The sequence below is a fragment of the Callorhinchus milii genome, unplaced genomic scaffold, assembly GCF_018977255.1.
Source record: "Callorhinchus milii isolate IMCB2004 unplaced genomic scaffold, IMCB_Cmil_1.0 Scaffold11, whole genome shotgun sequence".
Classification (NCBI taxonomy): Eukaryota; Metazoa; Chordata; class Chondrichthyes; order Chimaeriformes; family Callorhinchidae; genus Callorhinchus; species Callorhinchus milii.
Genome location: NW_024704752.1, coordinates 7805908 through 7877996, shown reverse-complemented (window position 1 = coordinate 7877996; position 72089 = coordinate 7805908). Strand labels below are relative to the sequence as shown.

The window sequence follows — 72089 nt, the reverse complement described above, 5'->3', positions numbered from 1 at the left end:
TGCTGGCAAATAGTGCAAGTTTGACTCAACTGGACAAGCTTGGGTTTTCTCTCAACCTGAAGTCTGTGGAAACTCAATCAAGGCTTCCAAAATATTAATTTAAAAAAATTAATAAAACAACTTTATAATATACTGTTTGAAGCGCTGTGAGATGTCTCAATAACGCATTAGGTGCTGTATCAAAGACAAAGATTATTATTATTAAAAATAGAGAAAAAAATCAATTTTTAAACTTTTCTCAATGTTGACGGCCTGATATGACAGCATGTTAATTATTGTTACATCAGATGTAGAAAATGTTTGCGGTTAGCCAGACTCTGAATGATCCGGTAATCTGTGTGGATTTAACCATATCAAATGTACTTTGGCCAGTGCTTTCCTTTTATTCGCAGTTAGTGTGTGAATCCTCTACTCTAATCTCCTGAGTCACTTCCTACTAACAATAATGGATGATATTTATATTCACTTTTGCGACTGGAAATATTAAAGTCCTTACTGCCAACCAGGTCTTTATCAACTGCAGAATTAATGTCCTCGCCACGCAATTCAATAGACCTGAAAATCTTGCCTTTGCACACCTCCAGTTTCCTCATTATTTCTCCTACAAAATATACAGTCAATTCATTTCACAGTATATTCTGTGAAGTACTTGGAGATGTCTTGAAAACACGATAGGGGGCTATACCAAATAGAAGGATTATTGTTATTATTATAAGTTGCTTTTAACATTGGGACGATGTCCCAAATTGCTTGATAATTCTGGCTGGGCACTGGAGCCGAGGGCAGTGAGAAGGGAAAGACAACCAAAACTCAGGCAAAGAACTACATTTTGAGATATTGTTTGAAAGAGAGCAAGTTGGAGGGATTTGGTAATAGTGATAGGAAACCAAGCCTGCCCACCGACAGTTGGGTAGAAAGAGCAGCGGTATGGAGTAGCTCAGTGTCAGTTGAGCAGAGGGAACGGCTGGGTTGGTATGGCTGCACAACACACATTGCCTAAGGAAGCAAACATGCTCTGCAAGTCATTTGCAAAAGTCAATATCACATCAAGGACCAGCAGGGTATAAGTACCAAACATGCTAAACATATACAATGCAACACAAATAAATGACAGCAGTGAATATCTGCCCATCCCCAAAGGGCTCAGCCACACAATGCTTTGTTGGACTCTAGGCCTTGGTAAGTGAGAAAGTACAGTTTTTCCTCCTTACCTTCAGCAGATTCCCTTTAGCCACAATACCAATGTTAATAGTGATACTCAAAGTCCTCTGCTGAACCTGGGCAGATGATGTCACTTCAATTTGTTCCAAGGCAACTTTTCACACATTGCCCAAGTCCTCTGAAATCCGCTTGCTATCTGCCGAGTGTAAGTGCCAACGATCTACACACAAGGTCCCACCAAAACAGAACCTCCCCAGCAAGAAACAAAAAATGGAAATATCGAAAGTATCATAAGCAACTGTCCTTTACATCTATTAACTTGCCTCCACAAAGGTCATTACATAACAGCAATGTCTGTGAAACACTTTAACAATGCTGTTCCACCACTGGCACATTGGATCGAATACACATTTCTTCCAACACAGACACCTGAAATAAACAAGTCTAATTACTGTACTCAGCCCAACAATAAAGCACCTGCTCTTTGAATTAAAGGAACCAGCTTCAGGTGACGTTTTGATTTAGCATCTTAATACCAGCCCCGTCCCTGCGCCTCTCTCAATCTGATCTCTCAGGTGTTCTTTCCAAACAATGTGCTGAATTCATCTAAACGCGGATAATTCAATGCACATCAAGGATTAAGCTGTAATCTCCCTGACCTGTGCGACTCACTTTCACACCATGCAATGGTTTCACTAACTGAGCTGGCAAATCATTTTTTCCCCCCCAATACGATTCATGGCATCTGCCCCAGGATTGATCGTTATTGCAGGGTTTACAATAATAAACTTTGTTGGAGAATGCAGTACTTTGTTACCCTGGGTCTGTGAGTCCGTGTTTGACAGGGGTTTCTTTGGGGAGCGGGCGGGAGGGGGCGGTGTCGTCCATGCAAAAAAATCAGCCTCCACGTCGAACCACTGAAGACAGTAACATCTGGGATTCTTTCCTACAAATGTGTCAATTAAATAATGCTACAGGCTTAAAACCAGTACACTGGCAGAACGTCACTGTGTAAACGTGTGTCCAGTGGCCTGTTTTCATTTGTTTGACAGCAGCAGCTCGGTGCACAGTGAATGGCAGATTCAATGCAAACACAGCACAGGTTGGGTAGCCACCGGATAAATTGCATTCTTTTCACTCTAGGTTTGCCTGCGATTCCCCCCTTAACAGAATCCTTAACAGGTGCCTCCATAGAAATTGCACAATAAAAGGGGAAGAAAATAATCTTTTCGGGGCTGGGATCTGGCTCGAGAAATAGTGTCTGCAAGCCTGAGAGCAGTTTCAGATCATCCCAAGAACAGTGACACTTGAAACCAAAAGGAATCTTGAAGATTTACAGGAAACAGATGGCCAGAGGCAATCAGTTACAAAATGGAATAAAACATTTAAATGATGTTAAAAGAGGCACTTTGCGTGCTTTGTCCAATAAAGAGAGAGGGGAAAAAAACTGTTTTATTAGCTGTGCATAAAAGAAGGGACACATAAAGCATTACTTAGATCAGTGTGTTCTCTTTTCCAAATGGTCTGGCTTATCCATGCAAGGGAAGAACATTTGCAATCCAGATGTTTGTTCGAACTTCCCACGTTGACATCTGGGTGTTTTCTATTATCTGCAGCCTTGGGATATGTACTGCTTGATATTACTCAAACATTATGATTTAGTAGGTAACGTGCCATCTTGTGTATCGCTCCAAGGGCATACATGCTCCGTTAAGCAAAGCGAGGGCACAAGTTCAGGGTTATGAAGGGCACATTTATAACAGGCATCAGGAAGTATTTTTATGCTGAGGGTAAACAGCAGCTGGAATGGGTTACCGGAAAGAGTAACTGAAACCAGGACCCTGGACACATTTAAGATATAGCTTGATGCTATAACACAAAAAAGGTAGGGATGGGATTCTGGAAGGATAAGATCAAGGGTCTTCTTCATACAAATTTCTCTTGTCATCAAGATACCTTGGTGAAATAGAGTCCCAGTTAGATACAAAAGAAAGTTGACCTATTGGTTCTATGCTGCAGATCCACACTCATACTGTCGCAAAGTCATTCCACATAGACTTTTTAACATTAGACAGAGAAGATGTTCAACCTATCAACTGAGCTGGAAGAATGATCGGCGGGTGAAAGATATAAGGTTTTAGCTGAGTACCTCCGATAATAGTCTTAATATGACTGTTCTAATTCAACCATGTCCTATTTCAGCACCTTGGGACGTCCTCCCGACGTGAAAGGCGCTTTACAAATGTAACTTTGTTGTTGTTATTTTGAATTTAGTTCACAATTCTTTTTATTTTCTAACCAATTGTCCTGGGAGGTCGGTAATTCATGTGGTGTAGTTGATGCTTGGAAGGTTCCATAGTCTTAAGCAGAAGGTACATGGTTGGATTTAGAAGCTTAAAGTTTGTCTTGTGCATTGAGGTCAATGGATCGTAACGATGGAAATTAATGCAGCACAGGGCAATTTGACTGAGGTGTTATCTAAGCAGCAGCACCAGAGAGGTTATGGAGGCAGAACACATGGAGATTGTCATCAAGACAAAATTGCAAAGGATACCAGCCACTTTAACGCCAAGGGTTTTCATGATTGATAGACTGTCATCTGGCAGACAGCTACCTCAGCCCTACTGCACATGGAGTCACACAGTTGGCGATACATCTGTTGGTGTCTTTTGCCATTCTTCAATTATACGGCCTGTCAGGTGCTGGAGAGACGAGTGTCTCTCTGTGTCTCTGAATGAGATCCGAGAGGAATTTGATGTACTTGGAATTGGGCACAATTGAGTGCCGAGGAAGCCACGCACGCCTGCATTGTTAGAGTCTATTGATATGAAGTATAACTGTCTTAAGATCAGGCTCCTTCATCTCTATGCAGATTTTTCTGGCTGATGCAAGGAAACGTTATCTTTAGAAACGCTATAGAGTGTCTTGCCAGCTTTGATTCTGGTTTCACTGACAGGCAATGGTGTGGAAGTTAATGGCCACGAGTTTCAGGAAATGTGAAAGGTAAACCCCACTAACCAGTTCAATTAAGAAAATAATGTTACCAACATCCATACTGCTGCCGCGATCCTGCTATCAACTTTCCTCTCTCATTCCTCCCCATTTCCAAATATAGCATCCTGCACTCTCTTCCTCCTCCTGGCATCCTCACTACATCGAAATCAAGATTATTCCATCTCATACTCTAACTTATTCTTTCCCAGGATATCATGAAACTCCTCATCTCCAACAGCCTTCCTTTCCTCCTATGGCATTGACAAATCCAAACATAGCGATACGCCTTGAGTTCACTCAGTTTCTCACCTCTCTCATACATCCACGGTCGAGTCCTGCACTCTGGGCTTTGCCTCTTTGCCAGGGTCTCTTAATAAAAAAAACTTTTCATGACCTACCAAACAAGTGTTGCTGTTCATGGAGACTCTGAGGAGCAGCACAAATTGCCAGGGTTACTCCCAATCATTCAAAAATACCACAGAGTCAATCATTTCCCTCCCAGCACTGGTAGGATGCTAATAGAAGGTCATTGTTTACCATTTAGATGTTTACACTGTGTCATTTCCTAGTCGTTTCTGATGTCAATTTCTTTCCCATTTGCCACAGCGAGCTTGTTATCTGGTTTCCCACATTGGCCCCAGTCATAACATTAGCGGTCAGGATTCTGTAATAAGGATAAGCAGTCTAGCAGAAAACAGCCTGCACTAAATGTGAAATATTAAATTAAAAGCAAAAGCCCAGAGGAGCATTAACAATCCCTGTTCCTAGGAGCTAGTAAATCTCAGACTTAAATAATAGACAGAAATTTCAAAGGTGCCGTTTAATTTAATAAATCAGCTATTATGCAGGTTGTGATTTAATGAACTGGAATTTAAAGATAAAAACAGTTCTGACAAAGGGTCACACCTGAATTGTTAACCTGTCTTTCTCAAACAGACGCTGATTGACCTGCTGGGCATTTCCAGCATTTCTTGGTTTTATTTCCGATTTCCAGAATGTGACAGTTTTTGTCTTAATCCTTGGGAGTTAAAGATGCAACGTGCATGCATTGTAATGATAAGCCTCTAAATGAGAGTCAATCTGCTCAATAGAATCCAACACAACCCAGTTTTTGAAAACACACACATCTTGGGAGTATGTTTGTGTTAAATGTTGTGCTCCACAATGCAGTAATTATTTTTTACATCTATGTTACAATTTTCAGGGGTGGGGTTTGTTGTTCCATTCAATCACCTAACAACAAGTATCATAATATAATAATAATCCCTGCATTTCAGTTAGCGCCTTAACATATTGTTGAGATGTCCCAAAATGTTTCACAGAATATATTGTAAGATGGCTTGACCGTGTATTTTGTAGACAAAACGAGGAAGCCAATTCCACACAACAGTGTCCTACAAATATTGAAATTTATTCACAGAAAGGATAAAGATCTAACAATACTATTGGCGCAATAAATTGCAGGAACAAATCTGAAATAATTGAATGAACTTGGTCATTTTTGTTCTTTTAAACATAAAGTTTAGTTGAGTGATTATTTTTAAGACGCACTAAACGTTCGTGTGTTTTTTCTTTCTTTCTACCTCATTGCTACTCTCAGAGTTGGCGTGTTTGACCAGTCTGAACCCACAGCACACAGTTGCCTACTATCACTGGAAATCACTAAAACAAGATTTGCAACTTCACTCAGAAAGCCTACATGGATGTACATGAATCAGTCACAGTAAAAGTTCCACTTTTGAGTCTGATGGTTCAAGGACATCGATAAGGAGCTTTTTTTATGCATGTTTCCTGTATTACATTCAGCTTGAGAGTGCTTGACACTGATACTAAGTACAGACGGTACCAATGTCAAAAACCTTTACCATTATGAGCACAAATGTCACCAACGTGTTGAGCAGACGTCCTTAGAAGCTCACATACCCACCAGTATACTGTATAAACTAGGTCACCTCCTACGTGCGCTCCCTCCATGAGGCCAATGACATGCATGTGTTTGTCACCCATGTCCTGTTTGAAACATAAGATCCATCTGTCCATGTTTGACCTGTTCGACTGGTAGTGAAGGAAGAAGCTAACGGAGGGAGAGAAATTGTCAAATGAGGCCTTTGGCACACAGTCAACGTTTTGTTGACAAGTTTTTTGTGACATCAAACGATTTGCAAATATCATGGTATTTCCTGACATCTGGATATAAACACTGAAACATAGTTTTGGGAAAAAACGTAACATCAGTCGCAGGACCCACCTCCCCTCCCCCATTGAACACCCATTCCCACCTTTACAAGTATGAAACAATTTCCAAACACTTTTTAACATCACTAACTCATAAAGATCTAATCTCTCAGCACTCACTAAGTGCTAGTTAGCTTCCCATCAATCACTTGCTCCTGCATCAACCTCTCAATGTTAAATACTACTGGGTGTAACCTCTCATAATTCACTAAAGTCTTATCACACGCTAACCACTAGATGTGGACGGTTAACCTCTCATTAATCGTTAAATATCCTGTGTGGTGTCTGGCCTCTCATTATTCACTAATTGTTTGAGACTGACAGTATTCACCAGCAGCTGGACTGTAACCTCTCTGAGCACATTACAGATTGGATCTTAGAATTTGTACCCACTTCTCACCCCATTGGGTTAGCCTGGACATTGATGGTCAACCATGGGGCCATTACAACTAAATATGACCAAAGTTTGCACTGGCATCACACATTTGTACTTTCCAGCAGGGACCAAAAGAGGGGAGCGGTTATCCTGGATACAGAGAAAAGGGATGATACTTTGTACAGAGGAAGGTGTTTCCTATGTACAGAGAAGGGCAAGTCCTGTTTACAGAGTTCCCTGTGTACAAAATAGGGAATTCCCTGTGTTTTAACATTTCTTGTGGCTGTTACTGTACTCATAACGTTGAAAAGTCTAATGGGCTTTGGAGGTCATTGCTGTCGAGTGTAGTTACTGTATTTCCATTCATGTGCTCAAATTTCTGAAATTTTAAAAAGTAAAAGATAAGCACCAGTTGCCAGCAAAACAAATTATTTGATTCATTAAAATTCTTTAGAATCAGCAATTATTTTGGGGACATAGCCATTTTGCTTCAAAATTGAAGATGTCGCAGAATTGTAGAAAATTGTTAAATTCAATCTTAATTTAGGATCTGGATTCTTTTTCCAAAATGAAATCAAGATAAAATTGAAGAATCTTCCACAATTCTGCACTGCTGTATATATTAAGACAAAATGGTATTAAATGCTAAGACAAGGGGAATTTTAGAACTATAATATTTTACTGTTGGCAAATATTCCAGGAATCACAGCAATGTACTGAGGCTCAATCTGATGCATAGTATCAGGCAAACCTTGGCGAGACATTTTAATAGTCTCTTTGCTTGAGCTCCTCACCAGTGCATGTCTAGCAGGGATGATCTTATCTTTTCTCAGCATTACAGCGCTATAAACCCATGTCTTACAGAGCAGAGCTGACAATTCTCCATGCAACGTACTTTGGCTGGGGTTTCAAGATCTCTACAACGGAGGCTGAAAAACAACTTGAGGGCAGATGACTCACAGTGAATAATCAAAGCAGCCCCCGTCTTCACTTCTACCTGCCCTACACCCCCTCCATAATCGATGCATTCCTTCCCACTCATAACGTCTTTGTCCTCCCCCACCAGCACCTCTCCTGAATACTCATTGACAATCAGGTTTGTTGTGCTGCAGCAATTCTGACTGCACTGTGATGTTTTGAATGTGTGTTCAAACTAGGTATTAGACCGCACTGTCAGGCTCACTGCAGTGGCTAAGGATTTTTCTCTCCCAGACACAGGATCTTTCTGAGCAAGAATTGGGGGAGCAATGGAGAGGTATTGCTCTGCTCAGGGAACAGGATTCTTACCTCTGGGACACAACATTGTGGGTTCAAACTCTACAATTGAGCTTGCAATTAAATAATGGGAATATTTTACCATGCCAACTACATTACTCAGTGGGACCAGAGGCAAATTGATTTATTTTTACGTGAAAAGGCGTTATATAAATGTAAGTTATTATTATTTAATGCATTAAACTTCTGTTTCTGAAAGAGTTATAGTTGGGCTGAAACCAAAGGAGTCTCTGTCCTTCCACAGTCTGCTGCACCTTCCGAGCATTCAGAGCGATGTCACCAGTGGGACTGTGGGTGTATTATCAACAACAATAAAGTATTGCCATGGAAATGTATATTTTTGTCAGGCAGTGAGACCAGCAGAGAGTGGAACATGGGGGAAAAGTGAGATTTGAGGAGTTAGTAACAATAAAGACAACTTGCATTTATACAGCGCCCTTCACACCGGACGACGTTTCGGAAGCCTTAAAGAACAGCAGCAGCAGAGAAGAGAGATTGGTGGCAAGGAGAGGGTGGAACTGACTGCAAGTGAGAATAGGGGAAGTGAGAATAGGGGAAGAGGATGGGAGATAGGGATGGGAGATTTGGGGAGGAAGGCTACAGAGTAAGAGCTTGAGGTGTGGGGAGAGAGCGAAGCCGGGAGACAGTGAGGAAGGAGGGAGAGAGGCCGCAGAGAGTGAGGCTTGGTGAGAAAGTAATGCTAAGGGACACTGCAGTTTGGAGAAGGAGTGAAGTTTGTGGAGAGAGGAGTCAGAACATGAAGAAAACGCAGCTTCCTTTGTTGGGCCAGCTGTTCTTTTCTAGCTGTATTGTAGAATCCCTATAATTACACTGTACTGTAACATGTCTGTAATTTACTGTTACACTGCATCCCGGCTGTGATCAGTATTATTCTGTATTCCACCTATAATTATTACACTGTAGCTGTAATTACTATTATACTGTACTCTGATAAGAATGAATAGACCAAGCCCACCACAAAATGCTCACACTCTCCAATCGGCCAGGACGTTGAGCTCAAGAGCCAACAAGGGCTTGAACCTACAATCTTCTGATCCAGAGGTGAGCGTTCTACCAATTGAGTCAGGTTTACTCGGTGAATTCACTGATAGACATTGGAGAAATGTGACCCATCTCCCTTTCCTCCCTTGCATAGCCCACTGAATGCAACCAACACTAAACCAACCTGAACAGTGTGGAGTCCTGTAGCGTGTTGCTTAGAGCACTCCCCTTGCAAGTGAGAGGACCTGGGATCGACTCCCATGCAGGGCGAAACCTTAGGCAAATTTCTTTACTCCACACGCTTCTGTTTACCTAGCAGTAAGTAGGAACACGGTTGTCAGTCGATTGGCGTATTACTTTTCCGGTAATAATCCCTTCAAAAAAAAATAACGATTCGTCCACTCAATCCAGAACTGTTTGTGGGACACTGCTGTATGCAATCAGTTATACAGTCTATACAGTCAATCCACTTTACAATAAATTCTGTGAAGCGCTTTGTGATGTCTGAACGACGTGATAAGGTGCTATGTCAAATGCAAGGATTATTATTATTAAAGACCTAAGCTCTTTAATTTGCTACTTACATATGTTACATAATGTTATTGTTCAGATTCTGATATTAATTTCTTTATGATTCTCCTCAAATGAAGACTGGTTCCCTTGAGTGTGATGCTGAGGAACTGTTGCCGTTATGCAGAGAACTGTACGCAGCATGAATCATTTAACACTGTTATAATATTACAATCTCAGACCAAAGCTACCCATAAAGACATGCATTAGAGTATGTGTATCTGAGTGAATGTATGTTTGAATGTGTGCGTGTGTTTGAGTGAATGTATGTGTGTGTATGTGTGTGTCTGAACGAGCATGTGTGTATCTGAGTATGTGTGTGTCTATGTGAACCTATGAGTGGGAAAACATGGGTGTCTGAGTTGATTTGTGAGCGAGTGCATTTTAGTGTGTGGCCTGTGTGAGTGTTTGACTGTGTGTGGGTCTGGGGGAGAGTGTGTGTAATTGTGTGGGTTTCTGAATCTATTTGTGAGCGAGTGCATTTTAGTGCACGTGCGTTTTAGTACATGTGTGTTTGAGCGAGTGTGTGTGTCTAAGCGAATGTATCTGAGTGTGGTGTGCCTGTGTGAATTGCAGTCTGTGTGTGTGTGTTTGCTCGGCATTCTTTTGTGCAACAGCCTTTTTGATTGAGGCCCCTGGTTGTTCAACGTTCTCCAATCAAATGTGCTGACGACTTGCACTGAACCCTTGACCCAGATCCCACTGCCGGCTCTGGATCCGATTGCACCAAACCAGAATTCCAATGCTGTCATTAAAGGAAAATTCAATCCTTCAGAGACTGAGCCTGTGAACTGAACCCCTGGAGGTTATAAATGTCACACTCCCAGCTCAGAGTCCTCTCCAAAGTTAGTGCTGGCTTTTGCATGCTGCGGGGTTATAAGGTTCATGTTTGGGGCCGGGTGAACATCCCAAAATAGAGCTAGAGCATTGCAGGAATAGCTGTGAAACCTTGTTACACCATATGTTTAAAGTACGCATCAATCACAAATGAAAGCAATCATTGTGTGCATATAAAATGTACACTTAGTCTATGTTGCTTTTCGTTCTTGCCAATTTTCTCCTTTTTTCCTTCCACTGGAGTACAATTCCAGGTCACCTCCTGGTACCTCACTGTTTACGCCTGAGCCTTTGCAGGATATTTGACCACAGAAAACATCATAACCCAAGCCTGATCCCAGCCAGAAACACGGAGGTTGAATAGCAATTAGCAGCAAGACCCTGGTCGATTTTCTTCCACTCTCTAACTGAAGCCAATTATAGCACTCTGACTGAGATCAGCTAACACACAGACCGGAATGCAAATCTGCAAGCTTCTGGGTAGTGCCTTTACAACGATAACAACTCGCACTTAAACAGTGCCTTTCGCCCTGGATAACGTTTCGAAACACTTCACAGAGGCAGAGTGGGAACCTGAACAGGGTGAAAGAGAAGGGGGTAGGAGGGAGGTTCCACCAAATAGAAGAGTTTGACAGATGAGTTTTGAAAGCAGAGAGGGGTGGTTCAAAGCAGACGGATTTAGGGCAGATGAAGTGTAGCAGGCCTGAGTTAGGAAAACAAAGGGAGTGGGCTGGAGAGTGGAACTGCAGGCATTCCATATCTTCTGAGGTCCACCAGGACCCAGTGTTAGCGGCTTAGCCACTAAGCTGTCAACAACAACAACAAATTGAATTTATATAGTGTTCTTCACGTAGGGTAGCGTCTTGGAGAGCTTGATAGCATCAAGGGAGATTAGTGTAAATTTCAATTCAGTGCCTATCTATAACTTCTTTATGCGCATTGTTTAATTGAATTCTGCTTATGTTTAGGACATATGTGATTTATTATTATTATGCAGTATATATGCTTTAGCACATTCTACATGGGGCGCCCTGATGCTGCAGTGGATAGAGCACCAGCTTTTGGACCATGGGCTTGATGGTTGAATGCTGGTGCAAGCTGAGTTTGCTGTTCTAAGCCAGGACTGTGTGGATAGGTTCAATTGACCCCAACCATCCCAGGGTTAGGGATGGAAAATCTAGCCAGCATTCCTGCTTTTGGCCCCTCTTCAACAACCTCAATGATCATAACAATCGTTACATTTGATATTGCACCTTATCACATCATCAAGACGTTTCAAAGCGCCTCACAAGATATGTAACAACAACTTGCATTTATATAGCGCCCGTCTCATGGGGTAGCATTCTCGAGCACTTGTAATATACTGTAAAGTGGATTAAACTGTATTTTGTGGGTGAACTTCTACTGGTAAGGTGTCTGACAGCTGGGTGAGGAGAGGTCAGGCTGGCCTGTGATGTCCGCGAGTCGAGGAACATACAAAACACTCACTGCCAAGGCTCACAAATGAACAATGTTCACTTGGGCATGGTCCTGGAGGGCAATTAGCATTTGTGGAACCATACTACAGAATGAGGACCAGGAGCAAATGTGTGTGCCTATGGAGGAGAAAATTAGAAAATAATTGGCTATTTTTAAAAAAAACTTTCTGTATATCTGGACTATCACAGAAAGGAAAGCTTTAAAAACTCCACTACTTTCTGTAGAATGATATTAGGATACTAGGTTGTTGCAATGTTTGAAGAGCCATTTTTTGGATGAGATGTTAAACTGAAGTCCAGTGTACCTGCTCAGGGTGGACGTTAAAGATCACATGGCACTACTCAAAGAGAAGGGCATTTCTCCTGGTGTTCTGGTCAAACAGCCCCAGATAAAATTGGTCATTCACTTCATGGCTGTTTGTGGGATATTGATATGTGCAATATATCTGCCATATTCATCTACAAGTACAGGGTCTTTTTGAGACGTCTCAGCAACATGAACTATATCAAACACAAAGATTATTAAATCATGAACTCCACCTCCTGCTCGAACTGAGACCTCAAACCCTGCTCAGCTTTGAAGAATTTGTCACAGTGTGCTTATAAATAACTAATGTAATTTTAAATCATTGTCACTGTGTGCTTATAAATATCAGTAATGAAATTTTTTAGTTGTAATTGAATTTGATGTAAGATTGAATTACAGTTATTTATAAGTCAGGGCATATTTTGCTGAATGGTCCAGAACTGCTCAGCGTAAATCAGTGAAATTCACAGCGTTGTTGAACACAACAGAATAAGCCTCTATTCGTTTAACCTTGGTGGTGTCCTGCAATATGTCCTATGAACTCCCATCTGGGTTTCTGAATAAGAAAAACAGGACTTGGGTGGAATAATTCAGACATTCTGTATGACACACATTTGTGGACCATGGGTGATGATGAGTAAGGGAAGGGTGGGGTGGGGGGTGGGTGGGGGAGTTGAAATCTGGGTCTATCACATGGTGTTCACAATGCTAGCAACCCTCTTGGTTTGTGCTTGTTCAGTTCGAGGAACCCTGGCTGGGTTTCACCTCTTCCCCTCCTTCCCACATTGACAGCCATGAGCACTGACTTCAATTGTATAACCTATTACCCACCACTTGGCTGAGAATCTTCAGCTATCTCAGGGGCTTCCTGGTCTGTATGGCTTTTCCTCACATCCGGCAGTGCCTTTACCTACTGTGTAATTGGGGGTGTGAAAGAAGGTATTTTACATCTAAATCATGATAAACACATAAACAGTTATGGAAAGTGCAATCTGTGTTGACCAGGAATGCACAGGAAGCAAAGCCGCAAAGCTTGTTGGTGCTGCCCAGTAATCTTTTCACAAAAATGTCGGCGGGAAAATCAGACGCCATATTTCCAGCCAACAGAAAATGCTAAAAAGGATTTAATGTTCTCAGTATGGCCCAGGCTGGAGTTTCTTACATTAGTTGTTTTTCTTTTCTCTTTGTAAACAACAGCGTCTGCCATCGAGAGGTCGAATTTCCTATTGAAAGGAAACTCACAGATTATTCACATGACTCACTAGAGAGGTCACTGGGTGGTTCACACTTGTGCAGCAACAGGAAGGCAGTTATTAGAGCCAATTGTTTTCCTGAATACCATAAGCGAGTAGCAAAGGAAATATTACAGTCTGGCCTTGGTCCAGGAGTCTGGGACTGGAGAGTATTCACAACACTCAGTGGGAAAGGCAGAGCAATCCTCTTCTAGCAAAAATGCCTTCATTTCATTTTAATTTCCTCCCCTCAATATCTCTTCTTCTCTCATTATGATCCTGACTTGCACTGAGATTCTGTTCCTTGGGCACAAGTTGTTTGGTAATGTCCTGTTAAATGCTCTGAGAATCCACCACACACGAAGGTCACCATATAGATGTATGTTGTTGTTATTGTCATTCTTTGCATGCGTGACACTGTCAGATGTAGAATGGAACTGATAGATCTAGGATAGTTTTCCAATGATTTGTCACTCACAGCATTGGTGAACACAACAGAATAAACCCCTTATTCTTTTTAATGTGATAATCCCTCCCGACAAGAAAACTGGTTACTAATGGGGAGGGATCCACTTGAGGAGGGGAGCGAGTGGTCCAATGGAGGTAGAGAGGTATGAGTGGGAGTGTGAAATAGAATGGAGAGCAAGGAAAGGTGGGATATAATAATGTGCAATGGGGCCTGAGTTGGTGTGAGAAGGATGAGGGTAAGAATGTCTAACGGGTACGAACTAACCGAGGATGTGGGTGCCTATAAGGAGGAATCAGCCTCCTTAAAGTAGGCAAGAAAGAGGAGCTTGGCAAACAGGCAGCAATGGCCAAAAGTAGGTGCCCACCCAATGGCACTGCCCACCCACTGTTCTACGAAGGCCACATTTTTTAATCAGAGAGGGTGGAGCAGAGCCAAGCCAATCCTGACCTCAACTGACATCCACCCATGCTCACGCTCCAGCACCACCCACTGTGTTGGGATCAGGAATGGAACCGTGACATTATTTTCTCTCTTTAGCTCTGGGGCAAGGGCCATGTGTAGTGCCTGCACATCCATTGCGGTTGAGATCAGCCTGTAAAGACAAGCACCGCAATGGTCAGTGGTTTTTTAAGATGAGTTACTGGAGAAATGTTCGGTATCTTTAACCTTCATTCTCTCCATAACAAACTGCTGAAATTGAGTAGATAAACATGGTAACAAGCAAGTAAAGTATCTTGAGGACTTGTCAGCTCTCAAACTAACACTAAAATTAAATTAGTCATTAACTGCACGGCTGTTTGTGGGACACTGCTGTGCGCAAATTGGCTGTCACATTCACCCACAAAATACAGTTACACCACATGACATGATATCCTGTGAAGCGCTTTGTGAAATCTCAAAGTGATAAGCACTATATAAAATATTATAATATATGCAAGAGCGAGAATAAAACAGCCATGATTTCACTGGTGTTGGCAGCCTTCTGATACCTCAGGAAAGCTTGCCAGGCAGTGCCTTCAATGGCAAGGTTTTAGTTTATTAAACTCTAGCAGTACCCCAATGCATACTCTGGGATCCCCACTCACTCTGGAGGGTGCCCAGTGTTTTTTTGGTCAGCCGGGTGTCTGACACTTGTGGAAATCCATCACCATGCTTACAAGTATCCAAATACACATGGATATTCCCAAGCATTAGAATGGCATGTGCAATCTCTCCCTAGAGGGAAGGATCCTGCTTACCTAATCCGGAGAGTATTTGGCATAGGCTGGTAAAAGCCCAGGCTTGGGAGACCCCAGAATTTGTGTTGGGGTACTGCTGGAGTTTTAACCATCTGAAACCACAAAGCCATTAAGAGCACTGTCTGACAAGTCTTCCTGCTGCTTGTCCAGCAAGGACCATAATAATAATAATAATCCTTACATTTGATATAGCACTTTTCACGTTGGGAGGACGTCCCAAAGCGCTTCACAGAACACACTGTAAAGTGAATTGACTGTATATTTGTGGGCGAACGCTGCAGCCAATTGCGCACAGCAATGTCCCACAAACAGTTGTAGATTGAAAATGACCAATTTATTATTGTTTTTGGTTTTGGAGGGATTATTATTAGGCGTGTGGAGTAAGGAAACTTGCCCAAGGTTTTGCCCTGCCTGGAATTGAACTCAGGTCTCTCACTTGCAAAGCGAATGCTCTAACCACTGAGCTACAAGACTCTACACATCCTACCCGTTCGGGCTTTGGCTTGCAGGGTTAACAGAAGCGGAGCAGAAATTCCTGCCCCAGTGACTGGCCTGCACCTTCAAGTCCTACCAAATGAGCCAGGCTGCTTAGGCTGTCGTCAGCAGTGCTTGGAGCACTCTGGACCCATCTGGCTCAGGAACTCGGCTACCGAAGAGAGTTGACTCAATTCTGACATTCCATTGCCGCACATGTCACCTTTAGCCACTACAACAACAACAACTTGGATTTATATAGCACCCTCCACGCCAGACAGCGTCTCAGAGCGCTTCACATTAACAGAATCCGGGGCTGAGCCAGGGGAGGGGGAAGAAGGTGACCAAAGGCGTGGTCTACAGATCTAAAGAAACCACACTTACCTTACCATCCCCAATCCCCCCAAAAGGCTTACAATGCCATGGAATTGCATCTCAGCATGAAACTGTGGAGAAAAAGGGAGTTTGTTCAAAAATAAAACACTGTGTGGGCAGGCTGCGAGGGAGAGGATATAATCAAAATGTAAAAAGCTGCACTTCCCATTGAAATAGTAATGAAATATAGAAGATCCATATTGTCCCTTCTTTTGGGGAACACTGTTTATTGAGGTTCTGGTTTACTTTACTAGATTTCCTCTTGAGTTTTTTTTGTTGGCAAGCTTCCGAGCCCCTAAACCATCCAAAAACAATACATAAGGCACTTACAATACAGCTTGTACCCACAGCGAATAGTTCAAATACTTCTCTCATGTGGTTTGATTTACCGAGAGCCAGAAGATTATCTTAGTTTTCAAATGTTGGGTTCTCCCCTTTTAATCCTAGCAGCTTGATCCAAGCACGTGACACTTTTCAGCCCTGACAATAACACAGCACCAATACATGTATCCTCAACCTCACTCTTTATCTTTGAGTGAAATTCATAGTTCCTACTATTTGCTGGATGTGTGTAAAAAAAATGAGGGCTTCCCCCAATGACTCAGTTGGTAAAGGCACTGCTGAGCAGAACACTAAGCTACGCAGACCAGGAAGATACCATATCCACACACCCCCCACCATCCCCCCCACCCAGTCTGTGCTGAGAAAGCTGGTTTCACATGAGTAGTGACAGGAGTGTTCAATGTCCCACGGCTGGGTGGGGGGGAGGAAAGTGGGAATCACCCACGACTGTGGCCATCCCCTTGACCTGGTGATCACCCGGGGCCTCACCGTCTCGAACATCACCATCATCGATAAATCGATCTCAGACCACCACTTCATCTTCCTCAACACCTCCGTAACCCTCCCCCTTTCTCAACCCTCCACCATCACATACCGTCTGTGGAACAAAATTTCCTCCCTCTCCCTCTCCACTGCCCTGGAGTCATCTGAACTCCTTCACCTCTGGCCTGCCCTGACCGATCTCCCCTCCTCACTCTCTTTTCTCCACAACTCCCTCTCCTCCATTCTGGACTGCCTTGCCCCCCTCACCTCCCGAACTGCCTCATACTCCCGTAAATCCCGCTGGTATACCAGCCATCTCCGTTCCCTCAAGGCACAAGTGCGAGCTGCCGAATGTGCCTGTACCAAATCCAAACTAATGGTCCATCGGCAGATTTGGCTTCACCACACCAATATCTACTGCTGCGCTCTTGCCTCTGCCAAATCCTCTTTCTACTCCAAGGTTATCTTGGAGGCCAAGGACAACCCCAGTCTTCTCTTTTCCACCACAAATGTCTCCTCCGTCCACCTTCCCATGCCTCGCCCTCCTCTCCTCAAACTCCAACTGTGAGGAGATGCTGGACTGCCTCGAATCCAAAATCGAGGGGATACGTTCAGCCACCTCTGACCCGTCCACTGCCACCTCCACATCACCTCTCCCTCATGACACACCCCCCACCCATCCCCTCCTATACTCCTTCGACCCTATCTCTCCCTCCTCCCTCACTGCGACTGTTCGCAAACTCAAACCCACTACCTGCTCCCTCGATCCCATCCCCACCTCTCTCCTCATCTCCCAGCTCCATCTCCTGACCGATGTCATCAACCTCTCCTTGTCCACCAGTTCAGTTCCCACCCCCCACAAACAGCCATTCATCACCCCCATCCTGAAAAAACCTTTTCTGGACCCATCCCTCTTCTTCAGCTACTACCCCATCTCTAACCTCCCATTCCTCTCCAAGGTCCTGGAACAAGTCGTCGCGTCCCAGCTCCGCTCCTTTCTTTCTCCCCATTCCCTCTTTAAACCCATCCAATCCTGCTTCCATGCTGCCCACAGCATGGAAACAGCCCTGGTCAAAGTTACTGAACATCTGTGATCAGGGCTCCCTCTGCCTTCTTGTTCTCCTCGACCTCTCTGCCGCCTTCGACACTGTCGACCACTCCATCCTCATACACCGCCTCTCCTCTTTACTTAATCTTCGCGGACCTGCCCTTGTCTGGTTCGATTCCTATCTCTCTCACCATCTCCACTTTGTTGCCTCTAATGATTTCTCCTCCAGTCCTCACACTGTGATGTCTGGGGTCTCCCAGGGCTCTGTCTTTGGCCCTCTCCTCTTTAATATCTACATGTTCCCACTTGGTGACATCATCCGCAGCCATGGGGTCAATTTTTATATGTATGTGGATGACACCCAACTCTATCTTTCTGCCTCCACTCTCAATTCCAGGACCACTGCTGTCCTGACAGTCTGCCTGTCGGATACCAAGTCCTGAATGCGGGCAAATTTCCTACAGTTGAATGTGAACAAGACTGAGGCCCTCCTGATTGGCTCGTGCCAGCGCCTCTGCACCTCAGGCTCTGGCAGCATCAACTTCCATGGTTGCACACTTCAACTCACCAAGCCAGTCAGGAACCTGGGTGTCTTGTTCGACCATCAATTGTCTTTTCTTACCCACATCCAAGTCACGACACGCTCTGCCTTGCTGCACTTCCATGACATTGCCCAACTCTGTCACTACCTCACCCCTCAGGCCGCTGAAACTCTTGTTCATGCCTTCATCACCTCCAGGCTCGACTATGCAAACGCCCTGCTTGTCAGCCTTCCCAACTCCTCCCTCCACAGGCTGCAGATAATCCAGAACTCTGCAGCCTGTGTCCTCTCCTGCACCAAACTCCCTGACCCCAGCTCGGGTCTCAAATGACTGTCCAGCGCCTTGGGACGTCCTCCCGATGTGAAAGAAGCTATACAAATGTAATCTTGTTGTTGTTGCACCTCAGTTCCTTATCACTATCCAGCAGCACTGCTGTAAAAAATATATACTAAATGGTTATGTTTCGCCCACAGTCAATTCACCTTATCATATATTCTGTGAAGTGCTTGGAAATGTCTCAACAGTGTGATAAAACGCTGTATCAAATGCAAGGATTATTATTATTACGGGGTAATGGCTGGAATAAACTTGGCTGTGATCTAATGAATAGCCTGTTGACACTCATAGTCAAGGCTCACTCTTTAAGATTGACTGTGTAAAATCTATCCTACCATTGATTTTATCATCTCCAATGGGGAAACTATTGTATAAATTCTTCTTGAACGCAAGGCAATCCAGAAAAAACTGAAGAATATTCATCCACCTCTAGATCTCTATTATTCAGCATTGCATGAATTTATGATTGCTGTAAGGATGTCAAAACCAAGGAGTTGGAGCAGTTTAGATGGTACTAAGAATCCATCCTCCCTGTGCGTCTTTTTGGGACTGGTTGGCTCCAAGATGAGATGCCTGGCAATGGAAGATTGGAATTGTACCAATCCTCTATGGCAACGTTGGTAGTCTGAACCCTAAGGTAGGTTCTCTAATTAACTGCTGATGATAGACCAACAAGCCTGCCTCATTAATGGGACTTGTAGGAGCAGAACAATCATTGAGGACTGGGATCTTTTCCTACTCGGCATCTGTTGACCCTGAAAGGCAAAGCCCTAAAGGATAGCATGGTCCTAACTGGGCAAGCAATAGGAATCTTATCAGTTTTTGCAATGTTAAATTGTGTAGTTTCATCTAGTTAAACTCCAGCAGTTACCCCCACTGATCCCCAAGACTTGACACTTGCCAAACTGCGGTGGAAGCCAGTTGTACTACACTTCAGGCACAGTGTGGGTCCACAGTGGATCTAAGTGAACTCGCATTCAACCAGGTCATGTTCCAATGGAGCTGCCTTGTATCAAGAATGAGAATTGATAGTTACAAAAGTCTGGCACTGTATTTAATGGAATTGAAGTTAGGAGGACATCAAATGGAATAGAAACATTCAAAAATGATAAGAGGTAAATAAGATGAAGGACGGTTTCTATCTGGATTGAGGAAAGGAGTTCCAGAAATTCAGGCATAAGTGGCTGAAGGCAAGGACGTGAATTGTGGAGTGGAGGAGACGAGGGGCGTACAGAATATATCTTCGGGTTGTTAAAGCTGTTATCACAAGTGTCTATTGAAACTAGTCCATTAAAATTTTAAAAAGAAATTAGACAAACACTTGAAGATTGTCAAAGTACTGGAAAAAGAATAAGGGGATTAGCATGGGTAGCTCTCATAAGGAAGGAAACTCTGTAGAGATATGTTGGACTGAAAGGTCTCCTTCTGTGCTGAGGCTTCTATGATCTTGAGGTAATGATTTTATCAGCAAATAAATTCATCCTTGCATTGTAATCTGTTATTTTTTTCATTTCAACAGTTAATACGTTAACCAAGTTAAGGGTCACCACATCCTTTTCGTAATGCGAGTTGTTAAGCCCCTCCTCATCCTTTTCTTCTTCTCAGGATTGCATTTGAGTGAAATTCCAGTTTGAATAGATGCCTAAGTTTTCTGGTTTATACCTGCACAGACACAGCTCATTAGCTGCAAGGTTGGATTTCACACTGCAGTGTAGAGGTTGGAAGAACATCAAAAGCCAGGCCTGACACATCTATTTACACAATGTTAATGATTTACTGAGTGCCAACTTTTACAACTCATTTCCTCTTTATGCTTCCTCTTGGTATTTAATGACAGAGCCTAATAAATGGTCTTATTTCTTAACTAGGCTAACCATCCTCTTTTTTAATTTTACATAGGATGTGTAAAACAAACAGAATTAAAGTGAGAGGATTTCTGCGTGGATTTGGAAAGCAGTCATTCGGAAGATGAATCGTCTCAACGTTTTATCCCCTTCCTTTTTTGAAGCCATTGTCTGAAACTGGGGTACAAGTCCACGAGTCTTAACCTCTGTACATGACCCAAGAGTCATTCTTCATTTGTGATTGCAAACAGCAAGTGTTGGCAGGCCATTCAACCATGTGGGTTTCCTCTTAGCACAGCCAAACCCAATTCTGCCCTCATCCGTATAGCCATCCTGGGCAAAGATCAGCTAACTCAGCACAGTAACTGAACCTGGGACCTTCTTAATCTGTATGGTTCACAATAAATAGTAATTTTATCAACTGAGTTATCAGATAAACCCTGGTTAGCCTTTTAATATCACTTTATTATTTATCTACTTTGGTGGCAATAAATATTGCCTAACAACTTATTTTCATTGCACAATGCTCCCACGTTACATGTGTGTGCATGCACACACGCACATACACATGCATATACACACACACACACACCATCAGATGGTGAATCTAAATTGAGGTAACTGGAGTTTGTTCCACAGACATTCGACTGTGTCTAATCAAATAGGTAGACAGACCACAGTCCACATCCGTAGAAGCAACTTATTGATATGACCTGAAGCTACTGATTGACTCGGTTGACTGTTCACATCTGAAAATTGCTGGTGGAATCCAGTCAGCCTCATGTTGTTCATGCTCGATGTAGGCAAAGTCTATTGAAACGGAAGGTCCAGGTAGAGAGAGTCATAATTGTGCAATGGAAAGGCGAGATGTCACCAAACAAAAAGTTACGTTTCAGAAAAGGAAAGTCTGTGAAGGCAATGCTAGAATTGGATTGGTTTGCTCTGTACCACTGAGGAATGCGAAAAGGGGGTCCTGACTTGTTTACGGCAACAGTAACTGTGGTGAAAAGTGGGAATGTGCAGAGACATTCCGGCTAAACTTAGTGACGCATTTCTGCATTCCACTGGGCTGAACACTGTACCTGTTCTGTGAGAATCCAAACCAAGGAATTTGTTACTGGTAGAGGGCACTTACTTTTGTATATTATAAAGGAGATTATCAGATCATTGGACTTTTAGGGCAGGCTCAGTTCCTGCTGAAATGGCTCTTTCAAAAACATTCTCTGCCACATTGGCAGTCAACACCATACACTTATTCTTTAATTGAGTTTGGGTACAAACAGTATGGAAATCTGTTTTCCATCACATACATCTGCGTAAGAGGACACGCTGAAAGTACGTCTGGTTCTCAATATTACAGCTCAGACTCTAAGAAACAGAAAGAAATAAAGGCCCTTTGGGTGTCTGCAGTTTGCTGTGAAAGCTGTAACATAGCCATATTTTCATTTTCAGTTTGGTTTAAGGTACCGGCTTGTGTTCTCTGAGCAAAAGAATTTCAACACAGTAATATAAAGTCTTGTTTAAGACCCTTTAAAGACATGTGGAGTCCTGTAGCTTAGTGGTTAAAACACTCGCCTCACAAGCGAGAGGACCTGGGTTTGATTCCTGGCCGAGCGAAATGTTGAGCAAATTTTCTTACTCCACATGCTTCTGATTACTGAGCAGTAAGTAGGAACCCGGTTGTTAGTCGAGTGGCAGATCACTTTTCTGGGGTAATAGTTCCTTCAAAATAAATAAAAATAATTTGGTCAATCAATGATTGTTTGTGGGACACTGCTGTGCGCAATTGGCTGCCGTGTTTCGCCCACAAAATATAGTCAATTCACTTTGCAGTGTATTCTGTGAAGCACTTTGAGATGTCTCAAAGACATAAGGCGCTAAATCAAATGCAAAGATTAATATTATTATGGTATTTCATTAAAACTGCAACTTTTGTGGTGCCCTAATGGTCTGGTTAGTAACGAGTGACTCTATTGTGCAACTTAGCCCAATGGACCAGGTTTGTGCTGAGTTAACTGACCTGAGACAACAGTAAGGGCGCTACAATTTAGCTTCTCCATCCTAGGCTCGGGAAAAGAGTCAGATAGTGTCTACTGAGTTGCTATCCAGAGATCCAAATAATGACGTGCACATATTATAAAGAGGCACAGTTTCATTGGGCAATATAGTAATTGACCTTGTTGGCATGTGCTTTTAGTGGGAATTCCTCATTCAGCAACCAATGCAGATGTGTGCCCACAGTGCAAATTATGTACTCACCTGTGCACCCATGGAGGTCAGTACCGGGTAGTTGAACATGGTTCAAATGAAGAAGGTTAGCACCCATGAAACTACTTCCCAACTTGAATTGGACACTTTCTAAGAGGGGAAAAAATAATGCTAGTATAATTTCCTTGTGTGGCTTTCAAATGGAACTATTTCAAAATATTATCTTTTTCAGACCACCCTTTCCTCTCAGTCAAACCTGCACCGCTGACCTCAGTTGGGCAGAGCTCCGGTTATGTGCTCAAAACAACTCTGGGTGGCCAGCAAGATACATAGTTCAATCTTTCCAACCTGGATCCCACAGATTGCTTAATCAGCCTCTCCGGCTTCTCCTTCGCCTGGGTAATTGGTGTAAAAATTGGCAGAATATCACAATGTGGTCCTTTGAATGTTTTAATCTGAAGGTTATAGCTAACAGAGCTAAATAGCGAAAATGGATGGCTTAAGTTTCAACATAAACACTTCTATTTGAATGCCATAAAATAGATTCTTCATGCGTTTGAAAATAACCAGGCTCAGTAAAAACTGAAAGAAATCAAAGCATTCAATTAGAAATAAGAACTTGCATTTCAATAGCACCTTATCATCTTGAAATGTCTCAAAGTACCTTTGAGTAATTATTGTTAAGTTCAGTGACTGTTTTTGTAGGTAAATTCAGCAGAGATGAGACCTTGATTTTAACATCTCGTCTGAAAGAGGGCACCTCCAACAATCACTTCTCATGTTGAATGGAAGATGCTAAATTAAATGTCCAGGTCCACCACTGCTTAGCAACTTCCTTGTTCAAGAGGAATTGCAGTTTAAATCTTTTCAGCTGAAAAAAATCCCTTGAAATTTAAGTGTTTTTACTTCTTCTTTTAAACTTTTTTTATTACATTAAAATTGATGTTGTACTTTAATTTAGGTGTTAGGTCTTTCTTTGGTCTTTATAAAATTATCTGTACTCCCTAGACATTCTGATTAAATCTTATTGTGTTCCAAAACAATTCTCTGCAATGAATGTGGTCACACAATTGAACCTTTTCATTCTGTTCATAGATATAAGTACAGTATGAAATCTGGAATAAATCCCTGAGTTTTGGGTGTGGGTTTCAAGACATTGAGCAGACAGAAAGGAATTTGCTCCCATTCCACTTTCTTTTAAGCCAGCAGCTTACTTCAGAGGCAATTCAAGTACGTACCTGAACTTTGCCCTCTATATCTAATAGAGATATGAACTATTTACCAGCAAAACACAAGGCCTAGTCTGCACCATCTGTAATTAAGACTTCCTTTTATCTAACCTGTGCATTATCTGAAAAAGACCAAGATTGTGCAAGAGAGAAACAGAACCCCTCACTTTTAAAGAGCTGTTGTCTCAGCTCTTCCAATTAGTTTTAATCCAATAGTATGCTTTAAAAATGTTATCGATGTGGTCTTTCGTATGAAGTTGGTAAGCAGAAATCGGACACCCAAATACGAAGACTGGGTGGGGGTTGTCTAACTGGATCTCAATACTGTCCTTGACTAAGTTTGCTCACTGTGAGGATTGATGGAGCGAAACATTAACATTATCAGCATAGACTTACCTAAACACTACAATGTGGAAACAGGCCATTCGGCCCACCAGTCCCTGCTGATGTTAATCCTCCCCATGAGCTTCAACCCCCCCCCCCCCAAATCTCCTCTCCCATCTTCCTTTATTCCCTTCTCACTCATATTATGCATTATGGTTCCTCAAATACATTGATGATTTTTGCTTCAACCACATCTTCTGGCAATTCTTACCACCCTCTGTATAAAAACGTTATTTCTAAACAGCCTTTTAGATCTGCTACTGGCTATGTTATACCCCCCTTGTTTTGGACTCACTAACAAGTGGAAATGGCCTAATAATTCTGTAGGAATTCATTTACAATCTTAACAACAAAAAAAACTTGCATTTAAAAAGCACCCTTCACACGCTGTAGCATCTCAGAGCACTTAACAATGGTGGAGCTCAAACCTGAGCCAGTGAGAAAAGGAGATGACAACTGGCACAGCCAAAGGGGAAAATCTTCAGATGCCACCTGAATCTACCTCTTTAAACACCTCTATCAGATCCCCTCTGAATCGTCTCAACACCAGGTCTGTTGGGATAGTCTCAGCTAATCAGACTTATGTTCTATGCCAATGATATGGGCTCAAAATCTCACAAGGGATAGAAAAATGTATATATTCAGTGACCCAACACAAGTTCGGCCTTGCTCTTTCAAAAGCCATTTATCATTTTCCCAAAACAAACAGAAAAAGCAATTGAAGCTCAGAATAGATAATTTTGTAATGGAATTTAGAGTTTCCTTATGATAGAACTTGATGTTGTACAGTGTGGTCTATCACATGCTGATCACTAAAAATAACAATCCTGTATTGCTCCTTTTTAATGGTATTCTTAGCAATCCATAGGATTAGATCCCAGGATTTTAATATCCTGTGATTTGGGTTCAAATCCAGCCCATATCAATAGGATTAATCCTTCCTCTGCTTGGCTTTAAGACTCGGAAATTAACTGAGTTTGGAACGATCCAGTTCACAATAGTTTTATAGTTTTTACAGAACAAAACTTATTCTAATTCTGTGTAGTTTGACAGTATCACTTATACCCTAAATTTCAGTCAGAATGGCGGAAGAGTTACTAATAAAATTTTAAGATTTCAATAGCACATTTCTTTTTGAAGAATTTAAGAAATCCTGTCAGCCTTTTTGCATATAAAATACTTTTTTTTGCAACTTTTTCTCAGACCAGTGAAACCTATGATGGAGATCATAGCAGCCTCCGTACAAGAATAACAAAGTAATCAGCAAGCTTATCCTCAGTTATGATTTGAAAAGACTAGCATGTACGTGAAGATAAAAGTACCTGAAGTGACTCCCTGCTGAACTTTCTTTCGCACATGGACAAACAAGGACTGCAGAGAACACTTTCATGTTGCACTGCGCAGACTACATTGCAGGAAATGGACGAATGCCCTCTACCCTGCAGCTATGCCTTACCCCAGGCACCGGAGATTTACACCTATGAAATCTATCATATACTGGTAACAGGAGCACCAATCTTCCTCGAGTGTCATCTTTTTCTCTAGTCACATTTGCAGGTATGTTCTTAAATTGTGATGTCTTAAACTACTGCAGGCTTTACGGTTACTCCTGAAAAAGAAATATTAGCAAGACTTTTTTGCTGCCAGACAGAAAGTGCCTTTTCTTACTGTCTAGTCACCTATCTTTCATTATTTATTATATATGCCATATGCTCTACACCAACATTTAATATCCTTTTGACTAAGAAATGTGACATTTTATGATGTAGTTTTCTGTTGTCTTTTAAAAATGTTCTGGTGAAGAGCATTTACTACATCCTGTCTATGCAATGAAGCATCTAATCACTCTGTCAAAGGTTTTTTTAAATTGCCTTTTTTGAGCAACGATTGACATGGGAGGAGTTTGGTAATAATAGTATTCCTTGCATTTAATATAGTGACTTGTCACGTCTTCGAGACTTCTCAAAAGCACTTCACAAAATATACAGTAAAGTGAATTGACTGTATTGTGGGCAAAACTATCTAGCTAGACAGGATGTAGGTCCATAACCACAAAGTGCACGGTTGGGATATAGGAAGAGGAAACATACAACATAGCATAGTGATACTAGTAGGAATGCCTATACTTTTGTTTTTCTTTTTCTTAAAATATTTGAAAAAACATAATTATTTAGATTGATTTTTCTAAACATTTTAAAGTTAAAAGAATTGTATCGCAATACTATATACAAAAAAACTTAATATTTTCATTGTAAATAGTTACTTTACACAGGAATTATCCATTTATCTTGGGTCAACGAAAGCCAAAATCAGGTTAACGTGCACATAAAATATTGCACAATTTTTAACACCCCCCTTATTCCCCAAGCTTAGGAAATGAGAAGTGCTGCTGTGCTTGCACTCAATTGGCAAACACATTGTCGATAAGTTCCTGTTGGTCAACTGTGCCTTGTAGAGGAGCCTTCTTCCTCTATTTCAGGATGTGCGTTTTCTCCAATCTCATGTAAAGTGACAAGAATGTGACAATCCTGCTCCATTTCTGGGCAACAGAACATTTCTCTCCACTTAAAACGTTTCTCTTGGCTGGGGTCCATGAGTTTAATGTGGGATTAAGTGGCCATATATTGGGGCCATATTATTGAGGCCATAGCCCCTATCCCACAAACAGATCAGTATCTGTTTGTGGGATAGGGGCTATCAGTGAAAACTGTGAATTGCATGTGTACCTTGGGATTCAACTATCAGTATGCAAAATGTGCTATTTAACTCCCCCTACCACCTGAACATTCAGGCTGCAAAACACGTTCCTCTTCACGAATGTCAATGGACATGTGGATAGAGCCACGAACCTGCAACCTATTACCTCCTGAACTTTCAGGAAGCCAGTGGGAATCTTAAAAGTGAAGCCGATTGTTGATTTGTTATCTTCAACTTCTTCCAAATCTGATGGCACTGAACACCAGTTGCATTGAAGTACAACTGGTTCAAAGGGTTGGTGGATAGCAAATTCCAAGTCTCCCCCTGGATTTTGGAAGTGGGTTGTGTAGAAATTGAGAACGACTGCTACTTTCAAGGCCACATATAGCGCTGTCGTGGCTCAACATCTAGGCTGCAAGGCCGCGCTTATGACGACTACCATCTCCACCATGTTGTTTTTAGGCAGCTTGCATACACATTCCTCCTGTCATAAGAATCCTGCATTCAATATAGTCCCTTTCACGTCTGGAGGCATCTCAAAGTGCTTCATAGAATTTGCTATAAAGTCCTGGTACTGTATATTTTGTAGGCAAACACAGCAACCAATTTGCGCACCGACAAACAACTGAAATAAAATGAATGTCTAATTTTAGTTGGGAGATTGCTGGCCAGGGCACTGGCAGAAACACTCTTTTCAAATAGTGTCGCAGGATCTTTACCATTCACCTGAATAGGCAGACGGAACATCGGTTTAACATTTCATCCAATTTCTTTAGATAAACTGTTAAACTGACATGCTCCAACAATGCAGCACACCCCCAGAGCTACATTTGAGTGTCCTCCTAGACGGAGTTCAAAGTCCCGATTGAGGGCTTCTGATTCAGAAGCAAAGGTACTGCCGACTGAGCCAGCCAATATCTCCTTTGCCTTCTGAACCTATGAGGTCACTGGTACCTTCTTCCCTCGGGACCAAGTAGCTAATACATGTGGCGGTGTATCGCTGTGTGCCTCCTCTCTGCATCATCCTCTGTAGTTGCCTGTGCTAATCCATGTCTCGCTTCCATCTAGTGACACCTGAGATGCTGCCACTGTGTAACTATCACTGCTATAATTGCTGCAGAGGCAGAAAAAAATAATGCTTATGTCTTTGCAGTGAAGGCACATGTCCCCCTTAGAAAATCATAAACTCTGAAATTAGTCCCGGGTTAATTTGTGACTTTACTTACCGGATACAGCTTCCACCAGCACCATCTTAAATCTGTTCGGTAATGTTGGTCCTAACAACAGTGTTTATACGCTATTAGAATGGGTAGAGATAGCACAGGGAATGAAATTCCACATTCTTCAAGTCAAATCAAGGGGACAGACCACGACTTGATGGCATTAACTTGAAGGGGTTTTATGGTAAAAAATCTACGGTATGTGGTATGTATTTTAATGAAATAAGTAAATTTCCCCCAAATTCTGTAACTTCTGCAATATTTCCCTGATGGAATAATGCATTGTAATATAATAAGTTACCCTAATGTTGGGTAGAATAAAGGAAGCTTTATCCAGTTATGTAACTGGCCTTGGGAAATTCAAAAACACTGACACAGAGTTGGATAACAGGATTAAAAATTGGAATATTTGTAATAACCCCTCTCCTCCTCCCATATAAAGGCCAATTCTTGCAGTGTAGTGCTCTGAGAAGCTATCCCATGAGAAGGGTGTTATATAAATGCAAATTGTGGTTGCACAAATTGTTCATGTTCTGCAGCAGGCTTTCCAAAAAAGTGCAGTTCTTCCTGCTTCAAACCCGAATATTGTACAGTACAATCCTTACTCTTTGTTCCCTCTGCAGCCTCACTCCTGCATATTCCCTTTCACCCACTACGTAGTGTAAATTTCACAGACTTGTGTCTCCATGCAGATTAACACCTAACATCAACAGAATTTGAACATGCTTCCACTTGTGTCTCTGTAACTTCCAGCAAATTTATGAATGAGGCTTCTTGTGATGTGCTTTCAGCTGCTTTAGGCAGATCTTAGAAAATAGACAAGCAGTTAATCAAATACAACATGGAAAATTTAATCATTTCCTAGTTTATTACTTACAGGGGGAGGAAAAGAAAAAAAGCTTCCAGAATTTACAAACACCACATTGTCTAATCCAGGGCAGGTCTTGTCTGTATACAATGCCCATTTACATTATATACATAAAGGAAGACTGAATTTGATTTTTTTTAAACTATGGATTCAAGTTCCACTGATGTTCATTAAGTACCATGTACAGTAAAGTCATCATCTCCTGACTGTAATATATCATCTCACATAAAATACAAGAGTATAAAATTATTGTGGAAACAACTGAACAAACAGCAGGATTATGTTACAGGTACTGTAACGGTATCAGTGAATGGGACTGTACACCAAGGCCTAACTTCAAGATTATGCTATTTATAAACAACAGCTTGCATCCAAGAATAGGATCGTAATCTATTCTTATTGCGCATATTCACAAGTTTTAAGCAAAATTTGCCTGTTTAGAACAAAGCAGAAAGGTTACCTCCAGACACATCAATAATGGATGTGAGTTAAAAAAAATCAGTTCAAAAAACGTAACGATATAAAGGAACTGAAAATGTTAAATATTATTTTGTATTTTCCAAACATTAGCAACTTTTTAAAAATCAATTTCTATATTTAATAATTTACAGCGAAAATCCTTAATATTTTCAGCAGCAAGTGAAAGTCAAGATTAATGTAACATACTCATTGTATGTGTGTGTTACAGTCCAGGTTAGGTATCTCTGAGTTTGCATTGCTCACAGTGTTTTAATATCCGTTTACTGAGACAGTTGAAGTCTGAAGTAGAATGTGCTGATGAGGATTGCCAGGAAGGGGGAAGAAGCAGATTTTCTGCAGTGCATGTCACAAGTGCACGCTGTGTGCCCCACACACATCCACACATACACACACACACACACACACACTCACACAAGCGTGTGAACATGCAGTCCAGTCAAACAACTAAGTCCTGAGGTTTCTTACAGCAAACCGGAGTGATCTTGATGTGTCGTACCATCAGTTGCATGAAAGGGAGTGAGGTCCTGGTTGTAACTGTACAGAGGATTCAAAGCCTGGGTACTCATTAAGTCCATGCAAGGCTTGCCAAGGGATAGGGAGGGAGTCATCATTCTGAAACAGGAATGTAAAGAAAAAAAACAAATCAGGATTTTCTCAAAATGACAGAATAAACATACATTATAGTCATTTTATGCATATACAGATACACATTGGACTTGTCTGCTCTTCACAAGAGAAAACACATCATGAATAAGGTGGAAACACTTCTATCTTGCCTGTTGAACATTCCATACTTATTAACACAAGGACCTCACCAGGAAAAAATGCTGTTCTAATAGCAAAGTCATTTTTAAAAATAGTTACAAGGCCTTGTGAGCTCACACACAACCCAGTGCACATCTGTTTTCCCAAAATAGACACAAACGTCTCAAGCAGGAGGTAAGTGTGAAGCATGTCACCTCATAAAACCAACTTTGTTTTGAAAAAACTTGATTCTAGGACATTTTGAGGGGACTAAAAGGGATATAATCCAAACCACACTCTACTACAGCAAATATGGAGGAAATTCCCTATCAAGGGCTTATTTTGCCTCCATCAGTGATTTTGGTCAAAAATCTGTTTCAAATAAAAATAAGAAACAGACTGAAAAGCAGTTTCGACAGTGAGTTGTCATATTCCTGAGATATAAACTAACATTCCACTGTACTTAAATCACACACATGAACTGTTCATTTGAGTTTGTTTGATAAATGAATACTCAGAAAGATGAAAAAAGGTAGCTAAGTTGGAACGCAATTCATCAAAACAATTGATTACGACTCAGAATGTTAAACAGTGCCTTGTACATAGTGCACAGCAAATGCACAATCATTTCTTACACTAATCGCATACACACCCTAACACAACCCAATCACACACAGACGCCATAAACAAACACATACACAAATACATACAAATAAAAACAAACATACACAAACAAACAAATAAACACATACAAATAAAAACAACACAAACACCACACCTGTTTGGTTCATACACCATCTATGTACCACAACTGCCACTCCAATATCTCTCAAGTATTTCTCACAGAATGCATTTGAATAGAAAGCCAATTTGCTCGGCTGTACAAAATCCTCAATCATTACACTGAACAGAAAAAGATGCCACAAAAATGCAGAAGGGTTGAATTAAAAAGCTATATACTGAGTACAGTCCACCCAAAAATCAGCAGGTGCTGTACATGGACTTAACCCATTATGTTTGCTTTTTATTACTTATTCAGCCTGCTGCAACTGTGAATACTGCATTAACAAATAATGAATGTTCTGTTCATCTGGCAACTTGCTGGGATCAATGATATAATGGGGTTGACATTAAATTGCAAGCATTTGAAAAGATATTTGAAGAATGACTCCTTATTTTAAGAAAGAAGCAAACCAAAAGGTCCTCTCAAAGTGGAGTTATTTTACATGAAACCATTATGTAGCTCCCAATTGGTTGTTAGATTCATTTGTCAACTTTATCAAGAAAACACTTGTACTCATCAAGGTCAATTTTGGGAAATGCGACACTTTTGTAATTTTGGCATTCAGCCTTGTGAAGGACACCCAAGTCAAGGGCCAGTTCTCCATGTGTTGACAATGGGGTCAACCATGCACTGATTGCTAAAAAGAGTGATCTTTTCATTACTTTTTTTAGTTCAAAATCCCATTATGAAACAAAGCAAGAAAGATTGCTATTTTGCGCAATCAACAGAAGACAAATCTCACTTTCCTTTAACCCCAATTTCAGAAAATTATCCTTGTCTAAACCAAATTGTGCACTCCTGTACCAGTCACCATCCTGAGCAAGTTGCCAAATTACTACCAAACTGTACACTGTTCTGTTTTGTGGGGCTCATGCTCACTACAAACATGTTGAAATTGCACTGCTTAATTTTACGCTGAAAGGGACCAAGGCCATTCATTCCATTGTTGCACTTCAGCTTGGTTTTGTTGGTAGCACTCTATTGCCTAAGGCAGAAGGTTGCAGATCCAAGTTTCATGGTTGCACCTCAAGCTCATTAACTAGACTGATACTTCAATACAAGGCTGAGGTTTCATGCTTCGGATGTATTTTAACTGAGGTTCCACCTGCTCATTGAGGTGAAAAATAACAGTAATCGAAAAGAGAAGAGAGATTCTTCCTGTGTACAGGAAACAATCACCCCAGTAACAAACTGGCTGTTTGTGGAACATTGGTCTGCACAAATTAACTGCAGCATTCATGTAGAAATAGTCACTACATTTTAAAGAATACTTTGTAAAGCACATTGTTGTAATTATTCACTATATCAAAATTCAAGGATTATTTATCCTGTGTTGCCTTTGCATCCACTTCGGAGAGCATAAGAGAAATTATTTTGATGGATTTCTTGAATTTGCTCTAGGTTAGATTTGATTTTGCTTGGTATAAGAATTCACAGCATTATCAAGTGTTTCTAAAACGGCTTCACATGCAAGAAGCTCTGAAAGGGCAGAAAGCAGCTGGGCTGGTGGCAGTTACCAGCCTCCAATTTCTCTCCTCCACTATAAATGGGCCAGGTTTATCAGCAGGGGGAGTGGGGCGGGGGGGATTCAAAATGTGCAGAGCTGTTTTCGAAAGTGTCTCTACACTATAAATGACAGTAGGATGACGGAGTTTAACCGGGATTAATAGCTATTCAGCAGCCAATTTGCTTGTGTCATTTCAATGATCTACCTAATTACACATAATTATAGCACTCAGGAAGGAAAGAGAATTAAGTGACGATCAGATGCGATTTCTGAGTACTGGCCAAATCAGTGTATTTACCATCTCCATGGGTAACTGATAACTTTATACTTAACTGCAGCAACTATTTTTGCAATGCATGACATAAAACTTAAAAAAATGAATACATGGAGGCAGAACAAAACTCCCATGCCCCCCCAAGCAGTTTTGATTAAGGTTTTCCTTTAAATTATTTTGAAAATGATGGTTGAGGAAAAGGATGCTTGAACAGATGGCATTAAATACAAATTCAGGAGGAACAGGAGCAGAGCAGTATCCATTGAGTCACCACTGTACAATACTGCAGTATTATTTTGGTATCAGGGCCAAATTATTAGCAGGCACACATTTTCTTTAAAGAAAACATTAATAATACCTTATGTTTAATGACAATCTTATGACTCCACTCATTAGATAAGTTCCACTACTTCAGAACGTAAAAGTTAAACATTTACAAGAACGTTTTTAGTGAAAACGCAGGAATAGTAAAGTGCCCTATTAACTAGATTGAGAAGCACAAATAGAGTTAAGAAAAAGTAACACAGTTAGGAGATTACAGCCTACTCCTGACGGTCACAAAGAAGCATCAGTTTTTTCCACAGAGATGAAACTTGACAACTGGGGTTAAACTCTATTCATCCACACAACTATAGATTCGGAGACCCTTTGTGCAAGTCAAAGAGATGAAAGCAAACCCCCCAGTAGCTGTCAGCACTTTACTGCATGTTAACCACCACAGTTTTGGTCATTGGAAGTGAGAAACTGTGAGGTTGGGCACTAGATTTTTGGAAAGATCCTGTACTCCTTCATGACTCATTAGCATTGAATGCTCCACGATGTGTAGTTCCCAGTCACCATGGACCCCGATAAAACAATAATTCTCACACTATGCTGGCTGCTGTCATCTAGTCAGTTACATCTGTTCAGAGTTAAGGTAGCCTAGTGATTACTGTGTCACAGGCCAAAGCAAGGGAATGCAATCAACCAAAACACAACTCAATCTACCTTACATCTTTGGAACAAGTCATTGCATTCCTTTCAGAAGTCGATATTCAAAATTTTACATTTTAAGGGTCAAGTCATCCTAATAATACAGTAGTTACTTCAACTGTACCACGTGCATAACCAGTATGAAAATGTTTGTTTTCATTCTGGACTTCTACATATTGTTGGGACGCAAACCCTCAACATTTTTGACTTGTGGAATAGAAATTTTATGATTCAAAAAAATTGTTTTAAGAAAAATATAAGCTACTGTGACCTAGACTAATCATCCCAGCTTTTGAAAACGTTATTCCGAAGCAGCAGTTCTACAAAATATTACTGGAAAAAAAACATGTTATTCACAAAGAGTCGTCAGAACTATTGGTATAACTGACTTGCTCATAATTTTGAAAAGGAAGGCTAGTCTGGGGAGAATACAGTACTTACGCTTCAAAAGGCACACTCTTTAACTCTACTCTTGAAATACTTTCATTCATTTTTTATCATCTTAGACATCTCCAAAGCATTTGGCAGAGTCTGGCACTGTGCCCTTCCTAACAAGATATCTTCTTGTGCCCTTCTGCCCAAGTTTGTTCACAGCTTTGTATATTCCTTAAATTGCTCTGTGCTGTAGTTGATTCATTCTCTAACTCAGGTGTTTCCCAGTGTTCTGTTCCCTCTCCAACTCTCCATGTTACTGACCCTTCTATGCTCTTCAACCCTACCAACTACGTTAACAATGACCCCCCTCTACATTTATAAACTTGTGAACTCCACCAGTGCACGGACTTCCATTCCTCTTGCAGTGCAATGACTTACTCATTAAACCTTGCTTTCACATTTTATCTCAGCCTAGACAGCAGTTAGGGCATGACAATTGGTTTCTGTGTCTTTGGGCTAAACGAGAGAAAAAAATATCCATCATCAACTTCTGATCACTGCAATTGCTGATCACCCTCCTGGAGAGTGCACAAATGATCAATGGATGACAACATCTTGGCTCTGATTTTCTCCAGAGTTCAATTGCCTTCTGACACTAAATTCACAGATCAAGAAAGGTGGGTACAATTTGTTGTGGAACATAACCCAGCAGAGTCATTGTCTTCAGGAGGGGAGGAACAAATTGACCTCCCAAAACCCTCCAGCAAAGTTGCGATTATTGATCCTTTTCTCTCTGTTGCAATCTTTAGCACTAAATTCTCGACAAAGGCAATTACAATAATGACTGGAAGAACTTGTGTGCATCCTGGAGCATCACCATTTATGAGGGTACACAGTTTAGACATGTTTGGGAACTAATCTGTAACCACCAACTCTGGGAAAGCATAGTATTGCTGTATATTCCTTCTGACATGTCTGTACCATGCTTTGTCATGGTGTGTGGCTCTGGATCTGCTACCAGGCTGTTCAAAAGTACAGTACTGCTGCGGCTATCGAACCTGCATGTGACTAACCATTTGATGAAAGATCAGGCAATTTCAGAACAATATTCCATAACTACACCATTTGCATTGACGTCCTTCCAGAGGCCATCGTGGTTTGCGCTTTTCCCTTCAAGGCAAGTCAAGTGCGTCCACTTGTTTAAACAAAAGCTATTCAATTAACAATGCCCTCTAGAACAAGGCAAATAAATTCAGCAGCTAACTAATAGCAGCACAATATAATCCAAAGGGTTAGTAAATGTACAGCAATGCAGTGGAAAACCCTTTATCTGTTTGAGGTTTGTATCATATATACCTGTAACCTGCCACAGTACTGGTTTTGCTGCAGGCTGTTATTCATCTATTAGGTCCTGTCATCTTCAGTTTTGAGTCTAAGCTAAACTATTTATCAAAAGCAAAACCGAGGCACTATTCAGAGCAGGATGGTCTAAATACAAAAAAAGCAGTCCAATAACAGGTCAGATTGCAGAACGTTTATAATGTCACTGCCATACAAAAGCACAGAACATCTTCGAAAAGCAAAAATTTAAAAGATTAAAACAGACAGGTTCCTATTTAAAATAGTACTTAAACTAAGCCACTAAACAGCAGATATTTCTCTTTAAACATCACATAGCACTGTGATCTGTTACAGTGAAACAAAAAGCCTACACGATAAAATAGAATTTCAAATGGAGCTGAAGGGCAAGTTGTTCAGAGTTCATAGGAAGGATGAAATGCACGCACACTTTCCATGGCCTTTCCATTTCACCTTTTTCTATCAAGTACAATTCACATGCAATTGCCATTTTTTTGATATTCAAGGCTAGCATATAATCCCAGGCAGTGAGATAATGGAGCTGTAACACTCTTTCACAGGGCAATTCTTTCATTTTTGCTGTGAGACAGTTTGAGTTGAAGCAAAATAAGTTAAACAATCCCCACAACATTAAACTTTAAAAAAAAGACTCAGCCTTCCTGATTGTATTCAAGATTAAAGGGTGGTTATATAATTTCAATTTCAACAAAAATGCATCCATTCATTTGGAATGCTCAGGAACTGTCACAACCTTCTCATACTTCATAATTAAATGAAATTCTAAAACAAAAGTTGAAGGGATGCGTTATAAGAGTAACACACTTCCCAAAATATTTAGCCCAGCTTAAAAAGCAATGATTTTAACGCAATCCTTTGAGCATAATTGTCTGATTCACTATGAACTAAAAAATAGGACCTGATACGGTTTGTGAACAGAAATTACATACTGCAGAAATAACCATTTTGTAACTTAATTTGCTCAGAAATTCAGATGATTTCCACATTAGGAAGAAAAGCAGACGGGTTCAGGTTACAAACCCCCTTCCCCGAAAGCCTTCCGCTCCCTCTAATCCAGTTGCTACGACACAGTCAGGAAACTATGCTGGGGGCATTTTCAGCATCACTGGCATGACTGAAATCCTTTCTGAAGTTGAAAGACGAACAGTAGTCCAGAGGGAGACAAGAGAGAAAGGAATGGAGCAGACAGAAAAATCTATTGACCACTAAACAAGCACCTTTAGTAAAATGTGAAAATTCACGAGTGTAAAAGAATAATCCCTGGTTTTTGATCGTGTCTGACCTTCTCTTCAGAGAATTGTTATATAATGTAGGGATTGTGTATTTGCGGACAAACACATCATGCATTTTGCATACAACAAGATCTTTGAATGTCCTGAAGGATGGCACCTCTGACAATGCAATGTTCCCCTAAAACTCATTGGGGTGTCAGCCTGGAGCTCAAAATTCCAACATCTGGCTTGTACCCACAACCTTCTGACCCAAGGGCAAGAGTACGTCCAACCAAAACAAGTTGACACCAGAAGCAGGTGCCAGCTTGGCTCAGTCACCCAAAGAAAGTAAAACAAGTCTTACCATAATTTAGTTAATAATAGTTTGCTTAGGATAACAAATAATTCACTATTACTTTTCTTTTTAGTGCAAATATGAAAGCACAATGTAATAGGGAGTGTCTTATAGGCTGCAATCAACTTGAGGAATTTATACAGATTCATGTGGAGAATAATGGATACTTAGGAATGAACTACAATAGTTATAATGCTCCTTATTATCGAACAAAATATCAGTGCCTAGTTGTTAATCTTGTGATTTAAAACTTTGTTATTAATACTTTAGACTCCTTTGGAAGTAAAAAGGTAAAAGACTAGTTAAATTATCAGCTTGTTAATATGAGAGAGCACTATGTGCAGGTGATTGACATTTATCTTTGTAACCCAGTTACATTCTCTACACTTGCAGAGAAACTCTGGTTCCCCTTCAACTGAGCTGACATCAATAAAGTAAACTGAAAAAAATGCTGATTCTATAAAAGAGCATTTAGTTAAACTGAAGACTTCCTGGAAAGGAATTACTGTAAATTGGCACAACATAGTAAAATCTGCCGAGGAAAGGTAGGAATAAATGCAAGAGACGTTACAGTACAACAACAACTTGCACTTATAATAGCGTCCTTCACGCAGGGTAGTGTCTGAGTGCTTACCAGAAGTTAAACAGCTATAAGATTACTTCGATATACAAAATCCAAGTACAGATGAACTCCAAACTTTTCTTCCTTATATAATTTATTGTACAGGTTATTTGCAGTTTCACTGTTACTAACAAGTTGTATTTTTCTTAATCTTATTCTTGCTAGCCAATATTTCCCTATGTGGTGCGGAGGAAAGACAGAAATGAGTAAGTGGACTCTATTTAACATCAGCTACTACCTTCCAAAGATCAGATAAACAGTCTATGCTGCAGGTCTTTTTATTACTGTCTGGCACACTGGATTTGCGACAGTGAGTGGCTTATTTCCCAAAGGTGCAATGAAGTTAGTGGATTAATCTGTAATGACTGCTGTGAGAAATGTTGTCTCTTGCCTTTTTCCAATGGGACATTTATACCATAAACACTGACTGATGGCTCTTTTGAAAGATTTTATTTAATAAAAAGAAACTAAATTTCATAAAGGATCCTGAAGATGTGAAAAAACACACAATCCACCCAGGTTAATGTTATTCTACACCTTTAAGGTTATATAGCAAATCCTTCAATCTCCACAATGCCACATTTACAAATGTCCCTGTGGCTTGTATGCTTATAAGAAGCTCTGGTTTTACAAATATTTGCAACACTAATAGTGAGTTCAATCCTGCAATTCTTTGCACAGTGAAATCTCTTCTCTTCTCAGCGAGACAGAGATTGTAAACATGCCAGCAAGCAAGAAAGAGAACAAGTGAGAGACATACAGTGGGAAAGAGGCATGTGCACAGACAAAGACAACATTTATTTTAAAAATTGGTGACTTCAAGCAGCATTCACTGAGCCTCTTTCAAGCTTAAGGACATGTCCTTTGTTGGTGGAGAAATATGCCAACATAATATTCAGGGAGGGGAGAAAGGCCAGCATAAAAGGAAATATTTTTGAAGCAAAATTAATTTGAACTAAATTGACAGAAACATTCTGATTCAAACATGATTGTTTCTCCAGCCTCAAGCACAGTTCTAGCAATTTGCCACAGTGAGAATCATGCCCTGGTTCAAAACAGAAATACATTGTAAATAACGAGAAGATTGAACACCCAATTATAATGCAGATTTGGTGCTGGCAACCATGATTTATGCATTGTACTACTGCCAACATAAAGTATGATATGATGCTGCCAATTCAGTAATTTAGTGTCAGGACTGAGACCAATGGAAGCGCTACAGCATATTTCAAACAATGCATTGCCTGTATTTTAAAACTTTTAATACAGCCTCCTTCAATGCTCAGTTGATGCCACTATGTAGTATAAAACTGATCCACAAAGAGCAAGAAGAGCCAAAGTTTAATCCCTAGTTAACTGATCTCAAGGCAGCAGTTTGGGTGCTGCAATTATCCTCAGTCTCCAATGGCCTTGGGAAGAAAAACAATCAGCTGGGCCACTGCTGTTCAAGTTCATGTGTATGGAAAATTGGTCAGAAATAGGTTTGTGAGATCAGATCAACAATAAAGAGCCCATGGCACTATTCAAAAAGAGAAGAGTTTCTCCCCATGTCTTGACCAACAAGCCCCAAGATAAAATTGGTCATTCACATCATGGCTGTTTGTGGGACATTGCTATGTGCAAATTGGCTAATCCCTCTAAATATACACTCACTGCACTCTTCAGTAAATCCTGTGAAGTATTCTGAGCCATTTTCTCATTGTGAGACATTTTCCTATTGTTTAAGTTGCAATATCAAATGCAAACATTATTTGTTTTATTATGGTCAAGCAGTCTGCCAACACTCTCTCTTAGCTTACTTATGAAAACGTTGTTTTATTTAAAAACAAGTGAGCTATTGTGATCTGTAAAACCATAATCTAAGAATGAGTCTGTGTTCTCAGGAGAAAAGATTTTATTAAAAATAAAGTCTATCACTATCATTCGATTCACACTGACTGATAATCAGTGTGCTATATACGTGTGGAGCTCTGTCCCTCTTCACTCAACTGCAGTGCAAGTGGACAAGGTTTCCCGCTTACATCATTAGAACAATCGAATTGACACTACTGGTTATTCAGACTGAGTTGGGTTTTAATAGAAGTGGAGTAAAACAGAGGGCCAACTGTTGACAACTCTTCTTACGCGACATGCCAGCAATTTGCTATGAAGGAGTAAAGTGTTTTAACAGCACAAAGTGCTTTAACAAATGAGATGAACAATAATGGAAGGATTGTTTAAATTGGAAATAACGTTCATTGCTTAGCACACCAAGTGTGTACATGTGAGCACTGCTCTTGAACTGTATAAACCACTTGAAAATAGAGCCAAATTCCTTCTCCCACGTAAGCGTCAAACTGCCTAAGATTATTGTGAAAAATGCTATAAAAACTCTCGCATTACATTTTGTAGGAATTTGAACAATGGCACAATGCATCACCATGGATACACTGTGGCTCACTGGACTCGTGTGGCAAACTTCCAAGCCAGTCAGAAAGAGGTACTCAAAAAGGTTATGCTGAGAAAAGCATTAATCTAGTCGGGTAGAAGGTAATAGACAACACTATAAACACACACAACGGATCCCTTGATGGTAAAGTGGATAAATGCACCACGTGGCACTCTACTAAGCCATACAAATCAGGAAGTCTCAGGTTCAATCCATGGTCTGTGCTAAATTAGCTGATCTCAGCTAAACACTTGTGGGAGCATTACAATACAGTGTCCTCAGGCTAGGGTGGGAAATTAAACAACCAGGATTTTCTCTCACTGTAAATTGCAGAAGGGGGAATGTTGGTTTCAGATCTGCAGAACAGTCCTACTATACGTCATAGCCTTTAGGAAAAGACACCCACAAATATAGATTTTGCCTTTCCAAACTCGAACAGTGATGGAAACAATTCTTGGGAATTACAAGATTATCACACAATTAACATAAGGCACAACATACAAGCACATTGGCTTAAATTCAAACTACAATATAATTCTATACCATTGTATATCAACATTTATTGGTGGAGAACACAGGATGTTAGGGGAATAATTAAACTGGCTTAGTTGTGATTACACCCTCTTCCTTTCCTTCCTCCTTCCCTTCTTTCTTTGCGTTTCGCCCACAAAATGTAGTCACTGCACTTTACAACATATCCTGTGAAGCGCTTTGAGACGTCTCAGTGACATAAGGCGCTGTATCAAATGCAAGGATTATTATTATTATTCTCCCAAGTAGCTGCTCATAAAGAGCCTGCCAATAATCACAGTCTAGGTTCACATATGAAGACCAACAACTTGAGTGAGATACAAAATGGCTGATAATGCCCTCGGAGCAATACTTGAACTCTGGTCACTCGCTGCTTTCAGAGTGGAGAAAATTCAGGGGAGAAGGTTAAAGACCGTCAAGTTGTGCTGAAATATGAAGTTTTATACTTACTAAGAACTGGGTTAGAACTGACCAAACCCATTTTACTTGGGTCTCCCAAAGCCAACAAAGAGATTCAGTCCATTACTCAGGACTACATTTGAAATTAGTTGCAGAGGTCAGGGACAGTGCTGAAGATCTCTTGTAAACTAAACATTCCGGCACACTGTAAGAAATTCAAACCCAATGGAACTAACCACAATTAGATTTATCACTGAGGGCATGTGCTCCTCTTTAGTATGGATTACATTAAAGACATTGAATTACAGACCCATTTAAAATGAATCCACATTTCTATAAGTTATTTGTGTTAGATTCCAATGTAACCACTATTTCCATTCAGTTTCCAATTATCATGTACCCTAATGGGTAGAGTGATTCTAGATGGACAAGTAACATTAAGTTTACCAAATTTCCCCTTCCAGCCCCAATCTGCTTTTATGAGTTCCAACAGCTGGAAGTGGAGATTCTCGAACAGGGCAAGGATTTCCATGCATGTCAGATTCCTGGCTGACAAAAAAATAAATTTGGCATTAATGTGGAACTGCATTTTTAAAAAAACAACTTGGTAAATTTATTCTCATTTGCATCCAGACCCCTTTTGAAACATGAGGTGAAAGGGTATTATGGTCTGTCAAGCTGATTATACATGGAGCTCAAAATTACCTTTTCAGAGTGTCACTGAACTGGACAGTCATTTTTCTTCTCTCAAGCTGTTATAAAATGACCGTGCTGAGGATGGAGATAAAGAGAGGAGTAGTGGTGGTATTCCTTAAACCTAATGGTGATCATGTATGTAACCCTTCTTCTTGACACTGTGTTCCAAAATCACTTCTGGAATGACTGGCAGCAACCACATCCTGGATTTTAATAAAGCTTTTTTTTATGACAGCTGTGACTAAGGGGGTTATTCTGCTCTGTTCACTGTGTAGCAATTCTTTTGATGTGCATTTAAGGAGTTGAATAATCCCCTCAAGTGTTTTTTTATGTATAAAAGCTAAAATAGCAGGATTGGATTGTGTAGTGAATCAACTTACCACCTTTTAAGACAATGGTTTAAATCCAGCCAAGACCACTGACTATAAGGATGCAGCTGAAAATAACTTATTTGGGCAGTTTCAATCTAGTTTGTAGTGGAAATTGCTCAATGTATCAACCTCAGAGAAGCAATAGGAATAGCTGGTGTGGGAAGTGAAAAAAATTACACTATTAAAGAGATTGGGCATCTTTTGTAGAGGGCACAAAATACATTTTTTAAAATACTTCAACCCACTTGTTATAAGAACATAAGAAATAGGAGCAAGAGTAGGCTATTTGGTCCCTCAAGCCTTCAACGCCATTTAATAAAATCATGGCTGACCTTCTAGCCTAAATCCATTTACCTGCCCTATCCCCATATCCCTTAATCTGTTTAGCTTTTAAAAATCTATCGATCTCAGTCTTGAATATGTTCAATGAAATTAAGGGTTATAATTAGGGTTGAATATTTCATCCGCTCCCCTACAACTTTTCAGCAAAGCAAGGGATGTCCATGTGCATCAAGCAGAAATACAGTAAAAGCTCTACCCACATGTCTTAATTCCATTTTAAGTATCTTTACAATTTAGTCCCCTCCATTTTACACACTAGACATATTTAGCACCCTTTTAAGAGTCACCATCAATTTGGATAAGCAGGTTTATTCTGAGAGTTTCTCATTAACAGTTGGATAATGTCTAAATGTCAGAAATACAAGATTTGATGCCAAAACCGGCTATGGATGTGAACCCAGATTCTTATGATGAAACTGTGTAATTCAGTCCCTGAATTTAACGTACGTTACCCATTTCTCCTTCAATTTTTTGCATGTTAACCTATTTTTGTCTCCTCTCCACCCCACAAAAATACAAAGGTGTTCGACCTTTAGATCTGTGCCAAGACAGCCTTTCAGAGTATAATCTTCAGTGTGGGACACTGGCAAAGATTAAGACACTGGCACTTAATCTTTGATACACAATGAAGGTTGGACTTTTTTTTCTTGTTTCTAAGCGTAATTAATGGCTTCTTGCTTCTCAAAGTTAATCGCTTGCTCAGTTCAATCGATTATGTTCAACAAAAGTGGAACCAAACCTTTTCAGATTACCCTAACAAAAGATAGAAGAACCCAGCTCTTTTGGCCTCCTTTTTTGTTCAGGTTAATCTGCTCAAATATTGAGTCTCAAGCATCAATATCCCAAACATCTGGAAGTGACATAAGCATTACAGTATTGTGGCCAACATCTGGAAGTAGTAGAAGGAGCACCTCAAGACCACATCAGAAACAACAGACTTGGCTTTTGTAACTGTATGATACTCATATATAATTGGTCACTATGTGCTATTGACAACTGGGGCAAAATGGCTGTTGATTCCATCTCAGAAAATATCAGATAAGCAAATGGTTCTGTTAAGTGAACAGAAAGTCTAATCTCTCCTCCATCTGTGCCCACTGCACTCAAATGTGTAACATTAGACTTTTAGCTGAACATTCCTGTATTTAGAGTTCAAATTACACAAGTTGCATGCGGTGCCATTCCTAACACAGCTATGGAAGTACAGTATTGTATGACTCTTCCACCAGAAGGGAGGAATTTAAAATGAAAGCATTGAGGTTTCCAACTTTATACAAATTTAGATGCTGTAATCATTTCAAGCAAACAAATTAAAGAGCAGCAAAAACCTTAAAGCAGTGTGGAACTGAAGGATAGGAAATCAGCAACGTTGCTTAAGGCAGTCCACTGAAGGGTTGCATTTCGCCGAGACAGACGGTAGTAGAGGCAGAGCAGCACATGCTGCCTCTTGAGACATAGCACAGTAAAGACATAATACACTTATCTAAGGTTTTACACTTCGAAGACCACAATTTCCTTCAGTCTAAACAAGCCATTCCTGAATTGGGAATTATCTACATTTGTACCGCAGCATTTCAAGATTATGATTATGTGGGTTTACAACATGCAACAAACATTTTACTAAAATGATTGAACACGCTTTACCAAATACATGTTGTCAGGTGAATGAATGTACAAGTTTGACACAGGTCACAACCAGGCTGGCCATAGACACAAGCCCTCACTACTACACTCTCCATTCACTCTTGGAGCTCCTGCAGCAGTCTGCTTGTTGTCACTTGTGTTCAGGATGCCCATACACAGTCCAGCGACCTTTTTTCAGCTGGCACCAAACTCATTACCTTCTGAGGATACCAATGCTCTGACATATATCAAACATATACCATCCATAGAATCTTCTCCATGTAATCTGCTTTCGTTACTGTACACAGGCCATTCTTTCTCACTATATATTACAGCAAATCGCATTATAGTTCCCTTCAATAAGAGTGTTGCCTCACTTCAGGGTAGTTCTAATATGGACCAGGACACTTAGTTTCTGGTGCTGACTAGCTGGTTTCCCACATTAAGAAATGCCTGATGTCAAGGTTGTTACTGACATCAGTTTTTGATTGGTATTCCTATAGAAAGTGATGTCAGTGGCAACCTGGTGACCTGGAAGTCAGCCATTTTTTGCACTTCAGTTATAATACAGCTACTGAGACACTGGATCCAGCCAAATGACTATTACAATTTTTCCCTGCAATTGGTCACTGTCTTGAAAGCTAAAATCCAAACTTCAGTCTCTGCATTTGCTGCAGTCTTCATTACTCCAACAAATGCAGAGCTCTCACCATCATAAAGAAATAACCCACCACTAGTCTTGTACATTGCCTGCTTCACATTCTATGATACGTCTCCTCCCCAGTAGTTTCCATTAGCCATCAAAACCACTTGCAGTCAGAGAATATGTGTTTTTTTTACTACTTTCTCACACCTCACTTCAATGGACATACAATATTCCAGATATTTAAATTTACTTATTACTCCGATCTCCTCACCATCAACATCAAATACTCTCCCCTTTTCCCTCCACTTGTTCTCCTGAAGCCTCATTTAGGGCACAGTTTCCTAAGCATCGATGACCCTCAGTACCCTCACCCAAGGTGCCATTTTTCTTGTTTCTACCAGATGTTATCACAGCGATGGCTAAACCTGCCTTTTTCTTGCACAAGCTCATGTCCTCTTCAGGAGTAGAAACTGATTTGTTTCTCAACCTAACCTGAAGATTAGAAAGGTCAGCTGTACTACACTCATAGCCAGCCATGGAATGAACAGCTAAATCAAAAGAGACTGGGTTTCCAACTTCTCCTCTGGTCCCATAATTATTGTATTGTATTTACGAAACAGTACCTTTATGTATAAAGAGTTGTGGTGTGTGTGTGTTTACAGTATAAGCATGCTGTGCTTACACATTTTAAAGCAGAAAAAAAGATTTGGAATATGCAACACGGCTTCTTCATTCTAATATAGCACATTTTCTTAGAAATGCTTAATATCCTATTCACATTTTAAATAGCTAACTACCTTTAATCCTAAAATGATTTGAAGGTATCTCTTCAAATGACTGGGTTTGACAGAATGAGAGGCTTGGTGATTGCAGAGTTAAATATCTTACACTGATTATTATGATGATTAGTAACACTCATGCAGGACACATTTTTGACCTGAATATTGTTAGATGACTAAATCGAATGCAAGTATTCCCTATTCCAATATCAGCCGATACAACTGGGATAAGCTGCAGGGGATGAACCATCGATTGTGAAGTAATTACATCTGCACACCTGTCACCTGGACAAGCAGACATACACAAGGCACCATGCCAATCAGATTACTGGCACCTTTCCCACAGGACAACAAGTCTTCCCTGGAGATCGTAATTAAATCTGATTAAAGCCACATTAAAAATATCAGTTAGCTCGACTCCAACTTCAAACCATAGCAAACAATACTTCAACTTTATCTCAATTTTAGTTACCCAAACAATCAAGGTTTGATTAGCAGAATTGGTTCTGTTAGTTTCTGAGCCACAAGACGGACCCATCAGAAAGGTAGGCTTCATGCTATTTCACTTTGTTGATAACATATGGGCATACAATATGGGCTGAGATTGGAATGCAGTAACGTACAGGTTCAGGAAATATCATTGTGGTCTATCTGCCAATCACAAATTTTAGATAGACCAAATGCCCAAACCAAATATCCAAATCCCAAATGCCAAGTGTCCAAACCTCGATGTACTGTTTGTTCTAATTCCTGTTCTTCCAGTGAAATGTAGAACTGTCCTGACTAACACTGATATTTCCGAGGTATTAACTTTCATGAACAAATTAGTATAATTGCGATTTCAAGAGCGTTGCAAACAAGGCATTTTAAAGCTTAAATTGATGGCTTGATTATAATGTAAATTGTGTTGTGTAACTGTATTTGTTTTGGTCAGTCGGGTGTCTGACACATGCAGAAACCCATCACCATGCTAAAGAGTATCCAAACCAAGCTGAGATTTCCATGCTTCCCACCTACACATGGAAATCTCATAGATAGATTGTTGGAATGGAAATGCGCACACTCTCCCTGGAGGGAAGTATACTGCTTAACTAATTCCGGGCTTTGGTTTGCAGGGTTAACAGGAGCTGAGTAGGATGACTCCCTGCCAACAGTGACTGGTTGGTCCTTGCAGGTGCTGCCACTGAGCCACGCTAGCTATTCTGTTTTCAGCAGTGCCCTGGAATACTGCAGACCCACCTGGCACAGGAACTGGACTATTGAGACCACCAAAGAGGGCTGGCTCATTTCTGACACTCCATTGCCAGGCATCTCACCTTAGAGAAACTTCAGCTCCAAGGAATCCCCGCTTATCTTCACCCCCAGGAGGATAGCGTCACTGTACCAACTGTAGTTACAGGAAATATCAATAAGATTACTAGTTTATAGTATATTAAATGTTGTGACTGTGTCAGTTCACATTTACTTTTTCCGTTTTCTGGAGCTTTGAAAAGTTGGCTGCACTGATCTAAATCAGAATGAATGTACAGACAGTCAACAGTTTTTATCATTGCACCATTGAAGAGGACACAAAATAATTACTCAAAACAGGGGCAAGTCAGAGATTGCCTTTGTGAAAGATCAGTTTACATATAGATTTACACAGTAGAGGCTGACTAACTGGCAAATCAACTCAGCCAGGATACAATGTGAGAAAAGAAAAGCTCAGTTATGGCAGAGTAGATAGCACACTTGCACAGGTTTTCTTTGTAAATAAGCCTTTTCTTAAAATCGTGGGTTCTCCAGCCATTAATTGTTTGTTCCTCACAGCAATTTCATCCTGCTACAGAAAATGACTAACTGGACAAAAAATGATGCACCAGTGCAGCATTTCAATATAAAGCTGCTTTGCAAGGGTACCAAAAACTACATGTTATGTTAAACTGCTTTCATGATAAAGGATAAGCTCAGCAGGAACTCTAATCTGCAGTTCCCAAGAATTACCATTTGATGTCTTTAGCTCACTCACAAAATTCTATCTAAAGTACAGTATTCACCAAGCAAACCAGCACCATCTAGTGTCATGCACTTGTACCGTGGTATCAACCAGGTTAATTCTGCGGTGAAGCTGCTGCCTATTTACATATCAATAGGTGTTGGCTTTCCTCTTCAATTTTTTTAAACCATATTGTCACTTGCAGATCAGAAAATGTGCACCCTACATTACCATCTGCATTGTTCTTGTTGAACTTTTATGATGTAATCCATTTACAATGTTCATATTTTTTTAAAAAAATGTAAATTCTGGTTTCCATTACGAACAAAGTATTCCCAGCCTTCATTTTGTGCCTACAAACGCAGCACTGAGAAACTTGTTTACTGGAACTCAACAAAAAAATTGTCCTTTTATATCTTGTGGTTAGTTTCTGTTGAATCTTTCAGATCAGCTCAGAAAAACCTCCTTTAAATTATTCTGTGCCTGAACGGAGAATGATTGTTCTCCTTTAGAACATGATTGTGAAGTGACACAAAAAACATAAACACCACCTGAAAATAAAATATGAAAGCTGACTTTTATTGGTTCAATAAAACACAAGCCCTCTACAGTGGCAGGTTTAAGGTCTAATTTTAGTTACTCAGAATGAGGTGGACGATGCCAGGAATTCTTTATCAGTTCAATATTTCAGATCCCTCTCATCAAAGACCCAGCATGGATTTTCTGTAATTAAGTTTCTAAAAAATTAATACTTGAAGTTCTGAAAGTCATCTGAGAATATAGTGAGAATTGTACATGAGGCTGCTGGTATTTCCCATCTCATCAGACCACAGTTAGTAATCAGTAGTAGTCACAGCCATCATCAATCCGTGTTATCACCATGCTGTTAAGCACAATATCTGAAGTATTTTTTAAAAAAGTTATCACGAATGTCTGGCTTGAAACTACTGTAATTGGGGAGCAATTTCCAACTGGGTCTAGATTTGCTCGGTTTGTGTAGTGTGTTGTTGTGTCCAGAATTTGCTAAATGGTTGAATTCGGTCTTAACTTTGAAGATGTTCTTCTGTAATTCTTAAACTAACTTGCAGAAAACTTCAAAATTAAGGTTGTATTCAATAATTTGCCGAATTCTGGATACTCGGAAATGCGACGTAAATAGAGTAAATCTAGATATGGCTAGAATTTTTCCACAAATGTGAGACAATTGATTTAGAATGCACAGCACTTGGTCCTGAAGCACCTTTCGGTTACAGTCTGTATTTCTATGAACCCTTAGACATAGTTACGCCATTTAAACAGGTTTCAATGATTTTGTCAGCCATTAATCGTTAAAATAAACATTATTCAAAAATAGACAGAACAAAATAAAACCAGTAGTACTCATAATTCATTCTTTAGAATAACTTAATTTTTAAAAAATGAGCAACTTATACCAAGCCTTTTTAAATTTCCAAAGTTCTCTGAGAAACAAAGTACAATGAGAAATAATCAAATGGTTCATTAAGAAATAAAGCACAGCGATGACACACTTAAAATAAATGGTTTTCTGCTACCTTTTGTTCAACAGCAAAACCTACATTTATACAACCCAAAGGTTACTGAATGGTAAGGCAAATCATAGCAGAAATCAAATTTCAATCATATTTAGAGACCGTTCTGTTTCCAGATGCACGAGTAAACAGGAAATGGGTCTGCAGCCCATAATTCAATGTTATGCTACAGTTTTACGAATAGTTCTTAGCTTTCAGATACTCCAGCTGTCTACAAGCTAACCAGATTTTTCTGAGAGCAAACGGAGATAAATTATTGACAGAACTAAAATCATTTATTTTTCCAGCACGTGTACTCAGGACTTGCAGAATGTGCACAGAATACATAAGTGGGAATTTAATGCAATTAACCACTGGCACTGCTTTAAAAAGTCCACCATAATAAAATTACAAACAGTGGAACTTAGTGAGCCCAAGAGACATTTTTAGATAAAGCACAACTGGTTGAGGTCAGCAGCTGCTGCACTGGTTACATGTCGGATATACTATTTATACAGTGACAGTGTTCAGAAATGTCACTGGTATCCTTTAACTATTCTCATTGTATTAAAGATAGAACTGACTGGTAATAACATTCAAACAAAATTTACCATTATAAGGAAGGTGAGGCAAAAAACAAACTTATTTTAAAAATGTGCAAGACAAATTCAGTAATTAAAGTTAGAATTTACAAAATACTAACGGACATGATAAAGCATGAGAATAATTTACTATATGCAAATGCAAGAATTATTGTTATATTAATTCTATAGAATACCTCAATACCACCATTTCCCTCCCTCCTCTGCTCATCCCATTTCCTAACCTACCTGCAAAAGTAAAACTAGTAGGTTTGTCCATCCAGTATCAGTACCATAACAGTGGGACTTCCTGTAACAGGAACAAGCTACAACTTTGCCTGGAATGTTTTCTGTGGAACTCCAGTCTCTGCAGAAGGAATGTGGTTATACGTGCAACATCTGACCTATACAGCTGGAGGCTGTTAACTGGGATAAACCTGCTGAAAATTAAAAAAGTCAGCAAACAATATTAGTATGGGTTTAAATTAACCACACCTCTCTCCACTCATCCTAGTTTCTTGTTCTATTGGAGCTCAAAGGTACTAAAAGAGCCTCTTATAAAACTACTTTGTGCCTATGCTACAAAAAGCAACTTTGGTCGGCTGTTCACCCCTTTCAATGCCTCTCCTCAAGTTGCACACAGGCTTAGCCTGCACTTTCCTCTCTGGGCTGATTGCCAATTTGGAAAATAGATGCACCATACCACAAACTCCACAAGATCAAGTCATCCACAAGGGCCACGAGTAAATTCAAATCTGCCAGGTTGCAAAATAAGCCATTTAATTAATACTAAAAGCAAGTGCATGGAATTAACAAAAAAAAGCAAGTACCCATCGCCACATCTCCTGGCGTAGCTAGCCTTTTGTCTACTCAAATACAGGCATTTTTAAAAAAGGTTTATGCTGGAATGGTTAGCTATAATAATAATAATAATAATCCTTGCATTTGATATAGCGCTTTTCACGTCGGGAGGACGTCCCAAAGCGCTTCACAGAATAGACTGTAAAGTGAATTGACTGTATATTTGTGGGCGAACGCGGCAGCCAATTGCGCACAGCAATGTCCCACAAACTGGATAGCTGATATTTTATAGAGTGACCTGTAGAGAACAAACCTAATCTGGGTTTAGTTTTGGAATGAAGCTGATATCTTTAACGTCAAGCCTTCATTGCTGTATTACAGCAAGCCCTGATGCCTCGACTTTTTTCTACTTGATGGATAACATTGTAAGGAGAAAGAACTGGCTGCAGATGTAGCAGGGCTCTGAAAGGCAGCTCAAGAAAAAGGTAACTAAACTCAAATAGTACAGTATTTTGAAGCTGGTTTACAGTGTGCAAAGCTGCATTTCCCTTTAATTACACTGTAACAATTTTCACTTATTGGTATCAACCTGGAGAGTTTTACAATCACAGGAATAAAGTTCCTTAAGAGAGGTTAGTCTCCATACTCCATGCCAGACCAGAGGATCAGATAATCCAAGTACAGTAAGTAAATGCCATTTTAGTGCATTCATGGAATATTGCACTCAAGTGATCCTTTATGTGACTATTTTCTCAACAAATAATTTGAGGAAAGGTAAATCTGTAAAATAATGAAACTTGAATAGAGGGAAGTTTGCAATATTCAGCTTTTGTAATAATAAAAGCATAAAGGAAAAATTTTGAAGCAATTGAGTTAAACTCCATATGCATCGAAATTGAAAACTTGCTGAGCTTTAAGTCATGTGCAGCTGTTTCTCATTTGTTTAATTATATCTGAATATATAAGCAAAAAAGAAAATCCCACCATAAGATAAGCACTACTGAAACAATTGAAGTTTTTTCACCATAACTGCCATGTTTATTGCTTCCTCTTCCCCTCCTGTTTCACGAATGTTAACTGGATATTTTCACTGTCCATTTACTTTGGCCCAGATTATATCTTAATTGACACTGTGTGCTTGTGAGCTGCAACACCAGCTTCATTTCTGTGCAGACATGGCCTTTTTTATACAGTCGGTTACTGGCAACAAGGTCAGGAAACCAGTCCATAAAAGGAAAGCCAACTACTTTGTATTCTTAGCATACTCTAAGATAATTTACAGCAAATTTGCATTTATGTGAACATAACAGTCCAATTGCATGTCTGTACTACATGCATACGTTATCGACCAGTGCTATAACAATGGCATTAGATTATATAATTGGCGTTCAGTTTCACTTCTGACCGAGTGTACATTGACGGTATGCACAGATGCTCTGGGAAAGAATGCAAAGAGAAATACCGCAGGGAGTCATTACACATATGACGCACTCACTACTTGATGGGAATACTGTCTGACGCTATCAGTAGCCAATCAATTACAACAACTGTGCATTTGAAACTCAAAAAGGAGTCATATTTTTATGGATTACATCAGCATCTTTCACTCTATCTTGTAAAGCCAAATCTCCATTTCAGAGTTATTCCTCCTTGTACAAATTTTACTTCATCAGTAATAATGGGCTAGAATTCTAAACCAGGATACAAAACTTCCAATTGCAGAGTAAGAACAGAAAATAGTTCACTTCTTTAACTGAAATAAGATACCTTTAGATTTGATCTTAAATGGACATTCATAGCACTGTTTATCAGGAAATTAATTGACACTATTCGAAGCATAATATTTCAATAAATCATAACACATCCTCTTGCAAACCACCAAATGAATAATTCTGATCCAAGCATAATTATTCTTGGAAAAACCAGTTGTTCAGCTATCAATATTATCTTTTGACACTTAGGCATGAGCACAGTAGTATTAACAATTCAGAAGAAGGGAACATATCTAGAAGTATGTGAGTGCAATATGATTGGCCCATTAGAAAAGAAAATGGATAAACATGTCTGTAAAATTGTTTAAAAAAAGTAAAAACATTTATCTTTCAGAGGATTGCAGGAGACAGATATTTTAATTAAGAATAATTTCTTCAAATTTACAGGCTGGGGTACAGTGGCTTAATTATGAGAGCCCCATTGTCTTTTACTCACAAAAACAAGTTGACTGGAATTACCCTTCTGCTGTAATTACTTATTCGTTGCACTGTTCATAAATTTCAACTGAAGATAACTGGCCTCCCCCACCTTCCAGCACAGCAGCTTCCTGCTTTTCATACGTCTTTTACTTACAAAATTAATCAGAACGTTGAGTTCTACAGCATATAAAAAATCCTTTGGACTGAAGCCATTAAAGAGACCATCAAACGCTCCAGGGATAAAATGCTTTAATCAGTCAAAACATGCATGGTGTAAGCAAATTAGCATGAGTGGTTGCAGAATGATGGTATTCTGTGACAGCAAAGGGATTTTATTGACATACTGATTGAGGAGCCCCTCACAATATTGCTTACAAACTAAGAGGAGAATACTGGAAAGGTATAGAACAATCACTGGTGCATGGGCCACTGTAGGTTAAAGACTGATGATAGAGGACTTAAAGTGAGCTGGTTAAAAAAACAAACTTTGAAAAAGTCAAGTCAGACCTTTAACCTACCTACCTCTTTCCTCCTCACAGAATACATTTAGGTCAAGGATAATTGAACAACAATCTGCTATCAGAGTGTATATTCAAAATATGATATTCATAATGTAAATCTACTGTTTGAAGGTAAAGTGTCTTAAGCACAAACATGGTGCACCAGAGTATTTCAATGTGTTCAGACTTGCAATTTCCCCAAACGGGGAACTCCTAATCCTAATAAGGGAGTCAAGTGTCACATGTTTTAGAAAATGACTTTTTTAAAATAATTTTAATGTATTTAACCAAATGTCACACAGGTAAAACAGAAATTACCATTTAGAGAGCTTATCATTTCCCAAATAGAGCAGATATCTTCTTCATGTTACAAGACATTTAATAATTTTCCCAAGATTGTGACAGGCTTTAAAGCAACATGTCTAATCAGCAGCTTTGGAAAGTCCACTCAATGTCAGCACATTTACTTTTGCTGCAGGTAACAGAGGCTGTATCTGCCACATCAAAAACATCTCCATATTCATTTTTAAAACAAAGTTCAAAATTGACTGTAAAATGAAATATAATAACTGTAGATATGATTGATTGCTGGTTCACTAGTTCTAAGTCATTGCTTGCATAATCATTTACAAATCAAACAAGAAACTCTTGAGACCAGTACTTTAAGAAAAAAGATACGAGTTACATACTAACATTTCCTTTCATCTGTGCACATGATCAGGTTTCTTATCCAAAAGTCAATTTTCCAAATTCTGAGATTAAATTACCTTTTTTGNAAAAAAGTATGAAAATTATGGAATTGGCATCTTGGAACCAGCTTATGTATCACTCCAGAAATTAGCTACAGTAAAACTACTGAGATATAATTTACAATTGTTTATTGGTCATTTGTATGGCCAGTATATATTTATTAGAGAATGCACAATGAGATTCAATTTAGAAAAATAAGAGTTCATGATACACAACACTGCATATCTTGTTTAAATCAAATCTTGAGTGATTTGCATATTACCTTTCAAAGACTAAGAAGTGTTGGCTTTATTTTGTGGACAATCATTATGGAGGAGATTTCTGCCTTCTGGTGCAATGTGATGATAATAATAATCCTTGTATTTGATGTAGCGCCTTATCACATCTTTGAGATGTCTCAAAGAGCTTCACAGAATATAATGTAAAGTGAATTGACTGTATATTTTGCAGGTGAAACGCAGCAGCCAATTGCTCACAGCAGTGTCCCACAAATAGTTTGTGGATTGAGTGACCAAATTATTTATTTATTTAGCAGGAATTATTACCCCTGGACTAGCAATCCGCCAATCGACTAACAACCAGGTTCCTACTTACTGCTAGGTTTAGAGCAAGGAAACTTAGCCAACATTTTGCCCTGCCAGGAATTGAACCCTTGGAATCGCTTGGGAGGCACATGCTCTAACCACTGAGCTACAGGACTCCAATGTGGTCATGTGGCAGCTAGTGAGCTCAGTAAGAAGACAATCCTCAATCACTGTGCATTTTTCAGGAAGGCAGAAAATAGCTGTGAACTATTTTTATTATTGTATTAATTAATAGTACTTTTCAAGAAATATATTGCATCAAAGAGTTGTAACTAGTATGAAATATCAGTAAGAGGAAGGGCTCAACAAAATGGTAACCACTTTCTGAAAAAGTTCACCACAAATATGGCTTCTCTACCACCTATAGTCTTCACTCTATCGCTTAATTGCAACCTTTTATCTTTCTCTGTTTTATCAATATTGATATGGTCAGTGCTCATTTGAACATTCCTCTACTTTAACTCATCTTCCTTAAACCTACAGGCTCTTACCAATCCCGTATTAAAAACTAAGCCTGGAGTCATCCAATCATTAATTCTTAATTTATCTAGTTTTCCCTCCTATTCTTTTCAACCTTATTGGTATCATGCTCTAAGGACTTTAATCTTCATCGAGGTTTCTTGATAACACAAAAAAAACGTTTATTCAACCTATTATCTCAATCAATAAAGTTTCTTGATGACGTGGAAATGCAAGATTGCTGTTCCAGGACTCAATAGTATCAAGCTCTCATCGTAAATCCACCCTTGTGTACTCTGAACATCTATTTTAAAGAAAATTAGTTACTCGTTGTCCCTTCGAACATCTGTCGAGTGTTCCCAACATTCATTGGTTAGGAAACGAAAAATAGACAAGAAATCTAAATGGAGCACCATGTGGCCAAGACTACTCTAGGTAATTCATATAGCCTTTTCACCAATCATTCCTGGAGCCTTAATTCGCTAGTGCAATCAGCATTCTTCTTTTAAAACGATGTTCAAAACCAACTCACCTACCCACTGATGCAACACTATCTTTACATTGCAAAAATACATTACAAAACTAGTTCTAAGGCTGCTAGTGCTGTGTACTCTATGTCGTTTATACTGCAGGGTACATTCCACACAACCAAAGTGATACACAACAGCACAAGTTTGTACATGCACTAATGGTTTCAAGTCGTCAATGTCCTCAGATTGATAAAGAAGGTTCCATACAAACCAACAAATTAAAAAGACACCACCGGTATTTAGAGCCAACCTGAGATACTTAGCTTGAGATACTTAGCCTGCCTTCAGACTGAAATGATGGCAGCCTCTCCNTTTTTTTCATAGATTTGTAGAATGTTATAGCACAGAAGGAGGCCATTCGGCCCAACGAGTCTGTGCCGGCTCTTTGACAGAGCAAGTCACTTTCACTAACCCCAATCACCAGCTTTCTCCCCATAACCCTGCAAACCCGTCTTCCCCAGATACCTATCCAGTTCTCTCTTAAAAGCTGGTTTGGTGCAGTATTTATTTTCTATTTGCCATTGGACACTGCCAACTCTAGAGGTATAAGCAAAAAAAAACTGTGTGTCTCAGGACCATGTCATTTCCTTATAATACAGATCCCAAGGCTGATACTGACCCTGTACCCTCTCATATTAAAATCTGCCCCACTAATCAATTCAGTAACTGACAAACCACAGTGTAATAAACAAGTACTTTCTATTCATCTCAGGTATCCTCTCACCATTCTTTTGCCAAAATGGTGATTGGTTATACAAGACTGACTCCCAGGTAATGCACCCAAAAACTCGCCTTTCACTGAGGGAAACACCCAGCCACAGTTATCATGCACTAATAACAGTAATTTTCCATAATGAGAGTCCAGAATACCAATAAATGCTGAAACTTTGCAAATTTGGTCAATATTAACTACTTTGATGCCTACATAATGAAACTCCACTTAATTTCTAATGAAATTTATTTTGTAAAGTACTTTGACTTTTTTAAAAAATCGTGAAAGGCACATGATAAATATAAGTTGTTGTATATAAATACTAAAAGAACCCAACTAACGTAATGGAATTTGTTATTTAGTTTGGTGACTGAATTCCATGGTTTGTCAACACAGGTTAGTACCACTTTCCGTTCCCAAATTTTTAGCATCTAGTTTATCAGTAAGACACACGTGCATGTTTTATATATTCCACCTGAAATTCTGTGAATTTGTTTCAAAATAACTCTCGCGGTAAGAAGAGGTTGAAAGTGATGAACTGTGAGCTGGAGTAGGTAAACATTTGGCTTAATATGATATTTCATCAATAAACACAGCTACACTTCACTTATAGATCTGCAATGTTAGGAAATCTTTCAATATTACAGGCTGTTTATCTTCCACTATCCCTGAAAAATTAAAATTGATGTGTGTGTGTGGTGGGGTGGGGAAGGAAAGGTCAGAGAGGATCAAATCTAAACCTCACCAAAATCTGCTGGGAGAAATGTATATCACTTCAAGTAATTACTGATCATCACCATTTATAAATTTCTGAATGAGGGGTACATAGCTGTATACATAAAAGAGAAATAAAGTCGTAAATCACGGATTAACACTGAGTGACTGCAAGAGTCGCAATACTCTTGTGCTGAACAAACAATATTTGAACTCTCTTTTTTTGTTGATATAATATTCCACCTAATCTAAAAATGGAAACCTGTGTGTGTTTTTTGAAAAAAGACAGACATAACTCCACAACCTCCCATTTAAGGACATCAAATTGTAATAATGGACCGCAGCTACCATACATGTACAGCAAGTCAAACGTGCAATCCAGAAGATTATTTGCAAATAAAAAGCAAAGACTGATCTTTACAAAAATTGAATAAGCTTGGGTTGGAAGACACAAAATGTTTATTGGGCCAAGACTACAAGAGAACAAAGTTAGAAATATTCTGGGGAATGCTGAAATTTCTTTCACTGATTTTAACTAAAACGAAGTAATTTAATCTATATTTTGTCACTGAGAAAGGTGACATCACTGTCCTACTGCACAAAGTGTTTGACAATACCCAATGTTTCAGAGAGGAGAGAGATAACTAAAAGGGGATAGAACTTATTATATTATAGGCTAGGTTCCATCTCCTGAGTAAACTTAAACTAAATGACAGAGCATACAAAGCTCTTAATTTTGGCATTTTCATGCTAAGTACCCGTAGTTGCTACTGATTTTGTTTTCAAAGCAAGTGGGGAAAGGAGGGAGACAGAAAAGGGAAAAAAATGTTTTGCTATTTCTACACTACTTATTGATGCCTTCCTGAAGCTGTAACCAAAATACAGAAAACAGAGATACAGTATGTACTTCTTAGGCTTCGAGCCAACTGCAGCTTCTAAACAGTGAAAATGGTGGTGACAGTACTGTAGTCATCTCCACCCGTCCCTCCCCACCCACAAATACAAATTAACCCCAAACAAATTCAATTTCCTCCTTCAACTCATTGACATTTGTGGACTATTGCTAGCAGCGCTCACCTGCTGCATGTACCTACATAACAACAGGCATTACACCTCAAAGCAACTTACTGTGGGAACTGCTTAGACATTTCAACAACAAGATTATATTTGTATAGCGCTTTTCAAGTAGGGAGGACTTCCCAGGGCACTGGACAGAGTAAAGCATTTCAGACCCAAGCTGGGTTTGGGGGGGGGGGGCAAGGGAGGGGAGCGGAAGCGGGGTGGCCGATGGCATGGTCGAAGAGAAGGGCTTTGAGGGGGGACTTGAAGGAGGCTAAGGAGGGGGCGAGGCAGAGTGACAGGGGTATTGAATTCCAGCGGTTGGTGGCAGAGTGGCTGAAGGCTCTCCCGCCAATGGTGGGGCGGGTATTTCGGGGGACATGGAGCTGGCCAGAGCCACCTAAGCGGAGGAACGGGTAGGTTGGTAGGGGTTTAGGAGGTCGCAGAGGTAGGGTGGGGCGAGGCCATGGAGGGCTTTGTATGTGAGGACCAGGATCTTGAACTGGATCCTCTGAAGGATAGGGAGCCAATGGAGTAGGGCGAGAGTGGGGGAGATGGGGTCACGGAGTTTGGTGCGGGAGAGGACACGGGCTGCAGAGTTCTGGAAACATGATATATTTGATATCAAGTGAAATTATTATTGTCCCACTTTCTGAATTCATGCAATTCCACTATCCACCGATTTTTACTACTTTCACTTTTACTGCTTCACTCAGCACTCCCCCTCCAAGAGGTCCCCAGTGTGTTTGTACTGGCCTTCAACCAGTACTGTAGTAAGTCAGCGCCAAGGCAGACTGGAATCAAGTTGAAATAAGGACAGGAGGAACTCAGTCCAAGAGGCTAGGCTCTGTGAAGTCGGCAGATCCTGTGTCAGAAAGATTTCAAACCAACGACTTGTGCAACAAACAGAAAAAAATGGAAAATGTGGTTTGAGTTATTGAGTTGAAATTTGTTTTTTTACATAAGCTGTCTTTGGCTCCAGAAACTTCTCTCCACATGTAATTTGCAAACCTTCTGAGGCTGAGGCACAAACACTACAGTTTGTTTTTGATTCTGGGTAAAGGGAGAGCAGACAGGAAGATACAGAGTATGTACAGCGAAACAGAGAGAAGCATAGTGCACATTAATTGAAGGCATGCAGAACAGAATGAACTGCAAGGGAGAATGTCCCTGTACCCAGACGCAGCAGAAGGATTGCAAGAATGTCAAGAATCAAGAACATGTTCCAGAGAGCACACAATGCAAAACCGCTACAAGTCAACTTTGCATAAGGGACCAAGCAAAGGGATACAAGTATGAAAACAAGCTTGGGTGGGAAGACACATTAGACATGCAAGAAACTAGAGCAAACATGTCAATATGGCACTGAACGAAGTGTGTCCAACAGAAAGCATGCGCAAAATAGAAGTATGCAAATGCATAAGCACGAAAACAGGTTCAGTGAATGGAAGAGTCCGCAGCAAAGTTTTGCACCAGATACTGCAAAAACACGGACTACAGCCAAACAAGCATATGTGCCAGCAACAGTATGCAAACTCTATTGCACATCCAAACCAAATGCAAGAGAATATATGCCTTAGAAACAGAGTGAACACAAAATGAACACAAGTACAAGCCTGACACGCAAAATAATTAGCCAGACAGCCGGTAGACTTCAGAAAATGATGCCATTTTGTTGTGTACTTTTATTAATGATTTATTTAATGACCAGTGATTTCCTTTTCCCCACTTATTCCAACTGCTAATGATGGTACAATACATTTTTAAAACATGCATTGGGGACTGGAGGGTCAAAAACGTAGAAAAACAAAGTATCCTCCGAGATCTTTGTGTGAGCACCCATACTTAGGCCTGATCACTAATGTAACACATGAGCACTGCACTAAGACAAAAAGTGCTGCCAGCATCAGGAAAGGTTCCAACACTTAAGTCAGCGCCAAGACAGGCTGGGAATCAAGTTGAAACAAGGACAAACCTCAACTCAGTCCAAGGATCTATGTAAAGTCAGCAGATCCTACATCAGAAACGTTTTAAGATAGGGAGATTACATATTAACAAAAGTCTACAAATGTGAACAAAAAACATTTGACAATCAAAAATACCCATTTAGATTGTATGATACAACTACAAAGGAAACTATCTTGGATTACTTTTTAAACCCATAATCTTTGGTAAGATGTGCATGAAGACATTTTTTAAAAGTTGATTTTCCCCTTGCAGGCTGCCAATTAATTGGGTTACTGCATTTTTCTTTTTGTGTATCCTTATAAAACCCGCCGTCTCCCAATGGTAAGCGTCTGACCCAAATAAGTATAAAACAATTACCATCACGTCAGTTGTCAAAAAAAGCAAAGGCGATGAGCCAGCAAACAGAAATAAACAGGCTTGCGTCAAACATTGTAAACATTCTATTAATGTTATAGAAAATACCTCTTGGTCTATCNAAAAAAATTGCCTAAGGCTACAAAATAAAGTCATTAGAAACCCATCATTTCACAATGCTCTGTATCTTCACATAATTATTCATTCTTTTTGATAGATGCATGAAACCATTATTTGCACACGATGAGACCAATTGTTTGAAATGACATTAATGTGAAATATAAAGGAATATGCCTCGTCAATACCCTTAGAGAATGTGTAATTTTGCTGATGTACTATTTGTTTTCTACTCAATGTTACCAGTCAAACTTGTTTACTGCCAACATACTACAGACTGCCGACCTATACAAATAAACACGTTTGCAGAGTGGTTCTGAAAAACTTGTAATCTTTTACTGTTGTGAAATCTACCTGTTTATATTGTGGGACAAACTCCACAGTACTGGAGGAATAAACAACTGTGTGTACTAGCTTGTACAGACAGGCAGTGCTCAGAGTGCCAGAGGCTACAAAAAAACAGGACTCTGCCTTCATAGGCAACATTTACATTTGCACCGTGAGTGCTACGCCTCATTTACTGTACTTTAAAGTCCTGCCCCTGAAGTCAAGTTTTCTATCAGCGGCAGGACTATAAAGTAAGGGAGCATAAGTATATGTTTAGTTTATTATGCTGGCAAACCAGTCATGTTTAGAGAAGATCAGTCATTCTTGCCAGTTGCTGGTCCAGTGTCAAACGGCTTAGCCATCTCAATACCAAACTCTGCTGGAAATAAAGGACACCTGCAACTGATTTTGATATACAATATGTAATCAATTGATCTGCCCGGGTCAGTTGGTAGCACTCAAGTCAGGGGGTTGTGGGCTCAAGTCCCACATCAGGACTTTGAGCTCATAGTCCAGGTTCACACTCCAGTGCTGGGGGAGCGCTGCATTGGCAGAGGTGCCAATGTTCAAATGGCTGCGGTGTTTGCCTACAAAGACACCGCCACTACACTTTACAGTAAATCTTGTAAAGCATTTTTGAGCCATCTCAACAAAGTGACAGCGTTGTATTGAAATGGAAGGATTATTATTATTATGAATGCTTCTTTTGGTAACCAGAACATATCCTCAAACCAGCCAATCAGGTGCAGAATCAGGTTGTGACAGAATCAAATATCAACAAATGTATCACTGTAATAGTCCTCTCTTCTCAGAATACTACTTTGGTACATAGTAAGAGCTGCAGTCTTCAAAAGAAGGAAAGAAGGTGGTTTTTGTAATTTTGTTGTTGTTTGTTGTAATTTTGAGGAATAAAATGATTATGTGGCACAAAAAGAGAAACACTCACCCCACCCAAATTTTATTCAAAAAAATATTTAAACCAAATCTTCATAGAGAAACTCATGTTTAGAAAGCAACAATATACTTATTGAAACAAATAGGACCGAAGATGGAAGCTCAACACAATATCAATGTCCTTAGTCACAGTACTGTATTGAAATGTCCTTCTCGTGCTTTTATGAGTCAGAAAGAAGAGTTAGTAAGTACAGGTGTTAATTTGGCTCAGTTAATTACACTCTTGCCCAAGTTGGAATTCTGAACTGTGTGAGTTTGTGCCCAAGTTGGGATTTTGAATTCAAAGTCTGGTCTAAAAGTAATGCAGTACAGTAGTGTCAGAGGTGCGCTCCTTTGAGATGTTAAACTGAGGTTCCATCTGCCTTTTCGGAATGTTAAAAGATCCCGTGATATGATTCAAAAAGAGGAGTTTCCTCTGGTGAACTGGCTAACAATCATTCAGATAAAATTAATAATTCACAACATGGGCTGTTTGTGGGCATTATTGTGTAGACATTAATTGCCATGCCCATCTACAAAGTCATTAAACTTTACAGAACAACTCTGAAGCACTTCAAGACATTTGAATTATACCAGGATTACCACTATCATATGTTCTATTAAATTGGACCATCTGAAATTTACACATCTTAACAAAAGATTTTTTAAAAAAAACAAAAGAATATATTAAACGTTTGTTGTCCTTGTTCAACAAGTTAAAAAGGAAATAGCATTAATACTACCCAGCAATAACAACTGCTTATTGCTTCCTGGACACACTGTGTGGCCCAATTCCTACTGGACAAGCTATCAACATTTGAGAAAGCACTCTTTAGCTGTGCACCTCCCCCCAAACACACACACCCGTCTTGTGAACTCAAACTGGTAGGCCAAAGTAGATGCAATGCAGGAACCTCCTGTGGCCCCTCACCTCTAGGCTAGGTTAACAATTACTATCCAATCAGATCAGCATGGACAGGCAGTCGTTTTGTTATGTTGGGTAATGAAGGGTACTCCACAGGGGCCCTGCTTCATAAAGACCTGTGAGAACCTACTTTAAAAGACACAATAACATTCCTCCCCACCAGTTTCAGGCCCCCAGGCGTGTAGCAGCAAACAATCATTCAGGCTCCTATCCCCAGACACATTCCATATTCAGTTCAAAGACTCAAAATAAGTCACATCCCCCATTTCAGGCAACTACAGTATGCACCTGCTTTAAGGAAAGGATCTTCCTGCAGAGACATGCTTGCTGTCAAGATTGTGATGTTACAAAAATGTTTGAAACCAGACTGCAGAGAATTATCCCTACCACCTTTGTGCAACCCCCTTAATTGTATGCCTCCTCATATAAAGTATATAGACGCTGAACTACCAACATCAAACTATTGCAAAGTGATATTTTTGAGCCATAATAGAATGAAATAAATGGAACAAATAAGAAAACAATGACTGACATTTCCTCTCTACATTTTTTCTGCAGCTATACAGCTGACATAAGTCTTCCTTCAATTCCCTCTTCCCAAATAGTACCGCTCTACTACCATTTATGCCACCCAACATTTCACCTTTCCCTTTTCCCCTTAAATCATGTTCCTCTTTCGCTGAATATTCATTGGGTATACTTGCTTTTCTTGTTCCCACACCCTCTTCCCTCATTCTTAGGTCTACACCATTCTCTTCTAGTTACTTTCCTCCCTCACACACAAATAGATGATAGATTTTGAATTCTTAGAAAATATAAATTTCACATTTTACTAAAATAAAACTAAATAGGAAAGTGAAGTGCTTCTGAATCTAGTGAACCAAAACAGCACCCAGAAGCAGAAGCATTTCACATCAAAAAATAGCATCTAATTAACCCTAACCCCAACAAATTCACTCATATTGAGAAAAGGAAAAAGGGAAAAAAAATCCTGATGTAACACAGCTGGGAATTCTTTCCTTCAGAAGGAAATACCAAATGAAGACAGGCTTCACTGTTCGAGACCAGAATATGCTACATTTTCTGTGACAGCTGCATTTCAAACTCCTCCTAGTATTGTTCCAGAAAAGCATTGAGTTTATTTAAAATCTTTTCCGTTAATTTATACTTCACAACTTCCCACACTCTGACTATATTGTAAATGTGATGACCTGACTACTACTGGGGCCTCAATTTGAATCGTTCAGCTCAAATACACTGTACATAATTGTTTCAACAGGCCTACAGCCCAGTGCTCTGGTAGGTACATTTGTTTACTACAGCACCACGCAGAACCTTATGGGGAGCAGCTGGAAAATCATCCTCATCAGAAGAAAAATACTATTGAAGGAGGCAAATGTCTTTAAATCATAGGTATCAATCCCAGTGATCTTAGACTCTTGTAGTTGAAGATTAGGGATTTGTACTTACACTGAGATTTTAGCGTTAAATATTTCTGTGAAGATATTGGCCATACATGTTTGCAAAATAAAACTTTACTCAATGGTCAGAAATAGAGGGGGGCTGAAAACATAAGTTGTGTGCAATCACAGTGAAAGCAAATACCATCTGTAATATTTCTTCTGTCCTCTGCCCCTTTTCCACCCTACAATTAAACCACCACCTTCTCAAAGAATTAAGATAGTCATTCTAGGAATGTGGATTCTAGTAGCAAATAACGTTTGTTAGGATAAAGTACCCAGACAAGGAGCAATAATAATGGCTGGAAAAAAGTCTGTGAAACTCTTAATGAATAGAAGATTCTGTTTGAACTATAGGTATACAAGATGTTCCATTTTTTAAAAAAAACAGAGCATTCCATAAGACATAATTGGCATCTTGATGAGATAAATGTCAAAAGGATCATATTAAAATAAATTTGATAATGGCAGAACATACGGTTTATTGCTCTGGACTGAAATTCTCTTCAGTTTGACCATGTCAAGCAAACCTCCGCAGTTAAAGGGAACGTTGAAAGGCAAAACAATGTAGCAGACAAGGGCATGAGGAACATTGTGATGAGATTTCTGTCCCATTCTGAAGAAAAGATATTAATCCTTGCATTGAATTAAACATATGTGATATTGAAAAAGTCTCAAAGCACTTCATGGGTACTTGCTATCAAAGGTAATGACTGCTTACGGAAGGAAGCCCCACAAACAACAAAGCAGCGAACGACCAATTTTTATCAGGACACTGGAGGAAACTCCCTTCGATGTTTGTGGGACATTGCTGTGCACAATTTGGCTGCCACATTTAATCACAAAATATACAGTCACTCCACATTCAAATTATACTGTGATGTTGCACGATATCAAATGCAACGATATTTGTTTCTGTTTTGAATAGTGTTATGGGAGCTTGGGATCCCAGCATCCATCTGAACATTCAGACTGGACCATGAGACCTTTAACATCTCATCTGAAGGACCGCATCTTAAACAATGGAGTACTTCAACAATGCACTGGATTGTCAGCTCAGTCTGTGAAGGGTAGAAAATAATAAAAATACTTGGATTTGATATACCACCTTATCATGTCTTTGAGAATATATTCTAAAGTGAATTGACTGTTTACTTTGTGGGCAAAAAGCATAGTAACCCCAATTCTTTTAAATAAAATACCTAAAGGACACAAGCAACAACAATTACTTGGATTTACATAGCACCCTTCACATAGTGTTGTGTCAGAAGAGCACAGATATTCCGTAAAAAGTTAAGAAATTTTAAGGTGAAATTAAGTTGAACTACACACAATTTTCCTGCAATCTCTTCAGCAAAGCCATGATTTCCATTCATATCACATGCTTGTTGTTTTGAATACACAATCAATGAGCCCCCAGTTTTATAATGGTGCATAATTGCTCCTCTGACAGTGTAAAGGGCGAATACCAGTTGACCAAAAATGTAATTTGCACAACATTTGAATGGTTGTTTATTCATTCAGTCACAGGCGATTCCCAAACCTACTACTTAATTTGCTCAATCGCCATGGTCTTAAATCTTCAGACAAACCAAAAAGGCTGCATACACATTTCAAGGAAAACCCTGCAAGTAAGAAGAATATTTACATGAGGTTCTAGTACTGTATATGGATCACTCTCACTGATTTGTTTTGATCATAATGACTCTGCCAAGTGTTCTGCATTGGTTCTGCATTCCCCAATCAGAAAATAATCATCTGAAAAGCACTTATTTCCACTTGAATGTCTTTTACTCTCCCCGCCAAAAGAAATCTTTCAGATTTTTCTGCACCCCATGTGGCAACATTCCAGTGTAACCCTTCTCGTGAATAGATGAACTATGTCTCACACAACTTGGGTTCCTACCAGTCAACAAACAGTGCCGACTGTGTGCCCATCCCTCCCACAAAGAAGTGACAATTAATGGAACACAACTGCAAACTCATATCTAGTCTGACACCTCTAGTGGACAGTCTAGTTTATGACTGCGTTATCCATGTGTGCAACATGAACAGAAAAAATCCATAGTCTGTGTCCTTGACACATTAAGACCTGAAGCCTCAGAGTAATTTCCACTTTCAAAATAGACATATAACCAGATCAGGAGTGAATAAGCAATTTTACATTGTACAGAAAGGTGGTATTCTCATTTTACATCTCCATAGAAAACAACAGTTTAATTTAAATGATTTTAGTCAGTGTAAATTCAAGTTAGATGTGTTTGTTTCTGGCCCTTTTTTTATTACCTGTATAGATACTCTTCGACTCATGTCATCTAAATTATCTGGGCATAGATCTGTTCTCAGAACTCTGTAATGCTGTTACAGCCAAACACTTGGCAGTGTGCACAAACTGACACGCTCTCCAATGTTCCTTTTCTATGGCAACTTTCACCATTTTCGTCTTCCACCAAACCCCCCACCCCCACAGTGAATCACACCTCATCAACAAGTTTCTTTTTAAAAAACACTCTGCTCTCCTAGTTTCATAAATTGCAGTTTTCCTCATCAGATGCATTCTTTTTCACACAAATCTAAATGTGGACTCTTCATAGTACAAAAGCACATGACAAAAATTTAAATTGTGAACCTGAGTCAGGCTTTTAATTATTTTTTTGCAGGGTTACTTTTTGTCTGATTCAAATCAAGAATTACGGATCTATTCTTAATCCACACTCTGAACAGACTTGTTATTTTGCTACACTAACATTAGTTTATTTCCTGAAAGAGTTAAAAATGTCTGCTTGTGGTGAAGTAACACTCTGCCAAACCACAAAAGCAGCTCAGTGGCTCCACAGATTTCTGCAAAATATTTAATAAATGCTACAGACTGTTTATATTTTTGTATATATATATACATATAAAAATGTGATATAAGGAAAGCTACAAGGCTCTACTGTCCTTCTGCCAAGACAGAGGGAGTGACAAATGGACGCTACAGCTCTCACTCTCTAATTGTCAAAATCCTTCACGGCTCCACGCATAAACTCTGTGGTGCTGATCGTGCAGCTAAGCAGATAAACCAAGCACATTGGCCTATTCATGTGATGCTGCTCCCCTTTCAGGCTAGGGGCTCAAAAATAGCAACTCTCAATGGAGTTGGGTTTAATCCAAAACCAGTTCTTGCCGAGCAGTAGAAATTCCATAAACAGACCTAACTGGGGAAACGAAAACACATACATATTCTTCTCAATTTCAAAACAATTTCTGCAACCAAAGCAACATTTCCAGATAATTCTGAAGGCTCAGGTTTCTTTTCCTATACTCAAATGGCCATGATTCACACACAATTGCAGAACTGTTAACCCTGAGAGGTCCTTATTGAGGACCAGTTAACTCTTATATGGCTGCCTTAGTATTCGTGGACCAAAATTGAATGGAATTCAACACTTACTGAGAATTCTACGATTGAAAAATGGTGTTGGACGCAGTTGAACAATTTACAGTATGAAATCCTGTACAGCCTACCATGGCAACTCTAATAAGTAGAATAACCAATAAACAAATTTTATGGTAGGGCAGGAATAGTATTTTGACGGATATCCTATAATTAGGTTCTGGGTAAAAACATTGGCAAAATTTCCCCAAACCTGACTCTCCAAAAACTGATTGGAAAAGGGCAATAAATTTAAGAAAGATTTATCCAGTACAAATTACTAAAATATTTGACAGAAAGAATATAGATCTTCTTTATCAACTAAAAATATCCAGGAATTAAAATTCTATGCTGGCATACAAATGATAAATGATAAAAATCTGGACATTTTAAATCTTCAAAACATACAAGGAAAAGCATTCATTTAAAAAGGCATGGTACAGAGAGCTAACAAATATTCTTACCTTCCCTTTCTACAGGATTGCTTCTTAACTCATCTGGCTTCTGGAAGGTGATGCTTGCGTATGCACTCAGATCTTCATCACCAGAGGTACTTGCATGAGGTTGATGAGAGGTTAGAGGCTGTGAGGAGGTCCACTCTGGGTTGTTAAAATCCTTGACCAAGTCCAAATCAATGTAATTCATACCGTTTTCGAAGGCTGTTGAGCTGTTCTGAACCGTAGTGCTTAGTTGTTCTTTGCTGGCAGAAGCCAGAGGCTCCCCTGGTTTGTTAAGCCACACGTTCTCAAAGGACACAGAGCTATGTCGCTTCACATGATCTGCATAAGACTGAGTCACACCAGGCACCTTGGCCGTAGAAGTAAAAGTCTCTGAACTGTGCCGTCTTCTTCCTTGAGGATCAACACGGATAACTTTGGCACCTTGGTTGCGATTGGGGCTGAGATTTAGTACAGTGAAGGCACTCCTCCCTGAAATCTGGTCCATCAGACTTGCACATGCTGCGTTTGGAACACTGTTCAGCGTGTTGGTTTCTTGCTGAGGTAGTACAGACTTCGAAGATGTTGTACCTCCACCGACTGTCATCTCGGCATAGTTGCTCATGATCGGCGTCTCTGAGTAGTCAGCCAAGGTGACAGGAAGCTGCATGCTCACATAATCACAGTTTGCCTGTCCTCTGTCTGTTCTCCAGGTGCTGGAGGTGCAGACGGCACCAGAGACTGGGATGTCTACTGAAGGTTTTGTTACGTAACTAAATTTGGGCAGATCCCTTCTTAAATTCATGTTCATGTACTCAGACATGTATGGCCTTTGTCGAACAGGATGGCTGCCTGTGACTGCAGTGGACTCAATGAGCGACAATGAACTGGAAGAATAGGTTTTGTCACTAAACTCAATATTTACATATTCACCTGGGCTTTTAGGTTCTGGTGGAAGGGGATGCTCTCGTGTCCTGGGGAGCGTGCTCGCCTTAGTGTTATCAAGCGACAGTCTTGTGGGCCGTACAAGTTTACCTTTCTTCTGTAGGCAGGCTTCCCTTTTAAGAGAGTTTGCTGCCTGATGCGCAGCATCATGCCCTCCTATACTGTCACTACTTGTGGAAGAGGAAGAATCCTCTGCATGGAGCAGGCGAACTGAACTGACACAAATTCGTAACCGTGACTCCTCGGATTTTCTGTTCACATGCTTAAAAGAACGAGGCAGAGAAAAGTAGGAATAAACTGGTTTGGGAGGCTCTTCCACTGGATTGAAGAAGCAGTCTGGTGGAGTGCTTGTAGTCGAACCACTTGCAGGAGACATGTTAATGTAATCGCTACAGGACAGTTTCCCATCATTGCTCTCCACTGAAAGTTTAGAATTCCCTCCGTTGGTCCATATTTTTCCATAGTTCACATTTTCCGGAGAGCAACTACCACTAGGTGACATCATCATGTAACCATTTGAATCTATTCGGGAGTGCTGCCGTGGATTAATAATCTGTTGTGGAGCAGACACACTTTTCGGACTCATTGGCATGTAGTCATTTTTATTAGGCACAGGGGCTACTCCAGGTGACATGGGCATGTAACCATCATCCACTTGACTAAAGCGATTGCCTTCTCCCAGGTGAAGATCTAAACACTCCTCGGGGTACGAATGAGTGGGTACAAAAGCAGAATTTTTGCAGGATGATAAACGGCTGCCAGGGAAACATGGGGTCATCTCTGTATACTCTTCTAATGATGCAGAAGATTGGGAAGGGGTCTTCTGGTGTGCCACTGTGGGGGGTGAAGTACCTGCCGAATGCATCCTCTTCCTCAATCCTTTTTCTGAATCGGCCTCTTCAATTTTAGTTGGAGTCCACCTTTGACTGCCCCTGTAGTAGTGACCATTTGGCACCATGTTCGAATGCTTCCCCATGCAGATGTAATTATTTAAGTCCTGCTCCTCTTTGGCAGGGGGAGTATGTCCCAAGGAATCTGGAGTGACGCTTCTGAAGGAATTTCTGAAGTCACACGGACTGGATCCATACTCATCTGAAGAAATAAATCCCCCATCACTGGGAGATCCTGAGATGGATGCGCTGGAGCGCCTAGGAAAAAGGCTGTCAGAAGTGGATCCATGACCACTAGTGCTGCTGGATGATAAACTAACTGGACTCGTGGCTGAAGGGGAACAACGCGTGGATGGCATAGGAATAGATCTGCTGTGATTGAGAGGAGGATGCAGCCTAGAACTACCTCGGTGACGGTGAGAATGTGTCCTTGTGGCACTGGGGCTAACTGGACTGCCGTCAACAGAGGCGGGTCTGGACATGGTGCCTTCGCCATCACTGGAAGCTCGTACCCGGAACGAGTTGTGTTTACCAGCAGGTGAGGTGGCAGTGATGCTCTCGGTCCTGGACCTCCGGCTCAATCCAACCTGGCTCGGGGGCGGGTTGTTCAGATGTCTCCTCAGAGGCACCGAGATCGGGTTGGAACTGGAAGACGACTGACTTTTGCTCCGTGGTCGAAATTCCTCACTCATGGCCTTCATGGCTTCCAGGATGGTTTCGTGCATGTTCTGAGCCACCACAGAATCATCCACCTGCATCCAAAACTCTCCGGGTCCGGTCACGGCGGATCTGCCCACCTCAATGAAGAAGAAATTTTCTGAATGTCCACATCTGCGGATGTTCATGAGCTGCAGGACCACGGCCGCAGCATCCGAGTTGAGCTTCACCAAACTGATGGTCTTGTTGGTCAAACACAACCTGTAAATCCCGACCAGGTTCTTGGTCTGTCCCAAGCCCTTGGGCTTGAGGACCACTTGCCAAACTTCTTTGAAAGCCGGCCCCGGATTCAGCTCTCCGTAGTTTTCTTCTCCCGCGCCGAGGCCCGCCGCCGCCGCCGACGACGACCACGTTGGCGGCCGTCCCGCCACCGTCCCGTTCCCGATCGCTCCCGACCCCGGCCTCGGGGACCTTGCCCTTGTTGTGGAGCTCGACCAGCGCCTGGTACCAACTTTCCTGCTCGCCCTCGCAGTCGGTGGCGATGGCGAAGTACTCGTCCTTGGTGTAGAGAGCCACCAGGTGCTTGTTCTTCGAGTCGGCCCTCTTGTTGATGTTGAAGCAGCAGTCCAGGTGGATCGAGCGCTTCGGGGCACTCGCCTTGTGCCTCCATTTCTTCTCGTTCTCGTAGTACTCCAGCCGGGCCGGCCCCTGCTCGCTCGGCGCCCGCAGCACGAAGAACCTCTTGTGCATGCTCTTGGGTTTCCTCAAGTAGCCCACCTTCCTCACGTCCGAGAAGCTCTCGGCGCTGGGCTCCGGCGGCGGACTCGCCATAACTGAAGGGAAGGGAGGGAGAGGGAGAGGGGGATGGGGGTGGGGGGGGGGGATGGGGGTGGGGGGGGGGGGAGACCCAAGACCGGCCCCGCGCCGCCCGGGATTCAAAAAGAAATGAATTAAAACGGTCTTTCGCGTGTGTTTTTTTATAAAAATTAAAAAAAAATATTTTTGTTTGTTTTTTTTTTTTTTGGGGGGGGGGGCGAGGGGGGGGTGGTGTGGGCGGAGGAGGGGAGCGAACAAAAACCGGGCGGCTGAAGAAATAAAAGCCGCACTTGGGGGGGGGGGCTCACTCACTCACTCCCGAGGAGCGAGTTTCTCTCACTCAGCTCCTGCGACGGTTATTTTCCGCCTGGAAAGCTGAAGGCGCGAGCGAGGCGAGGCGACTAAACCCCAAACCACCGCCCCCCCCCCCCTCTCCCTCCCGCCCTCCCTCCTCCCCCCGACCAACCGCCACCCTCCTCCTCCTCGCGGGCTCCGCTCGAGCTCCTGCTCTCGACATGTGGCCCGCGCACGCGCACGCGCTCTAACTCTCCTCCCCTCCTCGGAGGAGGGAGGGAGGGAGGGGAGGGGGCGGGGCCAGAGACGCACCACCGTACGCTCCGTAGCCCAAAGTCCACCAAAAAGTAGCCCCGTCTTTCTCGCACGCGTCGCGTTCTTCTTTTAGGAGCGGAGGAGCCAGACACGGGGTCGGGTTTTAGCGG

General features: G+C 40.5%; 1 protein-coding gene across 1 annotated transcript; it reads right to left on the bottom strand.

The window, feature by feature from the left end:
• Positions 1–29193: 29193 nt before the first annotated feature.
• irs1 (insulin receptor substrate 1) lies at positions 29194–71412 on the bottom strand. The gene is given in 3 exon segments (XM_007896405.2): positions 29194–30316; positions 68090–71025; positions 71027–71412. Coding segments are annotated over 3 exon segments (3300 nt in total). The 5' UTR covers positions 71386–71412; the 3' UTR covers positions 29194–30311.
• Positions 71413–72089: the final 677 nt, after the last annotated feature.